Raw genomic sequence first — 70,443 nt, 5'->3', positions numbered from 1 at the left:
TCTAGCCCATCATTTATGTATTGAGGAGCGATCATTTATGTATTGAGGAGCGAGCCCTTATTCTATGAAAGGGACTCCCTCACCTTCAACGCCACAAGCCGAGCAGCCTCACAACATGTGCTACTTCTAGTTGAGCATCATTTCACATTGAGCACCGCCTCATATCGAGTTTCAGTTCTAGACAACATCTAGTTACTTCGGCCCACACATGGACTGAATTTCAAGTCTTCAGCCAAAAGACTCTCTTGACTGAAGACTTGGGGGACTACTGTTTGTACCATACTTAGGGCCTCCATATTTAGATCTCGTATAAATACCCGGGGGACTCAAATGTAATTATGTAATAAATGAAGGGGCAAAAATGTAAAAAGAGGAGGAGCCCTTAGTCTATAAAAATGTCTCCTCACCCTCACAATCCTCTCACAAACAGAGAAACACTCTCAAATTCTCTCTTTCTCTGGGGACTCCCCCTCACACTTGTAATCCACACTCTTACAGAGAAATACAATCAACATCAGTGTAGACATAGCCCAAACATTGGGGTGAACCACGATACATCTTTGTGTTCTTTACTTTCTTGCAGATTCACGGTCGGATTGATGTTGTTCCAAGACCCCTCCGGTTTTGTGCATCAACAAGTCACATTATAATGCATTGAAGGATTGATGAATTAGATAAAACATATGGACGATTTTACTTAATAATTTGGATGCAGGTGGGAGAAATATGATGCTAAAGGCTGGACCGAGAAAGGAGCACACAAATATGGTAGACTTAATGAGCAGTCCTGGTGGGAGAAGTGGGGAGAGCATTATGATGGAAGGGGATCTGTTCTCAAATGGTTTTTTTCTTCTAATTATCTTCTCTAACTGACTTGATTTAATTCTTCATCTGTTCATTTAAAACAAAAAACCCTTCATTGTTCCTCCTTCCTCTTAAATTCAGAAATTCGTTTGTCATCTGGTATCATCATTTGACCATTTACAATGAAAAATATGAAGCACAATACAGGCAGCTAAAAAATATCTAGTCATTGATATATGCTGGACGCTATAATTTTCAGGACTGATAAATGGGCTGAGACTGAACTTGGAACCAAATGGGGAGACAAGTGGGAAGAGAAGTTCTTTGCTCGAATAGGTTCGCGACAAGGGGAGACATGGCATGTATCTCCAAGCGGTGAACGTATGTGCAAGGACCTTGAACTATGATCAACACAAAATTTGTCCCTTAATTGTTTCCTTTTACTATACCACGCGTCAAACATATATATAGTCTTGAATCTGCTCCAATTATTCAGATCTTCATGTTCATTTAACTTTTCAATAATGTAATCTGATGCAACTCTGTTTTTGTTCTCTAATGTCTAGGTTGGTCAAGGACATGGGGAGAAGAGCACTTTGTAAATGGGTACGTAAAAGGGATAAGCTTGCTGAACTGCATTGTCATCTATTGTTTTGGTTTTTCTTTGACAAGTTAACTTGCTTTCTCGTTGCAGTAAGGTGCACAAATATGGGAAAAGCACGACTGGGGAAAGCTGGGATATTGTTGTGGACGAGGAGACCTATTACGAGTAATAGTTTCTCACTCTCTCTGTCTCTCTCTGTGTCTCCAACTCTCTCCACGCACACTTCCGTGCTGGAGTTGGTTCTGTCTGCATTTAGTATATTGAAGCAGTCAAAAGGATTCTAGGGAATCAAATATATATATAATTTAGATTATATCTTCTGTTATTGCTCTTACTGTAAAACTAATTTTGATTTTTCAATCTTTGATGAAGGGCTGAGCCGCATTACGGATGAGCAGATGTTGTTGGTGACTCTAGCCAATTGCTGTCAATTAAACCTCGAGAAAGGCCACCTGGTGTCTACCCTGCCCTTGATTTTGGATCATTGTCGCCTCCGGTTGATGAACCGCCAGATGAATTTTCTCCACAATGAAAGGTTAGGTGGTCTAGTTTAGAATGTGGATCGAAGTCCAATTATTTTGGCTGAAACTCGTCTTTTGTAACGGACATTTTAGTCTTCATTTTATTCATTCTTTCAGTCGCCACTACGTTTAGTTTTTAGTTGGGAACTTTAACGAAAAGCTTCCGGTACTGTTTACTTTAACGAAAAACCACATTTTTACGTTAAAAAGTTAATCCTAGTACTATTCACTTTACCCTTTATTTTGTCCTTATCTTTAAAACTCAAAGTTTTCAAGTCTTTTTCATTAGTTTTCCTTTTTTAGTTAGGGTGAATGCTGCTATATTTTTCGCATTTTTTTTTTTTTGGAGAGTTGCATTCTACTTCTTCCATACCCGACGGAGATTTCTAGTATTTATATGTTCTTGCTTGTATGACCAAAATACGTTTTCACAATTTTGATTCGGTTTTTTCAACTTTTACAAAATCATTACAAAGTCTTATTTGGTGCTGTTTTCTAGGACGTTATCCATTGGGAGATTTCATTGACCCCTGGAAATAGTTTTGATGAATTTTCTAAATCACAAAATAGAATAATAGATAGGAAAATACTAGCATGGTCCTAGAGTTGTTCTGGCATCCGTATTGTCTTTGAAAGGTCTTAACTAAATTTTTACAAGCTTAGGGTGGGCGGAGAAAATTAAATTGAATTATTCAAAGTCTTTTTAGAAATTGGCAAAACCTTTAGCGACTTATAGCTTACAATTTTTTGTAAAAATCAATTTTTTTAGTTTTGCAAGATCTTTTGCATGCGAATTATGGGAAACATTTTAAGCCCATTCGAAACGATCTTTTAAAATTTAAGGAAAACTAATGAAAATGGCTTGAAAACTTTGAGTTTTAATTATAAGGACAAAATAAAGGGTAAAGTGAATAGTACCAGGATCGACTTTTTAGTGTAGAAATGTGGTTTTTCGTTAAAGTGAACAGTACCGGGTGCTTTTCGTTAAAATTCCCTTTAATTTATTGACTTCAAAAACCTTTTTTTGTTTTTGTTTTTTTTATGATTTTACCAAGTCGCAAAATAGAATTATAGATAGAAAATTAGTTGGTTTTGTAAATTCGTTCATAAATCATTATTCAATCTATTTATTTTCACCTTCGCCTTACCGTAAAGTTTTGAAAATTAAGTTAAGACATTGTTGATATTCTTGAGGGTGGACCCCATTTTAACAATGTTTTGGGCCTCAACCATATTTTTTTCACTTAGTTTTTTAGTTTCGGCTTAAATAGTCTACTGAATATACATTTGTTGCTTAATAAATTGTAAATCTGCTTCCAAACGCCTTATAAATTTTTCCTTAAAGCTCATGGAAATATGTCATGAAAATAAAAAAATTGCATTTATGAGAAAAAAAAACGTGTTAACCCTCGGTTTTGCAAATTCGTATATAAATCATTGTTCAATCTACTTATTTTCACCTTCGCCTCATCATAAAGTTTTGAAAATTAAGGTAAGACATTATGTTGGTATCCTTAAGGGTGGAACCCCATTTTAACAATGTTTTTGGCCTCACAACTATATTTTTCACTTATTTTTTTAGTTTTCGGCTTAAATGGTCGACTAAATATACATTTGTTGCTCAAAAAATTGTAAATCTGCTTCCAAATGCCTTATAAAGTTAAAGTTTTTCTTAATGCTCACACAAAATATTTTGTAAAAATAAAAAATTTGCATTTTTCACAAAAACGTTGGTGTCACGATATTTAGTCGGTTCTTACAAATTCGTACATAAATCATCGTTCAAACTATTTATTTTCACCTTCGCCTCACCGTGAAGTTTTGAAAAAATTAAAGTAAGACTTTCTGTCAATATTGTTGAGGGCGGAATCCGATTTTAACAAAGTCTTACCATTAATATTCTTGAGGGTGGAATCTCATTTTAACAATGTCTTGGGTCTCACTACTATTATTTTCACTTATTTGCTTAGTTTTTGGCTTTAAATATTATAATAAATATACATTTATTGCTCAATAAACCGTAAAACCGCCTCCAAATATCTTATAAAGTTTTCCTTAATGTTCACAGGACATAGTTCGCAAAAATAAAAAATTAGCATTTTTCACAAAAAAATGTGAGTTAACACTCACGGTTTTTAATCAGTTTTTACAAATTCGTACATAAATCGTTGTTCAAACTATTTATTTTCACCTTTGCCACACCATGAAGTTTTGAAAATTATTGTAAGACTTTCTGTTAATATTCTTGAGAGTGGAACCCCATTTTAACAATGTCTTGGGCTTCACTACTATATTTTTCACTTATATGCTTAGTTTTCGACTTAAATACTATACTAAGTATACTTTTATTGCTCACCAAACCGTAAAAGAACTTCCAAATGTCTTATAAAGTTTTCTTTTATGCTCATGGAAAATATTTCGCAAAATAATTTTTTTTGAAGTTTTAACAAAAAATGTGGGTATTAGGCGGGCTTGACGAACACAAAATGAGACAGACTCTGCGCACGCAGAACGAGGTGAACCTAGGCAAACAGAAAGGAAGGTGGGGCCCTGCTCATCGAAAACACAGGCGGGCTTCTGACATGCAAAAAGAGATTGGATCTGTAGCACACAAAATGAGACTGGATCTGTCACACAAACTAAGGCCACTTGGAGCACACAAAACGAAGTGAGCCGGTGCACGGAAAATGAGGATATAAATCTAAATCAAAAGGTATTTGAATCTACATAAAGTAACGTAAGAAGAAAAGAAAATTCAATAAAAAAAGCAAAAAATAAATAAATGAAATAGAAAAGGATACGATCAATACTTAGATACCGATTGTTCAGATTATTTGTCGCTAGCATATTAGCGATATTTATCACAATAAATCGCTATCTTCATACCGAATCTACCTTTTCAATTTATTTATTTATTATTATTTTTTTTAATTTTTTTTTTGCTTATGTTTGTTTTATTTCTCTTACCATAACAACAAACTATCAAACTCACATTCTTCAAAATATATTTTTCCGTGCAAATCTATTATAATACATATTTAGAACGATTTAAAACCTAAATTTAAAGATATTTGAATTTAATAGTGGTTAATCAAATAAAGTAACGTACAAAGAAAAAACTCAAAGGAAAAAACAAAAAAGCAGAAAATAAATAAAAAAATTGGAATTGGGAAAGATCGGTACCATGCTATTCCTTGCCCAATCGTATTTAAAACCGTTCAATCTATTTATTTTCACATTTGCCTCACCGTGAAGTTTTGAAAATTAACGTAAGACTTTCCATTGAGATTCTTGAGGGTAATTTTCAATTCTTTTTGCTGTTAGTAGTTAAAATTAGGGGAATGGCTTCAATTTTGTTAGTCAATTAATTTAATTTTTTTGCGTATCTCAAGCTTCTAATTGATTTCCTGCATCATCGCTTAGTTTTATTCACTGATATTTGAGTGGTTAATTTTTTTTTTTACCTTATGACCTCATTTGTGATTTTGAAGTACATAATGGTTAATTGTAATTTTTAATTCGTTACGTTGTTAATCATAATGGTTAATTGATTTCCGCCACCACATGTGCCGCAGCCGCATCAAAGGCTGGTTCTCCAACGACGTTGTTTTCTAAAGCTCTCTCTACTCAAGGTACGCAATTTAGAGTTTTGGCCCCGAAAAGGTAGCGTTTACCGCAGAGTTCTTCAGCTGATTTGGGGTGGATATTTTTGTGGTTTAAATATTATGTGTGTAGAAGTGTAAATTTTCCTTTCTAAATGGGTTTTTTTGTTGAAATTTCGTTTTTGTGATTTTGGGGATTTATGTTGAAGTTATTGAAAAGGATACAATTCTTAAAAGAATTCAATTTACTGCATACTCCTTTTCAAATTCAAAAGGATAAAATCCAAGGCAATAGATGTGCATATTAGGTACATTGATTGGCCTGAATTACATAGAAAGGGTGTTCGACAAGAATAATACTATCATTGCACCTTATTCCTTGAAGCTTTGGGGCCCTGTTGGATCATCGTTGGAATAGTGGAAATTAGTTTCCGGACCTGATATCGCTGTCTTCAGTAACTCGGCTGGTAATTTTTGGCAGTGCCCATTTGAAAATTTTAGTTGTTTTTGTTGTTTGTATGACATGCCTTTCGTACATGCTCCCCTTATATTTCTTAGTTTAGTAGGACGTACAACAATGAAACGAATTCTCTTCATTTCCATTCTTGCATTTAAATTTCAAAGTCAGTTTATGGTAAATAATATTCAATTTTCGTTGTCTTCAATTCTACTAAGTTGCAGTTTATGAAACTACCTTTTTCTCTCTCTCAGTACTCCCAGATATCATTCCCCACTTCGCCAAGATTAAAAACCGCTGGCTTTCAATCTTTTTAAACAAGTTACGTTTGTAAGTATCAAAACTATACTTTTTCTATAGCAAGTAAAAATCTTTCCTTCGCTATGGTAATTTTGTTTAGATAAATTAATGTTACACTGATACTAACTCAAATTTATACACTGCTAGAAAATCAATTTGTAATCCCGCAACAACACGCGGGCATTACTACCCAGTTCTCTACTAAAACCCGGTGGATGACTATTGTTCATTAACAATGTTCGTCCAATTTTGCCCCTCATTCTCTTCATGGTTTTTTGGTTTTAGTGGGGTTGTATGGTGAATTGGCCATTTTGCCCCTCTCATTTCTCTTCCGTGCGTGCGTCTTCTCTTCTCAGTTCCACAGACTTCCAAATCCCTAAATTCGCACGCTTCCCCCTTCTCCCTCCAACACGCTTTCCGCTATTGCCTGTCGTGCGTCTTCTACCACTCCAATCTGCATATCTCTTTTGCATGGTAAAAATTTTGTCCTCGATTTGAAACTGGTTGTTTAATTTATGTTTGTTTACCAAGAAATGTTGAATATACCTATAACTTTACTGTTTTGTTCCTGTTTGAATTGTGTTTGCCTGGACCGTACCATCAACGGCAGTGTGGTCTCCTTCTTTGATTGTTCTCTTCCCTTTGTTCCGGTATTTCTCTCTCTCTCTCTCTCTCTCTCTCTCTCTCTTGCATTTTTCTCTTTTTTCGTGCTTTATGTTTTGTTTTATTTTCTGTTTGGTTAGGAAGAAATTTTTTTAATTGATTGTTATAAAGTTCGGCTCTTCACCTATTTTGCTCAGCGTTTTCTTTATTTCTTCGTGTTTTACATCTGGTTCTTTCGTTTAATTTCGTTTTTTGGTTGCAGGAAACATTCATCTTCAAATTTTAGGGTTTTATTCTACGAGCTTGCAATGACACACCCTGATCGAAATCAGGGCATGCTAGCCGTCATGTGAGGGTGACGTAGCCATATGCACAGTGAGGAAGCAATAATGATAATAGAGAATATGAATAAATAAAAACCAACTCAAAGAAGTACTAGTTAAGACAAGTGCTAGAATATGTGTGAATAAACAATCAGAGCGTAAGTAGCCTAAGTTCAGCCCATAAAACAAATACAATTAAACGACATCCAAAGATGCCCTACATTTGTGATAGTCTGTCAGAACCTCAATTCAATCCTCGTGAGCCACCAACGAACAAGCTTATCTAAAACTTGGAGGGGCGCAAAACAGAAAGTGTGAGTAGGCAAAAACAAAGTTTTTCAAAACCATTCATTTATCAAATGCTCTAACCCCTCGCGGTAAAACATGTATAATTTTCCCAGAAATAGAATATAAATATATAGATATTCAAATTATTTCACATAGCCATAAACATAAGTATGCCATGCCAAATATAAATCAGAATAAGCAACTCAGGTGAGAATAAGCTCATGGAAAAATATCATATTTGCCGAAAGCCCTACAGAGATCTGTACAGCTGAATCCATAGCTCATTAATCAATCTAGCCGAAGTCACCGCCAGTTATATAGAGCTCGTTTGGATGTGCTTTTAAAATAACTTAAAGCGTTTCTGGTGAAAATATTTTCGGAAACAATCATTAGTAAAAATGTTAATAAATCCTGGAAAATCACTTAAAGTGCTTTTAGAACCCAAATTTTTTTTCTTGAAAAGTGTTTTTAGTCATTTTAAAAGCACATCCAAACGAGCCCATATACGGCACTACACTGCACACGAGTAGGAACCCCTGTAAGAGTCTGTACGACAAGACTGGGTGTAATATAGTTATGCTCAATACTACGCTCTCATGATAGCTATGCGATAAATCGCTAGTCACTTACGAGTCGAAACCACCTATAAGGGTATGTACGACAAGACTATGAACCTAAATTGGATCCAATGTGAGCATATGGTGCGGGAGGTGACATTATATACAGGCATGTGTCATATCTCTGGTTAAATCACAATCAAATAGGGTGCAGGTTTATGAGCTCTCAATCACATCTCACATTATCAATATCTCATATAACAAAACATAACTCACTTGTTACTTACCTGAGCGTCCATAACACCAATTCATATTATGCATCATATACCAATTCATATGCTGAATATAAATTTATATGCATGGCATTTCAAAACATACTTTCATTTAAACACATTTTTTTGGGAAAATATCAAGTATATAAATATATACTGAAAACAAAAGCCCACTCACTGGTATGTCGAAGGGTCGTAGCCCTCGAGTCGTCCTTGACTGCACTCGTCCTCAGGATAGGTCTTCCCTATATGCGAAACAACTATAAATACGTTAATTTAAAGCACATAGACAAACCTAGTTAATAACTTCTTATACATTGCTCAAATGAGATGTTTGAATATACCAACGTGATTTACACAACCTCACAAACATCCCCATATTTTTAGAAAAAATTTCCGACCATACATGCGCTGCCACGCGTCGGCCAAGGCACGGCTAGACGCGCCTCCACGCGTGGGTAACCCTGACAGAATCCTAACTGCCGTTGGGAATATTCTTTTAAAAAGCAACAGAAATCGTTAAGTCTACCTGACGGCGTCAGAATTTTCCGTCAACTTTGACGGAATATTCTATCTTCTTCTCCGGTTAGCTTAGCCAGTCGCCGTCTGCCAGAAATTGGAAAAATACAAAAACCTTCATATCTCGTCCAATTCTTAACCAAAATCAGTAAAACTTGCACCAATTTGAAGCTTAGGACGAGTAGAACACAACTATACCTATTTTGAGACCTTCAAAAATTTGCCAGAGGACCTTCGATAATCTGGCCAATCTTTAAATGCATCGATCTTGACTTCCTGATGTCCAAATCATGTCATTTTTCTTCTCCGATTTTCGTGGAGAGGTCCCTAAGTTTCCTATAAGCTTGAAATCCTCTAAAAATCACGCATTTACGACTGCATGAACAATGCTCAAACCGGAGGTTATGGTTTCTCGGGTTTTTCGAAGCTTTCACGTCCAAAAATGGTATAGATGGGTTCGTGACGATGAGATGATGATGATGATGGTGTTTACAAGCTCGATCAGTGAAGAACTGGGTTGGTTTGGAGATCGTCTGTATGATTGTATGGATAATGAAGAAAATCCGAGAGGGAGGAGAGAGAGAGTACACGGGGAAGAGAGAGTGTAGTCTTAGTTTGGGTTACCAATCACAACAAACCAAAGCTTACTTCCCATTGGGTCCCCAAAATTAGGAGAAATTTCTATTAGCTAATATCCTTAGCCCAATACATATACACCACCACCAAATGTTAAGGGCAATTTCATCTTTTCACATCTCTGAGAAAAATATTTCGGGACGGGCTATCACATGCAAGCCCTTTTTGGGTCAAGTACATAATTTCTCTTTGCTGTTAAATTTATTATTTATTTGGGTTTTTTTATTGTTTGGGGTTCAATTTTTCCCTGAAAATTTAAAAAGAGAGGAATGGTCATGATTAATATTTGGGTTTTGCCTTGGATAATTCCGTTTTTGCTGTGGGTGAACAATTATTATTATTATTATTATTTGTGTTTTAATTAAAAGGCCAAAATTTTGTTAAGATTAGATATGGATGGACATGATTACTTTTTGGGTTTCGTTCCTCTTCTATTTTTGAGTCGGTCACGATTTAAGACCGATAAATTGTTTTTAATCTACTTTGTTTGGTTTTTGTATTTCTATGATCTGCATCTATATGCATATTGATTGGATTCTATCAAGCACTTTTGAAGAAAGCCATTTCATGACTCTTGAGAATTCAACTTTGTTTTGCAGGTTCTCCCTTTTTTTAACTAATAAAAACATCATGGCCTCTTCCCATTTGTGCTTCGCCTACTTTTTCACGATGTTCATGGTTACATTCTGCAATCTACATGGAGTACATCCTGGTATTGCAACTCTCATTTCTGCTTAATTATACATACACATAGAGACTCTCTTTTGTAGAAGTAGAAGTTTTAATTTACAAACATGATAAACCTCGCTATGTAGACGTGTTAACGGAGGGAAAATGCGAACATGTGAGAAAACTGTTTCACGGAAGCGGAGAAATAAAATCGATTGCTCCATTGTGAAATTCGAAAGCAAGCTCTTCTCGACTGATACCCAAAGATTTTTATGTGAGTTTTAGTTTTGCTTAAGTTTGGCTTACTTAACCATCCTTTAGTTTTGCTTAAGTTTGGTTTACTTAACCATTCTCCTTTCCTTATATTACTTGCTTATCCCTTCAGAAGGCATTTCTCACACATGAGTGGTCTTCTGTCCTTTTGATCTGGTAGTCGAAAGAATACCATGATTCGTTACTGATGTTGTTCGTTTGTGTTTTCATCAATTCGACTATCTGTCGAGCACTTATGGTATTCCTAGCTTGGCTATTCCTCAGTTCTCTGTCGAATCAGAATCATAGATTTAATTTCAATTCTATTTCGGTTAGTGCAGGTTTGGGATGATCGTTTTTGGATTTCTTTACGTTTGTTTGTCCGACTATAGGTAATCTACCTTTGTCTCTTCACTTATTTCTAATGCTATTCTATTGCACAGGCACCTTTGAAGCATGAACACCAAGAGATGTGGTTTGATTATGTTAATTCGTCTTTTTGAAACCAGAAACAAATGTGTTGCAGGAAGAATTCTTTGGCATAAGGAATTAGAAAGAATATAAAATGTGGTGAGAAAATTGTTGCTGCAAAAGGAAGAAATCAGGATCCAAATTCGATCAGAGTCTAATGTTTGAGTGTGTTGGTTCAATCAGCATGTACAGATTTGGGAGTTTGTATTCCTAACAATGCAGAATTTGTGTTTGTGCCAGAGTCTAGTAACTGTTGGCAGCGTCGTAGAATGAAATTGAAAACAAAAATTTACTCAAACCATTCGAAGTAGAAGGAACAATGAAGCTTCTTCCCTCCTTCTCTAATGTTAGATTTGTGAATTACTGAATATGGATTTGTGAGTTCTTGGGAGTTTATTTATCTTTTCAGTCAATTTGCGGCAGTTTACTCTCGAGTCCTCCATGATCAGGTTTCCTTTTTGCACGTTCAATTTCTTTTCTTTTTTCTTTCTATTTTATCTCAGTTTGCGGCAGTTTAGTTCGAGTCATCCACGATCAGGTTTCTTTTTTGCATGTTTATTTTTTTATTTTTTTTGTTTCTCTTTTAATTGTTTTTTTTCCTTACAAAACTACCCTTAGTAATAATTTCTTTGCATTTCTTTTCAGTTAATGCATTTTTTGTTTCAGGGTTATTTTGGTCTAATTATTTGTTTTTGAAGTCTTGAGACACCAAACTTGACTTCTAGCTTTCTAATATTAGAGATAAGGAAAATACTAATTTAAATTAAATAGAAATATCTAATACAATAAAATTGACAACAAAAAAAATCAAAATTTGAATGGATAGAAAAAGAATGTAAAACCCACAGTGAAGAACACCCAAGAAAGGTGAGGAGACAGATCGATGTTCTCGCGTCTTAACTACTTGTGATAGTTTGATTCAATTGATACGAAATTTTGATGCACACACTACAATGAATCAAGCTACCAGTCTCTTAAATCTTCTTAGAACAAAACCCTAAATTCTAAATCTTCAATCTTGACTCCTAGATATCACTTTTTTTTAATACGATGCAAAATGAATGGTTGATGAGTTTGTGGTTGCAGAAATCTCAAACATGCTTGGCTCAATAGGGTTTTGCTATGGAGGTGGCAAAGTGATTTGAGTTGCTAGATTAGGACTAGGGTGCTTAAACTCAGCTATGGAGGTGGCAAAGTGATTGAGTTGCTAGGTTAGGACTAGGGTGCTTAAACTGAAAACAAAACCCTAAATTATTCTCAAAGCAAAACTTTTTCTGCCTGGTATCATGTTTTTTCGGCAAAGATGGTGTGAGATCAATAAAGGATTTTTTTTTTTTACACTGTATATTTCAAAGTTTGATTATTTCTTTTTCAATTTTATTATTATTTGATATTCTTTTTAATTTAAATTAGTGTTTTCCTTATTAGTTATAATCTACATCATCTTCCAAGTCATTTGATTTTCAAAAGCCTCCAACTTACTCTTAATCAAGACCGTTGGATCCTATAAGATCTAAAGGTTACAAAGAAGTGTCAAAATCTTTATCCCTTAATCATATCCCATATATATATAAGGGCGCTCACTCTAACCAATTAGTAGCTTTATATAGCACTGACCACATGTTTAGACCCACTCCACAACATTTCTTCAACATCAAAAACCGTTTAGTTTTTTAATATTTATTCATACATCATCTTTCAAAATTTTGTCTAAATAAAAAATTACTTTGTCATTCGATTATTACGGTGAAAGTTTCATTATTCTTTAGCAACACTGTATTATTCTATTTTTCGTTGTTGTAATTAGATAACGAGAAAACGTTGGGATCCTCACCTTGAATGGGATAACTTTATTTTTCATTACTATTTACAAGTAAGCCTACAATAATTTTGTTTCAATTCTGGCCATACTATAATAACTGTGCAAATAAAGACACATGCAAATCCCTACCTCCCCACAACATCAATTAAACTAAGTGTAAATTATCAAATTAATCCCTGAATTTTCACCATATGTTGGATGGAAGGACCAATTTTTCACATTCTTAAGGACGAAGTCACTATATATGGTGAAAGTTCATGAACCAATTTTATAATTTACTCATTAAATTAACGAAGAGCATTTTGGAGAAACTGTTCCGCTATGGCTTAAATCGACATGCTCACACGAAGCTTGGGCAATTCCATTGGCTAGAGGTCTTAGGTTTACGTCTTTTAACAAAATTTCTTGACATCCGAAACGCTTGCTGCAGTCAAATTTCACTGCCACTTTTGAAGCACTTGTGCCTTTCACATTCTCATATACCACATTGCTTATTTTCACAGCTGAATCCTGCATAAAATGATCGCTATTATAATGTGTACTACTACAGGCTTTGTTATTAGTACTTAGAAAAAAAATTCATTTTACATTTCTCAAAATGCATGTCGTCATAATATTTATGCATATCTTGAGTGAATGATGATCTTTTAACCTAAACTTTTCCGGCGTATAATAACTCATAAATTATGTTTTCACTGTTAGATAGTTTAATCGAATGTTGTGGATAAAATGTAAATGTAGACAGTGCATTACCTGTTCTTGGCACGGTGAATCCTGATCGCAATAGTGTTGGTCTATGATAATTGGATTGCTCACATTGGCCATCATAACATTTTTGTATCTGATGTTTGTTGCATTCCCAGACCCGCCCTATTTATCAAACAAAATTGACCAATATGTGTCATTTGATTTATACACATGTACATGAAATAAAACGAAAACCCTTTTCTGTGTCAAAAAGTTAATTGACTGCATTGTATGTGTAATGTGTGTATGCATTCCCAGTCTTACACATATATAGTTGAAATGAAAATGAAGTCTTACCTGCCAAGTCTTTATTCTTAATCCGTTAGTGGTGCCAGTAATCTTGGCTCTAGAAACCACCACATCTGAAACCTCTGCTTGTGAATTTCCAGCTCCTAAGCTTCCAATGCTGCAATATGACATCACCAGAATAAGTATGAAATTAATTTGTGCATATAATCGAAAAATTAATATCATGTTTAATGTATCTGATGGAATATTACCTAATTCCATGACCTGGTCCGCAGGTTATATCCTCAGCTCGAACATTTTTTGACCCACTTACTATCGAAATACAGTCATCACCTTCAATTGATTAATAACATAAAAGAAAAACATAAGTAATATTAGTTTGGGTGGATTAATATTTCTTTCAAAATCCACAATTGGTGCTTTATAACAGTTTGAGATATTATGTTATTAGAACATCCTTAACTAATTTTTTTTGTGGGAATTAATTTAGACTACCGAATTCGAAGACATATTCAAAGGAGAGGTTACTTTACCATTTATAGTGTAAATTGACAGCATGAACGGAGCAAGAATTACTTTTTAGTGAGGCCAATTTTGAATGATGAAATTAAATTAATAATTTGATACCATACTATCAACTTATTGTCTAGCAACATAATTTTGGGTAACTAGTGTTTAGAACAGTAAAATTGTAAACCATTAGTTAATGGAAAAATTACATGGCTCGAAATGGTGAAAGTAAGAAAACTATAAAACGTGAGAGGGTATTTTAAATTGAGTGTTTTAAATGAGACTTTATTTATGAGTATACAGATAATTTATACTTTTATTTAGAGTATTTTTTTATGGTAAAAAGAGTTGACTGGGGACTGCTATTCCCAATGAGCCTATGTTGCCTCCGTCCATGCTTAGATTAGAATACTAATTCAAATATACATTCAAATAAGAGGTCACTTTACTAGTTATAGTGTAAATTGACAGTCTAATAAAATAAGAGTTTATATATACCTGTTCTAATGAGACAGTTGCTTATCCGAATATTTTGTGTTGCTGTGACGTGGATTCCATCTGTGTTTGGGCTATCGCCTGGTGCGGTCACTATGAGATTCGAAGCTTTTACATTCACACACGACTCAAAAGATAGATGCATTTGCTGGGCATTTCGGAACCTCACATTGTCTACTTCCAAAGTGTTGCAACCGAAGAAAGTCACGGCCTTTCATGAACAAGAACAAGAAAGGAAAAGAAAAAGAAGACAGCGAAATAGATTTCAGTATTTAATTAATGGAAACGAAAATTCAACACCCTAAGAGTGTTTCTCTTCTTGAAATATAATCTTTGTTAAATATAATCATTAGTACTTGGAAATAAATAGGTCCCAAAAACTTACATTTGGTGCGAGCGTGCAAGGCTGTAAGATAATGGAAGGTTCCACAAAAGAAAATAAAATATTGTTAGTCTTTGCATATAGAAATGGGTATTCAAAGTTTAAATTTAAAAAAATTCGTTAAAAAAATGATTTTTGACAAGTTTATTAAAAAAATTAACTAACACAAATGTCATTTGGAATCAGCATTAACAAACAAATAGGCGGTTCGTAATACTATTACCAATTACAAATAGTTCAATAACTAAAATATCTTATATTTTATTATTTGTCGCAAAAAAGATATTTATGCCTCGTGATTTTATAATAAGGACTTTTAAAGATGGTTGAATTTATTTTTAGGTTTTAAAATTTAGCTTGATTTTTGTTTTCAATTTTCAATTTTTTTAATTTTAAAATAAAAAATCGTTCCCAAATAATAAATTTTCAATTTTTTAAAATATAAAAACTAAAATGATTATGAACAACAATTGAATAAGAGCAAATAGTTACCAAAAGGGTTTCTAAGTCATGCACAACAAGTAATTGAATTAGTTTATGGTATAACTTACAAGGGATTCATTAACTTTGCATGAGTTTTGCCACCATTTCCTTCCATTGCCATTGATGGTGCCACCACCTTCAACTGTAAAGTTATTCAAATTTGTAAACAAAATCCAATGCCGTCTATCCGTGTAATCTGATCGTTTGGTAGAGGCTTTGATGGTTCCATAGATCTAGTAAAATGAATCCAATTAATAAGAGCAGATTAGGTTTTTTTCTGTAAAATCTAAATAGTAAACTACACAAGCAATGTTACGTATGTATGTACCAAAATTTCGATACAAATTTTGCTTCACTAGGTTTGAGATTCAGGTTGTACCACAATTTTTTATATTTGAAATTATATTACTTGGGAAGCAAATAACTAATAAAGGCACAAGACATAAGAATAACACATGTAAATCCTCTAACCCTTCTTCCTCTCTCTTGTCGTCCATCTCTCTTTTCTCTCTCTAAGATTTGGCCCACGAAACGTATATATTCTTTATGCTATTATTTTATATTCACTACCACCATCCAAATATATGATTCTAGCTGCGCCCCAAACATATATATTAGGTCGATTGTAGATGGATATATAGTTTGCATGTTATATATGTGCGAGTTTAATATGGTGTATGTGACTCACCTTGAGCGTGACATGAGATTTGCAAGGGCCGGAGAAATTCATTGGCTTCAGATGATAGACCCTATCCTTAGGAACCACAAGCTCAACACCTCTTTCAGAAGAACAAGCCTTCTCCCAAGCCTTCATAAATGCCTGTATAAAACACGTACAATTATAATTATCAAACCACAACCAGTTAACAACCCTCTTCTACTCATGATTAAAATCTCATACATGTTACTTATTAGAGAGATCATCAACAGTGTGATCCGTCATTAAAAGAAGAAAATAGAGAAATAATTTTCTTGAGAAGAGCTCGAGGCGTATTACGGCTACGGCTTTCCTCGTACAACTGCGTTACCTGGGTATCATCCCCTCCATCTCCTTTTGCTCCAAAACGATCCACATTTACTGTAAAATTATTTGCTGAAGTTGATTGAAGCCTTCTTGTTCGATGGTGACGATGAAGATCAAGTACAACTAGTGGGTTCCCTAGGTCGCTACTAAAAGAGAAGGGAAACGAAGCTAATATTATGAGAAGTACTGAGAGAAACTGGCTTTGTGAAAACATTGTAACTTTCACTTTTTGACACAGACACAATTGCATGTCCACAGTTCCAGACGTTCAAGACAGACGTTTGGATGATATATGTGTGGGATGTGATCATGAAGGCCTAATGCATATTTATAGAAGAGTAGTCAAAGCTTTATAGAGAGAGAGAAGGTAGGCACTTTGAGAATTAGAAGCAATGACTGCTGAGACTTAGAAAGAATCTTCACGAGTCAGAGAGGTATGGAGATTGAGCAGCAGGAGGTTGAGACGAAAGGATTTAGTTGGCAGGTAGCCGTCTCTGGTTTCATACAATTAGTTTTCTATCCACTAAAGAAACATATATATGACGAAATATGAATGGAATGGCCGAGTTTAGTTTGGTTACTGGTGCTGGTTTACCAACACGCGAGAAATTTTTATGTATTTTATATTCAATTTGGATTTTGAGAAATTTTAATTTTTTTTTATAAATTCAAGAGTATTCAATCAAGATTTTAAGTAATTCTCTAAGTCTAGGGGTATTCAATCCGGATTTTAAAAGAGATTATAATATTTCAGGTATATTCAATTACAAATTGATTTTTAAAGATTTAAAAAGTTAGGGAATTTGAGAAATTTCGTTGTGTATTTTAAGCATTCTCATATCCCACTTCTTCCACTTAAAATTTGAGGGAATTCATTCAAAATTTTACATAGACTCTCTAGGAATCAATTAAACTCCATCAAAATTCATGGACTTATAAATTCATTAAAATCTCTCAGAATCCCAATTGAATACACTCTAATTTACCATTTAAATGGAATCATAACACTACGTGATGATGTTCTCAATTCACCAAACAAATCTCCTTAAATACGAACATATATTTGGGAATATAAATCCTACAATTAAAAAGTTTCCGTAAAAACAATATACACCAATTAAAGATTAGGTAATGAAAACCCAAATAAAAAATTACTCGAACCCATTTAAGAGTTTGAGATACATTCTAAATGTAAATCATAGACTACTACGTGTTATAATTTGAGTCATTTACTAACGTCACGTATCACTAAGTCTTTTTTACAAATACCACGATCGATAGTCAGTGGTAAACTTCCAAACAAATGCGGAAAATATATAGCTTTCCAAACTAAGTCCAAACAAAGAGGTCCGAATAGAAATAACTGATTACAAATCATAACTAATTAATAAAATTAACAAAAATCATGATTATTGAAAGAAAAATTTGATAAAAACCGAAGTCGCCCAACGTGTAAACGATGGGAAGTTATAGTAATCTTCCGTTGATAGCTGCGTTAGGTATAATCTGGCATTTCCCATTATGCTAACAGGTGTTCATCCACTACTATATATGGCTGTTTTGGAACTCCCGTTGACATTCAACAAAATTGATTTTGACTTGGAAATTTAATTCAGTTCCCACTTTGAGTGCCAAAATTAGAGCATTGGCATTCGAAGAAATTATGAAATTCATCTGAATTAAGAGCTTTGGCAAGTCTTTGAAAAAGTTTTCAAATCATTTTCCCATACGTTGTGCACAAATCTCTTCATCACCACCGTTATGGTCGCATCAAATGGAGGGGAGGAGGCTACGCACTAATTAAGATTTCGACACTATTAAATTATTAAAGCCCTTCTTTCTTCAATCTTTGATCTATTCCTTCCATCCTCTCGGTTGTTTTTTTCCTTCCTCCTCTTCTATTTCCTCTTGGTCCCTACAATTTAATCAAATTATAAAAGTCATCTCATATTAATTAATTAATCTCACTTTGGACCGAATGAAGTCTTCCACATTCAGCCTTCCTGAACTTCAGTCATAAACCATTAGAACGCACTCAAATCTTCTTTTTCTTCTTTTCTTCTCCATAACCTATATTTACATTGGAACTCTCATTTTCCAAATGAAACTGGATTTGACTCCAAATTCTAACCAGTTATTATTTTTTTCAAGTCTGAATCATTTGAATTGTATAAATAATTTTTAATTTGTGGTGATACGTTGTACCATTTACGCATGACCATCGTGGAAATACGGCGGTAGTTGCCATCCAACAAGGCTTTTAAAATATAAAAATATTGTCACCAAAAGAAATGAGTCAAGTGAAATTCATTTATTAGATGTTACGAAAACATACAATTCACGAGGAGGAGAGATTTTTTAATGTGCTGCAACATAGGACAGTACGTCATATGCTATTATGCAAGTGAAAGGAAATTTTTTTTTTTTCAAGTGTTTCTCCACTTGTATAATGATATATGGCGTAAGTGTCCATATTTCGAGCATACTGAAAAATCTTTTCATGAGGAAAGCATCCTAGATTAAATATGAAGGTTGTTAATAGCAGGTGTCATTCTTCTCTTGATAATTTCTCGAACTTTAATTTCCACCAACATCACTAATACATCATGTTGTCCAAGACCCCAATGAATATGATTATGGGCATAAGCACTCAAGCGTAAGCATGATGTCAAAGAGAGAGGAGAGGCAAAGAGTAAAGAAAGTTAGGGAAGTTAGGAAGCAATTAGGTTAATTAGGAGTTTGGGTAAGAAAACAGGAAAGGAGAGCAACTAAGATGCATGGGTTGTGGTGGTAAGAGCCTAAGAGATGTGGGATTTGCGTCTATTTAGGTTTGTGGGGGTGAAGTGCAAGTAAGAGTTGTGGGGGTGAAGAACAAGTATGAGTACTTGTAATTGGCATCACCTAATAATTGGCGTGGTGTGTTTGGGTACAAGTAGAGGGATGGGGAGGTTCGTTTGGTTTTGGAGTGAAAAAAAAGTGGTAAAATATGGCGTTACTTGCCATTCCAACAAGGCTTTGTCTCTTATCCACATAAAAGGCCACAAAGTTGTAACGGCCCGCCAAATTATTTCGGAATTTACATTTAGTTGTAGGCCTAAAATGTCATTGTAACCTTTTATGTTAATAATCATTCTAACACTTCTTTCTTTGACTATTTTCCACTAAAATTTAATCTCGTTTATTTTATGGCTGCATCTAACTTCTCGTTTATTTTATGGGTACTCCTTGATTCGCCCTCATTCGAACCACGACGCCTCAACCATTGCTTGGGCCTTTGTTCCTGAGGTTGAGGGAAGTCAATTGGTGGTGGGAATCGACGGTAATCATTGTCGGAATCATCAGAAAAAAGGATAAAACCGCCGGAACAACCATGGGTTTGTGGCTTCGAATTGTAAAATTGGCTAAAAAATTTTGAAAATCTATCACCATAAGGACGTTGGGCTCACCAAGAGCTTTCCATAGAAACCAAAATTACCTTTAACGCACATCGAACGGAGGAGATAGAACCGGGTCAAGGAACTGGGTCGGATGGAGAAACCAGGTTGGCTGGTTCTCTTCTTCTCCCTTCCCTCATTTCCCATCCTTTCCTTTTTCTCTGATTGGTCCTCCCTTCTTCCCCTTCTCCCGATTGGCAACCCCCTCTCCTTTCTCTTATCTTCTTTCAATCTCAGCCACACACGTGGCACCATACCCATTCTCCAACAAATTTGGAGTCTTCCATATTAATAATTAGATTACCATTTTGCCCTTAACTTCATTCATTAATAACTCCTTCATTATATTCCGTTTCACAAACGGTTTGTACCTACGCGTTTGTGAGATCGAGCCTAATCCAAATATGCCAAGAAATACGATAAAATATATGAGGATAAAATACGTCCTTGTATAACTACGTTAACCAACTAGGGCCATTTTCGTTATTTTCCGCTTAATGAAAAATTATACAACATAAATAATAATAAAATTCTGAAGCGGGATTTCACATTTCCCCACAGAAATATTCTTAACTATTTATTGATTCATTTCCCTATTTTGCCCACATATTCATAAATATGAATATCTTATCATATACTTACAATTTTTCAGGGTATTCCATTCGACCCCCATTAAAATAAATCTCGTCCTCGTGATTTCTACCATCGATTAACGAAAAGGGATTAGAACTACTCCCACCATGCCATTTATAGTGAATAAAATCATAACCTTAGTCTACAAATTTATTCAAGCTCAAAATAAATAAATCAACGAATAAATCATCGTGATTCTCACCCATATACTCAGATTCCCAGCAACATTTATTGGCAGAATAAATATCAGAAATTCTAGCCTTACACATTGGCAAAATAAACATCAAGCCTCAATCTTCATTGGCTAAATAAATACCAAATTATCAAACCACATCTACCATTGGCTAGATAAATACTAGCATAATAACCACAATCATTGGCCATAAGATTTTAAAATTTCTAGCCATAATCATCATTAACAAAATAATGATTTCATCACCTTTTTCTTTTATCCCAATCAATGACTAGTAGACTGGAAAATATTGTAATATACCTAGCCAATACACATCACACATTTTTATCACTTCAATAATTCATTCTCGCAACCCACACCTGGAGCTTCTCCCCATAAACATTGGGTCTTTATGCCCACTCATCCATTTCTCACATTCCACAAGTCATTTTACCCATTCCAACATTCCTCCACATTCCACGGGCCTTTTCGCCCGAATCAACATCCATGGGCCGTTTTCGCTCAATTCAACATTTCTCAATTGCACAGGTATAATACAACTTTTCCATCTACTTGTCACAATTTCACAATCATCTTAATGTTCAACATTTTCATAATGCATAACATAATATCAACCCAATTCAAGATTAATCCGAGACTTTAATCAAGTGCTCATCTTCAAAGCTATAACATGAATACGATATTTTAAAATTTTCCTACTCCCATTTAATTCAATTCAATTCATGATGATTCACAATATATGCATTCTACATAAATTCCTTCATACACATAGAACTTATAAAATAATGAAATATGAATGCAATTCGCAATTTACATCCACAACTCAATAATATCGCATATTGTAAGGTTGGATCATTTGTAATGCCCCACCAATTTATTTCGGAATTTACATTTAGTGGTAGGCCTAAAATGTCATTGTTACCTTTTATGTTAATAATCATTCTAACACTTCTTTATTTGACGATTTTCCACTAAAATTTAATCTCGTTTATTTTATGGCTACACCTAACTTCTCGTTAGACTGCCTACGTACCATTTTGAAGGATAAAGCCAATCGTAGTTCACAATTCATTTTTAATCTATTTCAGAAAATATTTAAGTGGAGGAAAATATTCAATATTGTATTTAACAAATGAATCACACCAAATGCAAAACATATATGGATTCAAAATACTGAAATTAGCTTAAAAAGACAACATCGGCCCTCAAACCACGCGCCACCGCTCGCGCAGGTTTCCGGTGAACAGAACCCAGTTTTCTGACGAACTCCAAAAATTTACCAAATTTTACAAGCAAATAGAGTTCAATGAGAGAAACAACTTTCATACCTGGGCCGAAGTCTAATTCGGCTGGAAAACACCTCAAATCACCCTCGATCCTGTCGGAACCCTATGAATGGGTTCTATATGATTTGCCCTCATTCGAACCCCAACGCCTCAACCATTGCTTGGGCTTTATTCCTGGGGTTGAGGGAAGTCTATTGGTGGTGGGAATCCACGGTAACCATTGTTGGAATCACTGGAAAATGGAGAAAACCGCCGGAACGACCTTGGGTTTGTGGCCTCAATTTGTAAAATTGGCTAAGAAATATGGAAATCTATCACCACAGGGATGTTGGGCTTACCGAGAGCTTTTCATAGACATCGAAATCACCTCCAACGGACATCGGAGGGAGGAGATAGAACAGGGTCAAGGAACCGGGTTGGGTGGAGAAACCGGGTTGGCCGGTTCTCTCCTTCTCATTTCCCCTCCTTTCCTTTTTCTCTGATTGTCCTCCCTTCTCCCCCTTCTCCCGATTGGTAACCCTCTCTCCTTTCTCTTCTTTTCTTTCAATCTCAGCCACACACGTGGCACCATACCCACTCTCAAACAAACATGGAGTCTTCTAGATTAATAATTAGATTACCATTTTGCCCTTAACTTCATTCGTTATAACTTCGTTTCACAAACGGTTTGCGCCTACGCGTTTGTAAGATCGAGCTCTATCCAAAAATGCCAAGAAATACGATAAAATATATGAGGATAAAATACGTCCTCGTATAACTACGTTAACCAACTAGGTCCATTATTACAACGTCATTCTATTCCAATTTAGATTAATGGAATGGGGAGGTTGGAACCCAAAACACAATGGATCCCTAAGCAATCCGCCACGTGCATACCTAAGTAGATTAATTTCATTGGTATGGATCTTTTCAATTCATATTTCGATAAAGCAGCTGGCCGATATTGTGCATTAGAAACGGAAGAATTCAATATACGAACAATGGAAAAGTCTTAAAATGCAATTTCCTAGATGAACCAAGGACAATTAATGATGTCCATGGATGCAAGCGAGTTGGTGGTTTCTTAGATCTAAATTTGATCTAAAATAATGAAAGGAATGAGAGAGAGGAGGTTTTTCGGCGACGAGGAGATTGCTTGCTATCGGCGGGATGGGGTGGCTGATGACTTGGAATGGATGGAGAAGCATTAGTTCGTTGGTTGGGTTTTCCTAATATTTTTAGGTTTTAACTTTTTAACTTTTTTTCTCAATTTAACATGGTTAAGTGAGGGTTAAGCCATGGGATACTTGAGCTGTTGAGCAAAGGAAAAACAACTTATATGATACGGGTACACCGTTACGTGATGTTTTGTGTCAATAAAATAAAAATATGTAGACAAAAAATGACACATATTGACGAATGACTGGTGTTATTTTAGGTGCGGAAAAATTAAAAGAATGAAGTGGCATTTAATCAAGAAAAGTGATTGGAAGTGGTGATTCAAGAATTAAAAGATTATTTGCTGCTAGCATATTCCCAAAGTGAATGTTTTGGACTTTTTAAGTTGTTCGGATTAATGTAACTTTCATTTGGTGTGTCTGTTGTACACATAATTTGGCCAAGTTTCAATGTTTTTAGATCAAACGACATTTTAATATTTTAGGATTTTTTTATATTTTATTTTTTATAATTTGTTATTTGTTTAGTTCCTTCCATGTTTAGAGCTAGGATTTGTTGAGGTTAACAACATTTAGTGTTGTATTTTATTAATCTTATCATATCATTAATCAAATTCGAGAGTTTTTCTCAAATTCTTTGGTGTCCTAAAAACCTGTCAAAGAGTGATATCTTTATAAACTATAACTTTTAATGCATTACGTATCTTTATCTTTTAGCACATGACGTCAGTATAACAATAAACCCATACAATATAATTCATTTTAAAGCACACTCTAGGCTGATGATTTTTTTTTTTTTTTTGTACGAAGGTGGGCTGATGAATTTTGTGTAAATATATATATATATATATATATATATATATATATATATATATGCACATATATAGAAAAATGTTAAGGAGATTTTTCGAAGGGAGTCTCTCGGTAGACTCTCTACCATCACATATTATTAGCATAATATTTTATAATACTGATACGAAAATTGTGTCAAAAACATTATTCATCCGCTTTTGACAAAATCACCTTAACATTTCTCATATATATAAATAAAAAGTAGATACAATTTCGTAATAATCATCTATACTCAAATCTGACATACGCCAACTCGATTAGCTGCCACTATTGTACTTTCTTGTAGCGGCAGCATCTTTACAGTTTGAGGCACAGTATCTTTATAAAGTTATCTCAGACTCGGAACTGTTGTTTTTTCCCACATACCACAACAAAGCGTTAAACGTGGCACTGCCATTACCAACAAAAATTCCTCCAATCGAAATATGACAACAACATGCGATCAAAAAACCGCCTACCACTTCATCATTTGGTCCGTTTCCACCACACAGACTGGCTCACCCACTGGCTCCGACCAAGGACCAGAAACCAGACAGCAATGGCGGATGTCGAAGTTAGCGACGAGAAGCAGCAGCTCAAGGGCAGCGGCATAGTGATCCCCAACCCAAAACCCAACAAGGGTTATGCTTCAAAAGTCGTGGACTTGATGGAGAAGCTGATTGTGAAGTGGATGTACGACTCTTCTCAGCCTCACCACTACCTCGCCGGCAACTTTGCTCCGGTGGTTGATGAAACTCCTCCCACCACCAACCTCCCTGTCATCGGCCATCTTCCTGTAACTCTCTCTCTCTCTCTCTCTCTCTCTCTCTCTCTCTCTCTCTCTCAATTGCCAATTGTCATGTTCTATGCCATATATGAATTGCAGGAGTGCTTGAATGGAGAGTTTGTCAGGGTGGGGCCCAACCCAAAGTTTGCACCAGTTGCTGGATATCACTGGTATGTCTATTCTCCATCTCCCTTTATGGGTCTCTGTTAGTTTTTGGAAATAATGTTTCAAAGAATAGTCATCTGGTTTTGTGCTGATGTTCTTTATTGCTATCTTTGCAGGTTTGATGGAGATGGGTGAGTGATTCCCCTGTTTTTATTACATCATTATTTGAATTCTGAATTCAAGTTCTGAACAATTTGTTTGTAAGGTGATTATGTTATTGAATTCAATCTCCAATATTCGTGTCGTTGGCTGAATTGGTAAATCGACTGAATCAGTCTGGGGAATACTGAAAGAGTATCTTCTGTTATAGGATTCACTATAAGACTTTTCTTTTTCTTGCTATTGTGAAATGTGGCTAATTATGCTTCAGTACTCCCTAATTTCTCCTTATCTCCGTCGTGTTCTGCATCGGTATGGTTAGGTATTATTTGCTTACTTTCATGAGGTATTCTTTTCGGAGAACTGTTTCTCGGTGCATTTGGTGAAATATGCAACTGTTTTTCAGCATGTCCTAGTTGATTGTCTATACACCTTCATTTCTGATACTACATTCATTGATTTATTTTACGACTCAGCATTAAGTTTTTCAACTATCCTGCTTTTTAAATTATAAAAAGTTAGACAATTCCTTGGTTCCTGTAATTGTGTCTAGTATAATATAAATTGGACAAAGCAGGTAAAGCTATATATGTAATTTTTAACATTTTGCAGTATGGTTCATGGTATGCGCATCAAAGATGGCAAAGCAACTTATGTATCTCGCTACGTTAGGACGTCACGTCTTAAGCAAGAAGAATATTTTGGAGGTGCTAAATTTATGAAGGTATGTCATTGCAATTTAGTTTAAGTTTGTGCCATACACGTCCTATTCTTACGTTCCTCAATGTTTCATTTCCAGATTGGAGACCTTAAGGGGTTTTTTGGCTTATTCATGGTGAACTTGCAAATGCTAAGAGCAAAACTGAAAATATTTGATATGTCTTATGGAAATGGGACAGGTAAAGGTGTTCTTCGCAAAATGTATTTTAACCACAACTTCTTTTATTTTATGTACAATTTTGAAAGCAGTTTTTCATGCATTATCCTGTTTTAAGGTTAATGTCGGAACTGCAACAACTCATTGGCTTTAATGCCTTTGGTCACTGATCTTTGTAGATTCTAATTCTAGTGAGCCCTCCACCACACTATAGATGCATGGACATGTCCGGATGTGAAAATTGGGCACATGGTTCTTAAATTTATCCTTGAAATCCTGGCGAATGAGGAAAGCATGTCCTTTTACTTGCCTAAGGAAGCAGTGAACATAACTAACTGTTTTCTGCACTTCCAGGTAACACAGCTCTCGTATATCACCATGGGAAGCTTCTAGCTCTTTCAGAGGCAGATAAACCTTGTAAGCAGAACTCACCCATTTTCTTGCATCTACTTTTCAATTTTAATCAATTCGAGAATCTATTGGGATGAAAAGATTACTTGTTCTTGGACTGCACAACTTCTTTTGATGCCATATAGATATATGGTTTTTGTGGTTGAGAAAAAGAAAAGGTTGAAATGGCAACCTTTCTATTGCCTCTTATATCTTTTGTGGGACGAAGACATATTAGTACTTTTTTCTGTTTCTAGAGTGGAACTGAAATTACTTATGTAGCATTGGCAATGAAATAGGAACAATTTGTGTTGCCCATATATCTTTGTGCGACTCAAACATATTGGTACTCTTGTTTATTCCTAGTTTGTAAACGGAATTGTTTATTTTGCATTATGCAGATGTCCTCAAAGTTTTGGAAGATGGAGATCTGCAAACAGTTGGCTTGCTGGATTATGACAAGAGACTGACACATTCCTTCACTGCTCATCCAAAGGTTGACCCAGTCACTGGTAAGTACATTCTCATAAAAAGGTACTTATTCAGCCTTATAAGGAAATTTTCCAGTCAACTTATGAAGTACATAATGCAGGTGAGATGTTTACCTTTGGCTACTCACATGCACCGCCATATGTCACTTATAGAGTTATTTCAAAGGATGGTTTCATGCATGACCCTATACCGATAACAATAGCAGACCCCGTCATGATGCATGATTTTGCAATTACTGAGAACTATGCAATTTTCATGGATCTCCCCCTGATCTTCAAACCAAAGGTATGAAATTATTTCAACTAGTTATAGAACACCCGTTATATAAATGGTTAATTTTACCAATAAGTATGAACACTTACCAACCAAGCAATCTCCAACCAGTCATTGGCAAAGGAAAAGAGGTTGAAGTGGAAAATAAGGAGGACCAATTCTTGGTTTTTCTATGCATTCTTGGTTTTTAGATCAACATTACGTGCTATGGGTTTGTGTTCGAGTGTGTTGATCCTCTAATTTGGATTTCATACATATAAGCCTGCAAATGTTCATGAACATTGAGTGGCATTAACCACTTCCATTCCACTGAAGTTTTGGATCAATGGATAACTTAACAATAATTATTGAGCATTAAACAATCACATTATAATGAAATTGAACATGTTATTATTTTTCATTTTTTCAGGAAATGGTGAAGGAAAAAAAGTTTATATTCACATTTGATCAAACAAAAATAGCTCGCTTTGGTTTACTTCCACGGTATGCAAAGAATGAGTCGCTAATCAGATGGTTCGAGCTTCCAAATTGCTTCATTTTCCATAATGGTGAGCATATTTGCTTCCGATCTTAGTGCAAGAAAACAGTGTCTTTGAAACAAGTATTTGTTTTTCAATCAGTTAAATATATATTAAAAATACCCACATGCTATTAAAATTTAATTGGTGAAGCACAGCAGACACTCTTAAATAAGTTCCTATGCTTTATCCTTCTTTTGAGGCATTACTACGAATTATCATGTGAGGAGTGCGATCACTTTCTGCTAAAAAATGTTGCGACTTTTAATCCTTTTTTCTGAAAATCTTAAATTTGTTTTATGGTGGTATCTATTGAGCCCTGTATCCTTGCTGCTTTGGCAGTTTTTTTTCCTTGCTACTTGCAGTTGGGTTCAAACCAATATGCTCTAGGTAGTTTTATGCCTACCAGGTCTTTCTTATGCATACCGCCTGTCTGATTCAGGCTGCAAAAATCCTACCAGCTATCTATAACTTTTGTTATTTTTCTTTCTGTTCCATTGATCTTTTTGTTACTTCAGTTTTTCTTCTTGGTTTCACAGAGTAGTACTGATCTAACTCCCAGTTCCAGATTATACTTGAATTCCTCTAGCTAAAGTTTCAGACCTTCTGAACTCATCAAGGCGTACAAAAGTTATTTTAGCCCCCTTTGATTAAGTTCTATTTTGTCTGCATCCCTGACTCACATCAAATGCTGACTAGGAGAGAAATTTTCTTCTCCGATTCCCGTCTACTGAAGAATTACTGATCAACCATTACATCTGTTCATGTACTGTGAAATGGCTCTGTTAGTTAGTACCGTTCAATCCCGGAACTTAACTAACCAACTTATGACTGCATATTTGTACAAATGTATAACTTATGGTTAATGTCGATTGGTTCAACTATTAATATCTATGATCTTGCATGGTTTGTGAGTAAGCTATTCTTAAAGTTTTTTCTTATCTACATTCTGAAGGCTTGCCATTTTTTTGTTCTCCTTTTATGTAGCTAATGCTTGGGAGGAGGGGGATGAAGTTGTTTTAATCACATGCCGGCTTGATAATCTTGATTTGGACATGGTCAATGGGTCTGTCAAAGAAAAGCTTGAAAACTTCAAAAATGAGCTGTAAGAGATTTTGACAGATATCGCTAACTTGATTTCTCAAGAGATGGTGCTTCTGACTGTATTAATTATTTTCAGGTACGAGATGAGATTCAACTTGAAAACTGGTCTAGCATCCCAAAAGAAACTATCAGAATCGGCTGTAGATTTTCCCAGGGTGAATGAGAGCTACACTGGCAGGTATGCACATATTCCTTTCCCTGGGAGCTGCCTAATGTTCTTTTAGGGCATGTTCGATAACCATTTTGCTTTCAGTTTTTAGTTTTCACATTTAGTGTTTAAGGTATGGGAAAAGCATATGGGGGAAAGAAGAGATGAAGAAGGATGGTTGGAGGGAGTGGAAGAAACAAAGAAGAATGAACAAAACAAAGTCTTGAAATTGTTTTGGTTTTTTATTTTAGTTTTCATTGTGTACTGTTCTTTATACATCTCTCCCGCCATTCTTCCTCCGCTCTTCTATATCCCTAATTTCTCACACATATTTCTCCAATATCTCTAGCTCAAAAATAAAATAAAATAACTAAAAGCTAAATTGTTATCAAATGGGCCTTTAGCTTTCATGCTCTCTATGTCTTGTGGCACGGCACCTTATCTTCATTTGGTACCGTTACCATCATTTTCGAAAGCTACTGTAACATTCATGTTTACTTATTTTGATCAACTAACTTGTGTGAAATCAGGAAGCAGCGTTATGTGTACGGAACCTTACTAGACAGCATTGCCAAGGTTACAGGGGTAGCCAAGTTTGATTTGCATGCTGAACCAGAGGTCGGAAAAACAAAAATTGAGGTTGGAGGAAATGTCCAAGGCCTCTATGACCTGGGACCTGGCAGATTTGGTTCTGAAGCTATTTTTGTCCCTCGTATTCCTGGCGTTACTTCTGAAGAAGATGATGGCTACTTAATACTCTTTGTTCATGACGAGAACACTGGGTACTATTCTCAGACTATTCTTTTTATTCCGCTGGATATCTCTTACATTGTTAATTAAGTTATAGACTTATGGTTCCCGATATCTATCTCTTATTTATATAATGGCGTGTCCTCAGTTTTGGGAAAGTCAAAATGCTTGAAATTATGTGATTCATGTATTCATTCCTTATAAACCAAATTATAAGTTTCTTTTAGCTCTCCGTGCTCATGCTTTTGAAGCTGAGTAAACCGGTTATGCAGTGACGTGTATGTGCAGTTCAATCTTCTTGAGGACAGACTGCAATCTAAACTTGCATTTTAATCATGCAGAAAATCAGCAGTTCATGTAGTTGATGCAAAGACAATGTCATCAGAGCCCGTTGCAGTCGTGGAATTGCCACACAGAGTTCCATATGGTTTCCATGCCTTCTTCGTGACAGAGGTCAGCGCCACTTCAATTGTTCCGAAGATGCACTTTAATCTTTCCTTCATTCTGCATCAATGCACTTATTCACACAGATTGGGATGCAGATCAGTTTAACTTGATTTAATTTGACTCAAAACCACCTTCCTTGCGTTTATGTTTCTTTCTCCTACTCTAGTATTCCTTTTCTTGGTAGCGCGCTTCTGATCAAAATTACGGTTTCTTGAACAGGAGCAACTGCAAGAACAAGCAAAGCTCTAAAATTATTCATCATTGTTAGAACGTACAAGGGGAAGGCACGCCAGCGTAAACTGAACCTGTTGTCGTGTAGGCGGTCTACTCCACATGTACACCAATAAATAATGTATACACCTCTGTGTTTAAACTACCGGATGGTGTTTTAATTACTTTGAACAAAAAGAATCAGTGGGTCACATAGCAATACCTATACCATCTTAATTATGTTGATTATATGCTTGGAGGCATATTCATTTTCTTTTCGCATAGGGTTCCTTTTTTCTGGAGGACGGAATTGGTGTTATATTAGATGATGGAGAATTAAGAAAAGTGATTGGAGAACTATAACTCTACCGCACCTAAAATAACACCAACTCCTTCGTCTGTCAATTTTAATGATTGCAATGTTGATTGCAGTCAAACTTGTTAGCAACATGTTTAAGTGGTTAATTTTAGTCTCTCCTCTTGTGATTGTAGCTTACAAATCTTAATTATCCACCTCTTGTTGTATACCTCTTTTTTACCGTATTAAAAGAGGGGTATACAACGAGAGATGGCTAAAAGCCTAAAAGGGTACCAAGTCATCACAAAATGAGGAAAAATTGTGGGTTATCTATAGATGTGAAGGTTCGATCCAATTACATTACAAATGTTGCAAGGCGTTTGAATATAAGTTAAAAACTAATTGTGGTTAAAAACTAATTGTGGTTACATTGGCTTTCTCTTTTGTGGCGCTCTCTGCAATTTCCTCCACTTGTGGTATATGTGATACGACAGCCCGGAAAATACCATGACAACTGATCCCCATTGCTTCGTTGACAGGGGATTGCCGCTCAGCACCGAAGACACCACGATGCTTACAAACTTGCGGGTTGTGGTAATGGTGGTGTTAGCTAAGGAACCAAATTGACTTATGGTTAGGAAAATGAAGTTCTGTCCAACAGCACCACAGAGACAATAGAGAAAAATGTCCCAAGCCGCTTCTGGATGCTGCTTGCAGAATTGGACTGCCTCAAATCCGCTGCCACGAGGCCAGCCAAACATGTAGATCGTGTTGTATATGGTACCCCATAAATTCATGCCCAACATTATATCCCAAGCGCTCGTCTTTGGATACCTAAGCAAAAACAAAAGCAATAATATTTAAGACTGAATTGTATATCGTTTCACATATATAGATGGATTGACATCAATTTCATAAATTTATTCCTATCGGCAACAATTCCCTCGAGTGATCTTAAAGCCCAAGCTGATTTTCATACAGTCAACAACAGATAATATGGGGTGGGATTTGCAAAATGTTGACAAATGGTTTAAATAATGTCGAGATTCCTGTGAGTGAATTGCAGAAAATGAACCAGTATTTCAATGGTCGAAGAAGGATGATGATGTTCTGAAGTATACCTTGCAGTTATCGAGTCCTGGGTAGCATTTGTGAATCCATCAAAAGCAAGGTTGAGGAAACATAGTCCGTATCCAAGGGGAGCATTTGGGTGTGCCAGCTTGCTAATAGTCTTTGAACTGGTCTGAAATCGACCCATATGGAATAACATAAGATAAAGCAACAAAATCAGTATGGGTAGCATGAAATTTATCAGGAACAATTTATAAGGAAAATTGAAAGACAAAAGATAAGAATTATTTCATTCTTGTTCCATTCTCAATAAACACACACACCCACACCATCCCTCACCTTCAAGAGTGCAAATATGGATACTCCTCCGGCGACAAGAAGAATACAAACATATTCAGGAAAGCTGTATCTTTTGCCGTAGACTAGAGTACCCATCAGCATCACTGCATACACGTAACTATAAACCATTTATCAAGTCCCCATTACAATAATATGGTTCTTTTTTCTTATTTATTTAACAAATGCAAAGGCAATCTAATCAGTATGATAGTTCACAATCTTAATTGAACTTATAAGAGTAACATGCTTGCATTAGTAAGAAATGGAAAAATAATCGTAAATAATGACCTGGAATCATTTTTTAGGACTTTGCCAAGACCTGCAAGTAAAAAAAAAAAAACAGCTTTAATATCCAAAAACTATAGATCCATTATTTGGAATTTACTCCAAAAATAAATATAAAAAACGAAACTTGTCACAAAAAACTATTCTTATCATCCCTTAAACAACCAATTCAACATCCTATCAAACTCAAATAAGAATTTATCCAAAAAATACTAATGTTATTGGCTACATGGACCTTTTGCTCCAAAACTAATGGGTCCCTAAACATTTTTTTTAGCCAATGAAGTTTATCTAGAGGAAATCAAACTACTCCATTACATCTACGACAATCGTAGATTTCCTAGCTCATTAGACCGGTAAGAAAATCTGATCCAGTTAACTAGAACTAAGGCACATAATCATCAATTCTTCCTGTATCCATAACCATATTCTCTAATGCTGCCCATTAGAGTTAAAAGTTACATGATCAAATCGAGAATTGAAACGCAACCCTGAGCCGGGTAACTGATGTACTTCAACGCTTCGATCCCCATAGCGGGTCCAATCGTGTTAGTAATCCCTGCACTCCAGAATGTCCACTTCGGAGCGCCTCCAGCATTACTGCTAGACCAAAGCTTTATCACTGTTCAAAAGAACCAAATGACAATATTACCATCCTCCCAATTTCATTTTTCAGCTCAAATCAATCAACATTACAAGAAATTCAAGGTTTTCAGAGAAAGATTGAAGCTTTACTTATATATGACCAGATAGACAGACCGCATTCTGAGCCAAGTTCAAGAATGCAAGGTGTTCGAACCTATGCCCATCTCGCCCGAATCGCTTCGTGGACCTAAAAACAAAGATCAAGACATCACCAATTTCGATTAATGTCGACAATCAAGTCTGAAACTTTCGAAGACGATTTAAGGAGCTGAAGAATCCCAAAAGGGGGTGCGCGATCTGGGAAATTCCCAAATGCAGAGAAAGTGAAGGCGTACAGAGTTTCCTGAAGAACGCCTTGGTAAATATAGGCAGCCCAAATTCCGACGACACAGAAGCCGAACACCAACACGCGCCGCAGCCCCGACCCGTGAGCTTCCATTTGAGCCCACCAAATCCCCTGCCTCAATCACTTCAATCGCAGTTGCTATAACGAACTGGATTTTGTGATTCTCGCAGATTCTCTGAAAATGGATTCCCGACCCGAGAGCGTTTGACAGAGATGGCGAAGTGTGTAACAATTTTTTTTTTTTATGAATTTTTAAATAGGGCTGTTATTATTATTTGTCTCTGAGATTTACTTAAAAAACAGTAAATTTTGTTCAATCTATTTTTTTTCATTAACAAATGTGTTCATGTAATTATTGAATAGTATATCATTTTTATTTTTATTCAGTTGAATTAGAGAGTTAAAATATTAATCTTACAAAATTTTAATTGATAATCAGATAATATTAGAAAAACTAAAATTTTAATTAAATTAATAAATAAAATAATATGTAATTAATAAAAAATAAACACATTAATTAATATTTTTAATAATCAACATTCACACCGTCCTGTGTACAAAATTTAATTTAGAAATTTCTTATCATTACCCTTGTGTTAATATGCAATTCATATAAGCATTACTTTCTTTCTGCAAGAATTAAAACCCATCTCATACACATTTGTTTTTGTTTTTGCCTTTTTCTGGTTACCATTTCTTGTATCAAGCTCACCAAATATAATGAACAAGCAAACCAAAAAGCATAAAAACAGGAAAATGTTGAAATAAAAAACTAAAAGACCTCAAACAAAATATGATTCAATGTTTTTAGAACCCAAAATATCTAATATTTAAGCATTACTTTTGAAGAAAAAAAAAAGAAAGAAAGAAAATCCCTCAGGAAAGCCTGGTTTCAACCTGGAGAGCATGAAAGGAATAAAAAAGTGGCTCCTCAACCTCTATGCAGAAAGGGAGCACCAACCATTATTTTTTATTCAAATTTCATGCATCCTCCTCAGATTACTAAATTTTTCTTCACCGGGACGTTTCTGTGTGCGATGATTATCCTTAAACCAGACAACTTCATTTGAAAAGTCGAAAGACACAAGCTTTTACAGACAGAAACATGGTTTTCAAGAGGGAGGGAGGCGGAGCGAGGGAGGTTTTATATTACAATGGTGTTCATGTTAGGGTTTTTGTTTTGGTTGGACTTGGGCTCACGTGCTCCAATGCCTTGGAGATCCTTTACATTGGGCTAGCCTTTTTTAAGATTTAGATCCTACGAACATTTTAGCCGTTAAATTTGAATTTTTACGATTATTAAGTTTTGATTTTTACAATTATTAAATTTTCTATTTCAATATTGGTTCAATTCCATGTACCTTTAAAAAATTTCCAAGAATTTAGGTTTTCAATATTTTTGAATGAATTAGGTCAGTTAGTTGGGCTAATGTATCTATATCTATCCTCTTGCACCAAGTTTGAGTTGTTTGACCCCTTATATTTCCATAAATCAAAGTAGTTTAAAATATCGCTTTCAGAGTAGTTTAAAATATCACTTTATAAAATAGAAAACTCTACTTAATTTACTCACAACACCCATCCTAAAGCTAAATTTACACAAACACCCCAGCTCCCTCTATTCACAAGTGTAGAAAGTAGTTTGGTTTTTGCACAATTAAAGTGGACTATTATACTTAATTAGACAATAATCAAGACCAATACTGCCTCAGAAAGTAGTTGGACCCTTGAGAAATCAGATATTAGTCAAACATAAGATAGAACAATAGCTACATTTAGAAACACAGATCAAATTCTCCCCTCCAGGGAAGGGAAATAGTCTTTTCAAGAGTTACCACAACCCTAAATTTTGTCCGAAACCGAAGTCACCACACGCATTCGAAAATCGAAACACAACTGCAGTGTTCAGAATCTACACGTTCACAACTAATTTTCTGGTTTTAAGTTTCCAACTGATGCCTTTCTTTACTGTTTCTACAACAGAAGCGAGTGCACAAGTGATGGCAGTCTGAAGACGACACGCACCCCGCCGCCTATCTACTTCCGCACCACTCCAACAGTTACAAAGTAACCAAAGCCAAGAATGATTTGCCTGATAGAGACATTGCACAGCCGGGTTTCCCCCAAGAGACACCGTGCACGCCTTGAGCTTCACCTGCAAGATATAACCTCTGTTTACAAGATGCTGAACAAATAATAACACGGTTTGCCATACAAACTGAAACCTCCGCCAAGAGAAGCATCAAACCTCGTAGAGGGACCTCATTTACTGGGAATGGCCCCACGAGACAACCCTTTCAACTGCATGTTTTCCCTGCTGTCACTGAACGTGGAAGGGTATGCTGATGATGGGCCATGATCGTTGCCATTACCATTAGAGTGTGTGTGGTGGTTGTGTGTCCTGAACCATGGACCTGATCCGTCTTGCTGGACATTTGAGGAATCAACATTCCCATTGCTGGTATTTGGACAGCACTCAAAACCAGATTTGGCGGATTGGGCTGAATGGTTTCCATCCAAATTCATGCCTTTTTCTAACGAGGAATTCTCGTCATTGGCATCTTGTTTCTTTGTATTAAGGAAGCGGCCTCCACAGCCCCTTGCCCTTCTTAATGCATGTAGGTGTCGAGACTCGTGAAGATAAGGCTGTACAATGAACATAAAATCATATGTCAATCAAGCCATAAAGGATCAATTACCAAGCAGAAGAATCAAATCAAGTGGCTGTCTGAACTTAAGACCTAAAGGAACCACCACGTATCGTCAAGGCTTTACAGCCCAATTTCTAAAGCATGTGCCTGGAGTGACGAAATCTATATATCCACCAATATGTTTCTAAAAAGTATGCGATAATATGAAAACAGAATGAAAGACATTCGTTCAGAGTATCGCTGATATTAGTCTGATATCACCAATTCACATGCATGGACAAATCCACATCTGTGAAAATGAGTCAGATATGATTGCTACTTACCAACATTTACCAATATTTCCACTAATACATCTCCAAATTTACCAGTGTTCTATAGATATTTTCCGTATTTTCAACTTCCGGGACTGTAAATATTATCAAATCAATTGATAATTAATTGAAGGGAGAAGATGATATTTGTTTGCACCTTAAAGACTTTAGATTATTTCCATAAAATCCAGACCACCTACATATTCATTAAACTTCATCATCTTTGATGGTTTCTTGTACCCAACTAACTCCCCATGAATGTAAGAATGGCCACACATATGTGGATGTCTAATGCTACCAAATTCTACTGCAGTTTGAAGAACGAAAAATTGAAATCATTTACCTTTCGAGCTTTTATAAGTTTCTTTTCAAGCTCAGCTTTAGCACGTGACTGTCTTCGTCTCAAAATACCATGGTACTGCTTCGCATTTACATACACAGGCTCCTCTTCCATATCAAGGGGCAAAGGCATTCTACCAGGATGCATACCATAGAAGTGGGGAGGCAACTGGCAACACGCTAAAAACCATTAGACAAGAAACCAGAACTTTTCTCAACATTAAATTCAATGCATCACAAATATACTCATCCTATTGCTTATCCAAGACAAGAAAGTGAAAGAGTTGCATCTATTGTTTGACTACAACAATGATGACCAAACATGTACATAGTACCATACCAGACAGAAAAATAACTTGGTATCCCGAGCATCACCTAGTCTTCTAAAGAAAATTGTTCTTTCTGTGGGACTGCAAGTTATCCGACACCATGTTATCATATTGTTACCCGGCATCTTTTTTCATTCATCCTTTCTCTCTAGTTGGATGGTTTGATTATTATTCGTCTCTCAAGACAGTGGTGGTTCATTGTCTCTCATTATAATATATCATCATATATCTACGTTATTAATCATGGTCCTCACAAGGAAATTGTTTGGTTGCTCCATAATTGATAAGTGGATGTCGGTTTTTCATTGACGAATTTATCAAATTCAGATAGCAGTTTGAGTTTGGTTTAGGATAGTAGTCTAATCGAACCCTATTGATATGAAAATGTATCTCATTTCCTCCTGCATTCTGAACACATTTAAAAGAGCAGTACGGAAATCCTACATTTACGATTAACAGGCATAGATCATTGATGAGTGAAGACTTCCTGACGACTTAGATACAACTTATGCTACTAAAACAATATCATCAGCTGCAGATTGCGTACCATAGCTTGTGGCCCATAAGGAGTCAACATCCCACCATATTGTGGATCTGAATACGGATATGATGACATAACCTGCACAGTGTAATAAACTTGTAAACCTTCTCGGTGAACAGCAGACATTTTTCCAGAAGAAATTTGGACGCCTATAGTGGTAATGGATGCAGATTCCTGTTCTTCGTATGTCTGTGATTCTTTCCTGTGTGTTGTAAGGTTTGTACGCATAGAATGTGAGAAGAAAAGAGAAAGAACTTACAATTGAGTGGCCAACAAGTTCCATTTGTGAATTTGGATCCACGTGTTCACCCAATGCAGGAACCACTGACGACGAAACGCTTTTGATATGTTCGTTTTCACTTCCATTATTCCCGTCTGAGTAAAAGGAAACTCACATTAACACATAAGTCTATAGCAGTCGACTGAACATATGAAAGAAGATAGAATGCTATAAATGTTATAGGGAAAGATGTGGAGCAGACGTGGTCCATAGTCGTGATGATAATTATTTATCCACCAGATATGAAAACTAAGTTCACAAGAAATTTCCCGTGGGATATGATAATTTAAAAAGCAACTACCAGACTGTGATCCTACTGTAGTCCGCAATTCTTTGTGGAAGTTGGCCACACCACCGTCCAGCCTAGCATTAGGTTGTGCCTGCATTGCTCCATTCATGACCATACTATTACTGTGATCCACCAAAGATGATGCAGAACCATTCCCCACTCCACGCCACCAAGGTTGGGAGCAAATAGGTTGCAACAGTGTCTGAGCACCCTGTTTTATATGCGGATCTTCATCTTTAGATTTAGCTGGCATCATTCACCACTTTCTCCTGAGAAGAATATAAGCATGGGTTTAACATATATAACAAAAGTAAGGAAGATGAGGACAGAAACCAAAAGAAAGTACTGATCAACTGTCATGGCAGAAAGGAAACGACAACCCCTACAATTCATAAATCCACTTGGGGCACATTCAAGAAATCTTATCTGAAGCAAGAAACCAAACCGCCAACGTTCATTAATTGAAAAAATACGTAAATGGATCACAAAATAATTCAGCAACACAATTCGAACATAATGGTAAAGATTGATGTTCCATTTAAATCATATTATTCCTAGTTGATAAGCTTTTTACGAAACTTCTTAAGGACAAAGCTAGGATACATCAATCAAATGTTGTAACAGCCGGAGGCCTCTCCCAAAAATGTCAACTCCAATTCACATTTGGATTCCTAAGCGTCATTTGCATGCTCCAGATCTTCCTACTGCATACCCAATGTGATTCAGGGGTTCACAATCCTCCCTACTTCACAGATATTATGATTCCCCCTCTGGGGATCACAACCTCCCTTCTTTGGCATTGGCACTTGCAACAGGAAGAAAATCACACGCATAACAATTGGCGGGTCTTTGTGAATTGAGATGTAACCGTTTACATGCATGGCACTTCCCCTTCAACTTTACTAGGCAACGAGACATTGTGTTCCTCTCACTTCTTCCAATCACCACAACAATCTTGGCTATGTCCATCATAGGTTATCTTAGCTTATCCGATCGAGGAGGCTCAGCTCTGGCGTCGCACATCCATTAAACCATAGCATAGAGGGTGCGCGTTTTTTCCCTCATTAGCAGGGATCAGTTGTTATAACTATGTCCCCCAATTGACTCATAGGAAATGGGTTGGGACGCTCTGACTCTATTTCTGATGACCCCGGGCCTCTTCTGAAAGTACTAACTCTAGTAAAATTTAGACTCCCGGTTCTTAAATACTCTCTAAATATTAGTAGCACAAAGTTGATGTGGCATGATGGGGTATCGCAACCAGCCCTTCTTTTAAGGTTATCATAAAGTTCCGATCATGAACTTGAGAAATATAGACACTAACGCACAAACACGAAAAATTGTGCAAATATAGTTACTGTAAAAGACGTAATGCATAAACAAATATTAAAGCTCATGCAACATTCGCATGTATATATCGCTGCCTATTCAAATCACAAATCACAAACTTGGACATCCTAAAGATACAATATTTTTGGGGTTGGGGGGGATTCGGACTCGGGACATCGAGTACAAGGAAGTATGTCCTTAACATGCAATTATATCTTTAATCAAATGCAATTTACAGCTTCAAATGTGTTCTAAACCAGTGTTTAAACTTTCTTTGATTAGGTCGATATTTGGAAATATCTAAAAATATCAGAGAAAGATATGAAAAGAGGGTGAAGTTTAAACTTTCTTTGATACGGTCGATATTTAGAAATATAAAAAAAAATTAGAGAAAGGTATGAAAAAGGGGTAAAGTTTAAACTTCACCTCATATCAGATAGACTTTTAAATTTCAGTTAAAATCAATTTTGTCAGTATTTCCGACATATCGATTAAATATTAAAGAAATTCTTATATTTCGTCTAAAACCAGTGGATATTTCTACTAATACCGATATTGTAAACAGTGTTCTAAACTCAGCTTCGAATTTACAAATGTTAAATACCCTTATTCTGTCTCACTCCATTAAACGGGCTAAACTTTCAAAACCTTTTACATCTAGGCACCGGAATTTCAATACATGCAATCCCCCCTTGTTTCAATTTAACAAAAATGCAACTAAACCAAAAAAAAAAAAAAAAAAAAAAGGGAAAAAGGTGGAAACTTGAGAGCCCTTTTCATTATCCAAACCCCAAGCTCGAAACTTTATATAATTTTCTTTGTAATTCCACAATTTTCCCGCTGACCAAACAGAGATTAGAAGGAGCTTTTCTAACAAAAACAAGAATTCAAGCATGCAGAAACATTGATTTGAGGAAAATTGGGAGGGAAAATCTTACAGTGGTGGGCGAAGTAGCAGATAGGAACCCGAAGAAGAAGCTTTGATTTCAGGGATTGGAGGTCGTCGATGCAAGTCTCATTTTCTCTCTCTTCCTTCTCGCTTTCTGTCTCTCTCTCTCTTCCTTCTCTCTGCAACCTTAAGAGAGACAGTGGAAGGTGAAGCAGACAGAGACAGTTTAAAAATATGATATATTTTTTTTAAATATTATTCTTGGAAATAAAATTAATAATTATTAGTTTAAACTATAAAGAAAAGTTTGACAAAGCAAACGACAATAAAGAAGAGAGAAGTTTGGGTGACTTGACCAAATTAACCTTATAATTCCCTCTTTCTTTGTTTTTTATATAAATTTAATTATCGAATAAATAACGAGTTAGATGTTAAGTAACTAATTCTTATAATGCATCAACAATCTTTAATCTTTGTCGCAATAGATTTTGTTTTACTATTTATAATTATAAGTTAACTGTATTTTAGTCTAATTGTGATTGTGCCACCTTTGTTAGAATTATCCAAACAAGCATTGCATATATAACAGTTTAGTATAGTTGCGTCGATGCTTTCATCTCTTAATTTAAATATATCATTGTCTTTAATAGTATTCTTTTCATTAACTGGATAAAAAAATAATGGAAATAGCAATGTTGAATCACCTTTTTTTATTGGTTATAACAATTTCTTTTTCTTTTTAATTTGTCTTGAATGGCTAACTTTGCGAGTTCAAATCTCTTCTCCTATTAGTGAGAAATTAATAAAATGAATGGTGCAGATATGTAGAAAACTCTTTAAGTGTCTAAAAAAAAAATTCTCAAGTTTTCCATAATTTTTAAGATTGTTGTTGCAACTTACAAGTGGTGGATTGTTATGTTAATTAAGTTTTTTTTTAATTCATTGTGTATCAGGTTCAAATGCCTCATTCTCTTAATGTATTTCAGAATAGGAATGTTACTTGTATGAAAAAAATTAGGATAATCGTTTTTTCTCAATTTTTCTTAACTTTTTAATTTTTGCAATTACATATACAAGTAAGAAAAAAAAAGGTGATTAAAATAAGTGCAAGGGTAATTTGGGCAATACACCTATTGCTCTCCAGCTAGTAGGCAAAGGCAGGTAAAGGTTTTTACGATATTCTATTTTCCCACTCTAAAAAATATAAACAAGAAGTATTTTTTATGGGATGTGCTATCCACACACCCTCTTTTACTTCTCATACACCCATTGATAATTTATGTCAGTTGATCTTCTTCAATTCATCCGATCTGATGGTCGAAAATTAAAAAGGTGTGTGAGAAGTAAAATAGTATGTGTGGATATCACACCCCATTTTTTATGTCTTGAAGTTGTTTCTTTTAGAAATATTTTTGCTCATCAGTGACGTCTGGTTTATCACTGTTAGATGAGTATAAATTTAAAAATTTGTGTAATGAATAAACTCAAATTTTAAAATTTAATTTATCCGATAGTGATAAATAGGATGGTGAACACTATCATTATTGAGAATGATGAGTTAAAAAACAAAACCAATTTTTTAGTAATGTTAAGAAGACTATTTATTTGGATCATTTTGTAAACTATAAGATATAGATGTTAATGATTAAATTATTTAAATGCTTAATTACCGAATTTATTTTATATGTTTATGGCACATTATAATAATGTAGTCCAAATAGATGGTTTTCCCCTAACTTTTTTCTTTTTTAGAGAAGTCTGTAAGCCTGGCTAGCGGGGATTTTGTACCCCAACATGATCCTCTTCGGATTCTTTTGGCGAGAATTCCCATAATCTTTGAATTGTATTCGTTTATCATATATTGTGCAGTTATTTTTTATCGAATATTATTTGTGTTTAATTTTAAATAAAAATATTTAAAATAATTTTTGACATTACGATGTACTATGAACGAACATAATTTACAAATTTTCGAGATCTTTACAAAGAAGATCCAGCGAGAATCCACATTCTTTTGTAGCTATATGAATACCGCAACGTGTCGGGCTAGCAGCGTGTCCCATGGGTCTCACTACTCAAACCGGCCACGTTGGGTCCCCTTTTAATTATATTCGTCCACCAAAGGCCTTGAGCATTTACCCAACGAACCAGGGTAGCAGCCAAAAACATGTGCTACTGGTGCCACGCAATGGACTTGGGAATCTGATGGGCACCCACGTGTCTTGTAGAACATGTTGTGTTGGTAGGTATGGCCTTTTCTATTCGGAGAGATTTTGTTTTCTAACTAGACGAGAACAATTTTTATGATAAACAAGGCGTGATCGTTGAATATTTCAAATCAACAACACAATCTCATATGTGATATTAAAATACATTTCTTTTAGACTCTTGTTGATATGTGAAATTGTCTCATAAACACACCCGATCTTAGGTAAACCTTCTTCAAGGATTCAAATGTAATGATAAAGCAATGTTAGAAGAGATAGATATTGTTCTGTCGAATCTAGTAGCGTATACTTATAATTAAGTAAGGTACTAAAGTGATTACTTGTGTATTTTTAGATGACTAAAACATAACTAAGGTCTAATTTAGCCTCCACGACTGGAGATAGCCTAAGACCACAGGAGAAAACCCATTGACCATGACTAGGTGGAAAGCTAGATCTTATTTTAAAACCATATTTGTTATTAAACAAAAGTACCCATCACCCAAAATCTGCCTGGTTGAACCTTCAGCAGTCATCACCATTACTACATGCTTAGGTTCGATGTTCGCTAATGCGAATTTGAACTAAATTATTGCTAGCTTATCGTAAGACTGAACTCATCAATTTTCTCTTAGTATAGATACTATCGTATGTCCAAATTCGCTGTTACTAAGAATTGAACCTAAGACATCTTATTTACAAATGAAGAAGAATATCATTAAATTGTAGTACTAAATGGTAGAAAATACATTTTGTTAATAAGAAAAATTCATAGTCTTATGTTTTGAGATTGAATTGTAAATGTGCGACTAATAATAATATGGTAAAAGATAAAATTGCAAGCTTATGGGTTTTGGACGAGAAAGACATGGACAGTCGAGCAATACGTTCGTCCCTAGTGCATCAAACATTATCCTTGTCGTTCGGTGGAAAATTGCCGAAGATGCACCTTCGGAAGGGGCAGTCAAACATTCTTCTTGACGTTAGCTAGGGAGCTGCCAAATGTCTTCCCATTTGCTTTTTGAATTTTTTGTTCGACTGTGCACTACCCAACCAGTTCGGTGCTAGTTTGCTGAACAAAATGCGAACCCATAAATTTTTTTGAGTCCGAAAAACATGTTGCGCTCGAAAAAATTGTTGGTGTACTTCATTTAGGAGAGATTTTTTTCGGTGTCCTCTAAAAACGTGGCAGAACACCACATGTCATTATACAAATAGAGAGACACTTGAAAAAATAACTTTACTCTAATTGTATAATGACATGTGATGTTCTACTTTGTGTTCCAGACCCATTGGGCTGTCATCCGGTACCGTTGGAGAGCAACACACAAACCGACAGCTTCCCTAAATATATTATACTGTCCTTTTTAACTTGTTCCTTGTCGTGGTACATCCTCAACTTTGTTCTCCTCAAGAATTTTGTACTTTCTTTTTGTCCCCTCGGACAAGTCAGAGAAAAGAAAAATGCCATAATTTTAATTTCTTTTTTGGTTCTTTGACAAAAAGGAGCTAGAATCAATTGTGTCTCGAGCTAGAATCAAATTTTAACATCCCGTTCCATACTAGTTCTTCGTGTCCAAGAGCGCATAGCATGACAACGCATCAATGGCTCATGTCTAAGAGCACGTAGCGTGACAACGCATCAATGGCCTGGATCAAGTCAACACGTCAATGGCTTGGACCAAAAGCCCAAATTGGAACTGAAATGTGCTTTGGGCAGCTGACAACGACAATTTGTGTCTTACGTTAATTGAGGAAGAACATTCCCTCGTATTCCATCACTAAGTTAAAAACTCCGGAATGTAGAAATCGCATACTGTACTATTTATACCGACAAGAGTACTTAAACAAAGAAACAATGTAAATCAATCCGAAACAAAATTATAAAACCTCATCGGTTTTTCTGACAAATTATATTTACTTGAAAGACAGAATGATTCTCCTCTAATATTAGCTTACAACACAATTCGATCGTTACTGTATTCAAATTACAAACAATGTCAGGCATGGCTGTTCCATTGTCCCCGTGCCCCTTGTAGTTGGCTTCGAAACTGGGTTACCACAAAAAATGAATACGCAAACAGCCCTTCGATGCAAAAGGCAAAAGGCAAAAGAATTTCAGCAACTCATGGCTCCTTCAACTGAAGGGAAGGATGTTACATCAAGACATCCTTCGGCCCGCCTCTGGTATGGATTTCACTTTGCCTTCTTTCACTAAGTGGGGCAGATATAACACTGCGGATATGATGGCCCTCAATTAGCAAGTATCAAGGAAACATTCCCTCGAGATACTCTTCAAACTTATCTGTATCATCGTCTTCATCATCAACTCTATCTTCTCTAGTAGAGATTGAAGCCTTTTTCCCTGAAAATTTTATTTGAAATGGCGTAAGCTGAAGATTATGAGTATGAAATGACATAAAAAGAACGATGTCTTGTTGTTATAGCCAGGTTGGGGCTGAATGAGCCCATTAAAAGAATGCAATTCTCCTTGAACAAAAAATGCAGAACCAGGGGACATGATAGGCACGTATTTTCTTTAAAAAACTGTAATTTAAAGAAAGATATTCATACATTTGCAATCTTAATATAAACGAAGTCATCTCTGTATGTAAAACTACTAGTATTTGAAAACCATAAAATGATATAAATGCAAACCTTTTCTCCTTTCTTTGCTCCCCTCACTATCAGTATCATCACCGTCACCTGATCGATTCCTGCAAGTGAAGTTTTGGTTATCTTTCGTACAGTCAAAAACCATAAATCAGATTATGCATACCAAAAACACCACACAAAAAGGAAGAGTCCTATGTGAAAAAGGATGCAAATCAACTTGAGACCTCTTTCTTCTGTTCTCTTCCTTCTTTTCTTTTTCCATTTGCTCTTTCTCTTTCAATCTTTTGTAATGAAGCTTTTCAGAGCATCTGTTAAGAGAACCGTTTAATCCAAACGTCACAAGGAAGACAATTGATCAAGATGCAAACAGAATAGAGAGACATCTAGTGACAGGTCACCAGCGAAGAAATTAACAGCATACATAACAAAAATTAATTAGCAAATTAAATGTCAGCATAACACCTAACCTTATGTAAAAAGAAATGACCAAAAATACAGAAGGAGCCTTAAAGAGTATCAATAAACACTAACCTCTGACAAGTTACCAATTTGACAAGGGCTTGTTTGTTTTCTCCAGCTTCAAAATAAGAAAAGTTCACCTGCAAAATAATATCCAAAACAATTAAGATGCAAAAACATTATAAGTGATGTAAATATAAATAAAAGATGCAGGAAAAGTGATCTTTGGGACTCCTAATCCAGAAGCTTAAATGCAAAAGAAAAATAAAATCTTTTCCGCAATTAAGAAAGAAGTTCAGAGTAGGGGAGAAAAGTTTTGGTCTTCAAGCCACAAAAAAGTTCATCTTACCAAAACTATTGATTTAGACGACGACACACCAACTACCTTAGGGCACTTCTTGTCTACACAACCAAAAGTCATAATGAAAAACCAAAGAGAGGGACCTCTACAAAGATTACTATTCACGTGAATGGAATAAAACATGTACCAGGAGACAGGTAACATAGTGCAAGCAAAAATGCACGGTGCTGTTTAGTACTGGAAATTCTGTCTATGCTTCGGAAACTTGATCATTCCCAACCAATGAAATTTACAGGGGATCACCATAAGAATCAACCAACTCAACTGCTCTAGAATCTAACCCTATAACCAGACTACAGCCATTTGAGATAAATGCATAGCTGTTTTGATCTGTGAATAGAAGCTACTCTGTTATTCTGTTGCTTTGTCCCTCAAGACATATAAACATCGAAAATAGTTCTGGTTCTAATGAAAATAATCATAATTAATGTTAACAGGAAGGAAAAGCAACATTAGAGAATATTATTCACATGGAATGCTACATCAGTTTCACCACAACATTCCTTCTGCACAAACATTAAATGCACAATTACCAGATCGCCTTTTCAAACGATTCAATGAATTTCACATCCCATCAAATACTTGAAGATCAATTAGTCATGACTAGCTAGTGCAGAAACTTGCCTCATAGCTTGCTAAACCATCCTTTACATCACAATGTTTGTTACCACATATGAACTGCCCTGTCAGAAAACAGTATCAAGTCAATTCTAAACTCCAGCTCCATTCACCATTTGAATAAAATAATACATCATAGAATGCTGTCGGTAAAAATTTAAGCAAACAGGGTCAACCAAGAGGTTTTGGTTTGAATGTGGAACTTTTTTCTCTTGAAAGTGGAAGGGCCTCTTCTTCTTTTCCTTTCTCGAGAGTATGGAAATAATAAGAGTTAGGTGGAAGAAGGAAGATTAAAGAAACGCAGGGAGCTTAACATCCCAACCACTATTGAGACCAAATTGCCTATTGTTTTTCTAAAGGGCAACAATATAGTGGCATTTTAACTACTACTATGCATGAGAAATAATTTTGAAAAACTCAGAAACGACAGTTTTCCAATCAAGGGAAAAAGAGTTACATTGAAATTTTGAAGGACGCATACTACTACACGAGTTAAGCCCAAAATTTAATTCTGTAGATGTGTGACATTCTACTTATATTAGAAAGTAGAAGATTCACACACTACAAACATTCTTCCAATACCTTGGAAAGCAATATCAACTTCAAATGCACGCTCAAAGAACAAAAAGCTTGAGACTCAAGGGGAAGGTAAAAAGACAGGTTTTTAAGCGTCCAGATGAGGGGTACATTGGCAGTCAATGAAGAGAATAAAATTACCTTTACCAGATACGACTTCCTTCTCTGTCCTCCACCTTAGACCAATCTACAGGGAGAATTTTAAGAAACCAGAGAACATTATTTTTAACATGCTGGCTTGTTATTTACACCATGAAAAAGAATAATCATGTGCAAACAATGACTTAAAGGCTATACCTCCAAACACCGCATTAGAATCATAATATACAACTGTATGCTATTAAAAAAAATGAACTACAATGTATTATCTAGCATTTAAACAGACCTTTTGTTTTTGTAACCATTTCGTTAGAGAAAAAACATCATGACTTAACTTCAATTTCTTTCTTAAACTAAATAAACCTTCAGTTTCCTTATTACTCAAGCAAAATTGATAAACTCTGACAATTTCAATTGGACATGCAAAATCTAGATATAGCTGTCAAATTTTACCTTTTCTATTGATAACACATTTATGCAGAACAAAGACATTACCTTAACAATTTTGTATCTCGTTTAACTACTTACCTTACCACTCTTGTAATGTGACATGTCTGCTATGCAGTATCTTGAACGAGTTTAAGGCAATAATCAATTAAGCAATCAATGTCACCAGCATCAATAGGCTAAACAAGTTGATAACAATAAATTTCAATATTCAACCCAACTGAAGAAAAATAGCAGCAATTGGCAAAGGATACTCTTTAAACAGCTTGTCATAGTATCGCTTTACCAGCCTTTGCTCCCAAGATCGGTCCATATCATCTTCCTCAGATCTTATGAACCTATCATAAATGAATGATTCCAACAAATATTTACGTTAGAAATGCTGGTGCAATCTACCACATTAAAGAACAAGGACTACATCTTACATACCGGTACCCTTCTCTTAGGGTGTCTTGATCTGTTTTAACTGGGAGCTTGACATGTGAAGATTCTTGTCTACCATAAAAGTTAACTGCAACATAAAGCATTCATCAAGAGTCGCCAAAGCTGAATTATAAAGAAAAAACTAACAAGATTAATGACAAAAGCAAAAGGGGTACAAAATATTGAACAAGAAACAAAGTTGTACATATACCACAGTACCAAAAGACAAGAAACAGCAGACAACAAAATCCTAATGAAACAACACCATGGAATTAGGATTTAGAGAGAAAAATGTACACATTGATAAATCGGAAAGCTTAAAAGGTAAAATCTTATATGTGCACATGGACAAAAAAGCTTACACAACAAAATCTTCAAATGGCATTAATAATGAAGCGTCCAACATGGCTACAACGCATCTAATAACCCCAAAATGTACCACTAAGCATATGACTAATAGATACCTTCCCAGAGATGCTTACATAGCTCAGTTTTATAACAAATGGAGAAATGCGGTGTCATGAACAATCCCAAATGATAAAAGCAGTGACACTACTCCACAAGTTGATAGGATATGGCACCTACCATCAACGGAGGAGCTCCCTCGTCAACGTTAACAGAAATTCATATGCTTCACGGTTATATTAAAACAAAATATATAAAATAAAATAAAAATCCAAGGAATTTAATGTGTATGCATATTTGTATGGACAACTGTAGCCTCCTTTCCTTCTAATTGGAGGAGACTGTTCATCATCCATTTGCTCTAGGACATTAGGATTCAACAAATAAAGAGCTCACTATTTGTGAATGCTTCCTTTTGGTCCTAATTAGCTCCAATTCACTTAAAACATAAAAAAGTTCCAAACTTTGCCATTTCTTCAGAGTAGAAACCCAAATTCTATATTATGTGTGTGTGAATTGTATAATCGCACCGTAATCTTTGACGAACTTTTTGTGGCGGTCGTAAGCGTTGAGGCCGAGAATGTGAGCCTGGTACTGCCTGAAATCCCCCCAAAAAAACAAGAGAATAAATTGAAAATTTAAAGGACAATTGGACAGAGAGAAAGTCACAAAAGAGGGGAGAAAAGTACTGTTTTCTCTCTTCTCTGTCGAAGATTGCAGATTTTAAAGACCCAAACGACGCCATCGATTTCAATTTTCAGCTTCCGAGTTTCTTTCTTTTGCAGCAGTGAAACCCTAATTGACTGATTGGATCCCAAACCGAGTGGAGGCGGCAGAAGAAGATTTAAGGCGGTTGGATCGCCGACTCCGGCGCTTATATAGGAGGGACACTCTAGGAAGCCTGAGCTTTTGCACTCCTACCAGCGTTGTAGTATGCTTCTCCTTTTTTCCCTTTGGAAAATACCCTTCGCCTCATTACATATTTCGTGACAACTAACAATTTTTTTAGGGTTTTTATCTTTTCTTCTTTAAATTCTTGAATTTCGTCATTCAATTTGTTGTAGTTAGTATTGTTTCAAAATATTGAAAATTTTTATTATTTAAGAATGTGACTGTATAAATTAGTTTTTGTGATATCAATTCATAAAGCTGAGCTCATTTGCCTTCTTATCGTCCCTCTCTTACCTCACTCTAAAAAGAATTTGGGACAACAAACTATTCCGATCTACTTTGAAATGCGTAGTCTTTCAGTAACTATTCATCCTTAAAGGGAATTCCACTTCAAATCACTGTTAGAGACATTTGTTGGACTGAGTTTTTTTAAGCTGGAGTAAGACGATCATAATACAAGTACCTTAGAAGTTCGCTTGTGGACTCAACGTTTTCGAATCGGACCAAGTTGTCTAAATGGATCAATGGTGCCACCACACCCTCTAAAATGGTAGGTAGGTCATGCATTCCTTGCTGAGCTCAAACATTGCTTGCTCCACAAGATGTGGAAGCATGTTTGATTGGGATCAGATTGATTCCCTACCTTAAAACTACATTTAGTCTCATTATATCCTCTCAAATCATTTTTTTCACAATCGAAGCGTTTTCTCCGCATTTCGTCAAATGGACGTTAAATTAAAAGACACTAAGGACATTTTGTTTTTTTACAACAACTCTTGGCATCCAACTTGCCCGTTAAAACAATCTCAATTTCATCTTTAACAACTTCAGTTCAAACGTAAGGACTTTCCACTTAGTTACCTCCCACAAATGAGAGGATGGTTGACTATTGAGGGAGGTAATTATGGAGAAAAATCACTGGATTTGCATTAGAGTCATCAAAAATGTAATTGAGATTGTTTTAGCGGCAAAGTTGGAGATAAATAGTTGTATACAAAATGAAATGTTCATATTTTTTTTAGTATCGTTAATGGGTTATACAATTAGTTGTATGAGAGATCGAATCCGCATTAAGGAGGCATATTTGCTTTCTTTCATTATTTTAAAGTGTTATTTGACATTTAATTTAATGTCCATATGACAGAATAGACAAAACTAGGATGAAATTGCTAGATTTTAACTGTTCAAGTGGAGTACAGATCCTCTCCGGATCCAAAAAAAAGGGAGCTTAAGGATCAAATAATCCAGATCATTGAAATTTGATCCAAACGACTATAATTATTATAACTTTAGATGAATCTCTGTTTGTAGTCATTAGATCAAATTTTAATGATCCAGATCATTTGATCCTTAAGCTCCGTTTTTTTAGATCCGAAAAGGATCTTTACTCGTGCAAGTGGCAAAGTGAACAAAATCAATCTCACCAACGTAGACTAAATACAATTTATGGACCAAATCAACAAATAAGCCAAACAGTATAAGTAAAAGTTGTACTTTCACCCTGCATAATTACATTTTCTATATTTTATTTTGTGACTTTTATTATTAAAACAATTTTATAGCACATAATTTTTTGAGGAAATTTTATAACATGAAATTATTGAGGTAGCTGATGTGTCTTCTTCTACAACTAATGCACCTCTGTCTCTAACAGCGTCGGTGGTAGTGAGAGAGTCTAAAGGGCTTCAAGTTGTTCCTCTGTCCCTTTCGTCCCTCTCAAGTCTTAAGCCATTTTCTCCTCTCCCACTCCTACACATTATATAAATATTTACAGTTATATACAGACTGAGACGCTTTTTAGAGAGAGAGAGAGAGCTGTGATTGGAGTTGTGGATGTCTGCTTCAGTGTATTAATTTGATCACTCTCTCTTTTGATTTTTGGGATCCAAGCAGTGAACTTTTCATCTGTGTTTTTTCCAATTTGTCTAATTTCTGAGATCTGCTGGAGAATTGGATCGATTTGGGTTTATTTTCAATTGGGTTTCCTGGATTTGAAGAATTGGCGATAAAGATCGGTTCTTTTGATCTTAAGGTATGGTTTCTGGTTGGATTTAAGTTTTGGTCCTTTTTTGTTTTACATTATTATTCGGCTTTATGTTGTTCTTACTTTAAAAATTAGATTTGGAAATGTTGACTGTGCTGTTCTCCACTGGATATCACTTATTTCAATCTGTTTGGTTGCCGAGAAAACCGGGGACGAAAATCGTGTTTTTATTTGCCACAGTTGAATAATATATTCAGTGATCTATGGTGTAGAAAATGCTTGCTGAAAGGTGGTAAAATCTGATTTTTTTGTTTTTTTTTTTTTTGACCTTCCCTTTGTGCATAATCCAGATCTTGGGATTTTGGAGTGGAAAAAAATTACTGCGATCTTAGACATGCATAGATCTTGTTGAGATTGAACAAGAATTTTGAGCCATTGTACACATCTGAGCAAAGGAGAAGGTGGCAATGGAGTCAGAAGGAGAAACTGCGGTAAGCATCATAAGCATTCTATTGGTTTTGCAATTTTCCCTTTGTTTGATAAGAAATTGGGAAAAAGTGACAGGTGTTCCCTTGCTGAGTGAAATACTTGAATGGGTAGTGCTGCGATTTCAGTTCCTGAGTGATGAAAGCTTTGAAAGTTTCTGTCTGTCTTCACCACATTTTCCTAGCAAACAAATGGGGCATTAGATTCATTAAGGGTATGTTTGCGCGAGGGGCTTCCAATTTCTAATAGATTTAGGTAAAGTGGTGAAGAAATGAATCACAAAAAGTTGGATAGGAGTGATTAGAAATGCACAACATGAAACCCATAGAACACTCATGCTTTTGTAGTACTCATGTGATGCATTTCTAATCTATCTAATCTAACCTTTTGCGTTCCATTTTTTTCATCACTTTACCTAAAACCCTTAGAATTTGAGAGTCTGTCACCCAAACATACCTAAAGATTTTGACTATTTCCTGGGCAGTGACCTTGTCTTTGTTTTGGGGGAGGATGGGGGATTTTGAGTTTTTCAAATTGATGTTGTAATTAAGTTTGGTTGTTCACTACACTATCACGATTAGTACGTGCTCCACAACACCTGTCATTGCAGCCATTGTCAATGCATTTTACTAAACTTTGTCTATATGAATGATTAACTACTTAGGCAAAGCCCATGAAGAGCATCGGGGGTAAGGTCTGCCAGATCTGTGGGGATAATGTTGGGAAGACTGCAGATGGGGAACCATTCATTGCCTGCGATGTCTGTGCCTTTCCTGTTTGCAGGCCATGCTATGAGTATGAGAGGAAGGATGGGAATCAGTCTTGCCCTCAATGCAAAACCAGATACAAGAGGCACAAAGGTTTTTAAGACTTGTAATTACTTTAATTTCATTATTTTCAATATCATGATTTAGTGAAGTTGTTAGCTAATCTTCATATGTTTAGTTGCTTATAAATATTGCAATCACAAATACTTCTAAAAAGGCCACATTACTTGAATTTTATAAAATGTTGGTAATTCTCTTTGGCTACTTTATGGGAAAGAAATTTTCATCAGAACTTGAATTTATGCAATGTTGCAAGACCTTGATTGTTTTTATCAAACCCTTAATGTATGTAATCACTTCTTATTTTTGCGTGGTTGTTTTCAGGAAGCCCTGCAATTCTTGGTGATAGAGAAGAGGATGCTGTTGCTGATGATGATACCAGTGATTTCAACTATACTTCAGAAAATCAAAACGAGAAGCAAAAGATTGCAGAACGCATGCTAAGCTGGCATATGACATATGGCCGGGGAGAGGATGTTTCAGCCCCAAATTATGATAAAGAGGTTTCTCACAATCACATCCCTCTACTCGCTAGTGGCCAAGAGGTAGGCCAAAATACTTTTGGAAATCTACTTTCATTCTTTATGAAGAGCGTTTCTGGAATTTACCCTCTGCAAATTGCCAATTTTTAGGTTTCCGGAGAACTGTCTGCCGCTTCACCAGAGCGCCTTTCGATGGCATCTCCTGGAGTTGGTCCTGGAAAGCGTGCCCATCATCATTCTTATGGATCAGATGTTAATCAATCCCGTATGTCTCTCTGCACATTTGTGACATGTTCTCAGTCTCTATATGTGTTCCTGCCAGTATTGTCTCAAGGTCAATTATATTCTTTTTGCAGCTAATATAAGGGTTGTGGATCCTGTGAGGGAGTTTGGTTCTCCCGGGATAGGAAATGTAGCATGGAAAGAGAGAGTGGATGGCTGGAAGATGAAGCAAGAGAAGAATGTCATTCCAATGAGCACTGGCCAAGCTACTTCAGAAAGAGGCGGTGGAGATATTGATGCCAGATCTGATGTGATTGTGGACGACTCCTTATTGTAGGTTCTGCCACATTTTCTTTGTGGTTATAGTTAGCCTGCTTTTGTATCTGGTTTTGTTAATAGTTTTGATTGTCAAAATAGAGAAATTTAAACTTCTTGTCTTGGTGGCATAAGTACTACCGCCACGAGACAGTTTAAAATCTAATAATATATGGAGAGGCTAGGAAAACCTTCACTATAGCAGTATTTGTGCACATAATGCTCAGTCTTACACTTGATTGACACCAGCAATGATCTGGTTGTCAACGACTCGTTATTGTGGGTTTTCTCTTGATTAAACTGCAAAGTTTCTTTTTACTCTTTGTTAACAATTTTTAGCATGGCTTAGAACCTTAAAAGTTGTGACTTATCTTGTTTACATAAGCTTTCCTGCTACTAGAAAAGTCAAAATCTAAAACTGTGTGAGGCTAGGCTGGTATGAGGCAAACCTTTGTTATAGCAGTAGTTATGAACATACTACATATTGCTCTGTAGCACTGTTGTTTTCTGTCACTTAAATTTGATTGACATTTTTTTTCTTTGTTTTCAAATTACATTGTAGCAAGAGTTGATTTCCATGTGGATGCTCTTTCTGTTTTGCAGGAATGATGAAGCTAGGCAGCCTCTCTCCAGAAAGGTCTCGATTCCATCTTCTAGAATAAATCCTTACAGAATGGTCATTGTTCTGCGGCTTATTATTCTGTGCATTTTCTTGCACTATCGAATAACAAATCCTGTGCAAAATGCCTATGCTCTGTGGCTGATATCAGTCATTTGTGAGATTTGGTTTGCAATTTCCTGGATTCTTGATCAGTTCCCAAAGTGGCTCCCTGTAAATCGTGAAACATATCTTGACAGACTTTCTTTGAGGTGGGAAAATTTCTTTGTGAATACCCTCGGTTACATAAATGATTAAATTCGTTTGAAAATGTCAATTAGCAGTGTCATTTCAGATTTGTTTGCCCTTGTATTTTGAGTTTAATTCCTATTTCATTTGAGTTGCAGATATGACCGAGAAGGAGAACCATCAAACTTAGCTGCTGTTGACATCTTTGTCAGTACTGTTGATCCATTGAAGGAGCCTCCTATGGTGACAGCAAATACTGTGCTATCTATTCTTGCAGTTGACTACCCGGTTGACAAGGTTTCTTGCTATGTTTCTGATGATGGAGCTGCAATGTTGACGTTTGAAGCTCTGTCTGAAACTTCAGAATTTGCTAGGAAATGGGTCCCTTTCTGCAAGAAGTATGCTATTGAGCCTCGGGCTCCTGAATGGTACTTTTCACAGAAGATTGATTACTTAAAGGATAAAGTTCAACCATCATTCGTCAAAGAGCGTAGAGCAATGAAGGTAGGCCCTTAGCGTAAACATCTAAAACACTCTGCCCCATTACAAAGGTGCTCCTCCTCACTCGTAGTCTTTCCTTTTTGGTTTCAGAGAGAATACGAAGAATTTAAAGTTCGTGTTAACGGGCTTGTTGCAAAGGCCACAAAAATACCCGAAGAAGGATGGATCATGCAAGATGGTACCCCATGGCCTGGAAATAATACTAGAGACCATCCAGGAATGATTCAGGTGGATATATCTTATGTGACAGATCTCTTTAAGCTATGGGAGATAGTTATTGAAGTTGATACTGACTAGTTGACGCTTGTATGGAATACTGAAGCTGAGTATAAAATATATGATTTCGTTTTGTACTAAGATCTGTATTTATCTTTCCACTTTCAGGTTTTCTTAGGCCAAAGTGGAGGGCTCGATACTGATGGTAATGAACTGCCACGTTTAGTCTATGTTTCTCGTGAAAAGCGTCCAGGTTTCCAACATCACAAGAAGGCTGGTGCTATGAATGCACTTGTGAGTATTTTGTATTTTTATGTTCTAGAGTTGGTTTATCACTTTATCTCTGTAGAATTAGGTTTTTTTCTTCATCTGATGCCAATGAAACTCTCTTGCAGGTTCGGGTATCTGCAGTCCTCACTAACGGACCTTTCCTGTTGAATCTTGATTGTGATCATTACATCAACAACAGTAAGGCCTTGAGGGAAGCTATGTGCTTTCTAATGGATCCTAACCTTGGGAAAAATGTGTGTTATGTTCAGTTCCCACAGAGGTTTGATGGTATTGATAGAAACGATCGATATGCCAATCGTAACACTGTTTTCTTTGATGTAAGTTCTCTATCCTTGTAGTAACCACAGAAGACAGTTACTTATTTCACCATGGGCTTGCATAGATTGATTAATATGTTGTCCGTTTCCTTCTGGATTTCAGATTAACTTGAGGGGTTTAGATGGTATTCAAGGGCCAGTTTATGTGGGTACTGGATGTGTCTTCAATAGAACAGCTTTGTATGGTTACGAACCTCCTGTCAAACCTAAGCATAAGAAAACTGGAGTTCTATCTTCACTTTGTGGTGGATCACGGAAGAAGGGTTCAAAATCAAGTAAAAAGGGATCGGACAAAAAGAAATCAAATAAGAATGTCGATCCTACTGTGCCAATTTTCAGTCTAGAGGATATTGAAGAGGGGGTGGAAGGTAATTTGAATATCCGTTTTGTATCTTTAGTTTGTTCATATTTCATTTGTATATAATGGAGGCAGAGTACAATACATATAATGCCTACTTCCAGGTGGCATAAATAATGAGTCAATGCAGGAGATTTTTCTTTCTCTTCCTGTTATTAATTTTATTAGTTGGAACACTCAACGTACATTTTATTCAACATCAGGTGCTGGATTTGACGATGAGAAGTCATTATTGATGTCACAAATGAGCCTAGAAAAGAGGTTCGGCCAGTCTTCTGTTTTTGTTGCCTCTACACTGATGGAGAATGGCGGTGTTCCTCAATCTGCAACACCAGAAACTCTACTTAAAGAAGCTATTCATGTTATCAGCTGTGGATATGAAGACAAATCTGATTGGGGAAACGAGGTATGCCATTATTTTTAATGCTTCTGTTACCTTATGCAGTATCCTTTTATTTCCAATGCAACGAGGAAAGAATAACAAATGTTGCTTAGTATCACCTTTGAAATTCGTTTGTCTAGACATTTACATAATTAAGCTGCCTTAGTGTAATTTTGTGTGGTTGAAATATGCTGCTGACTGTGAGTCTCTTTGACACTTCAAATTTCATCAACTTTCATATAAATTCTGATTCTTCCTCCTGCTTTTTATATGTAATTTCTAAGGATTTTCAGTAGCAGTCATTGGTTTAGATTGGACTTCGATGGCCTACTTTTATTTTCTGTTCCCTGTTGTCATTTTTTCTTCACTCTTAAGAGGATGATTATTTGTCTCCCACAGATTGGATGGATCTATGGTTCTGTCACAGAAGATATTCTTACAGGATTCAAGATGCATGCCCGCGGGTGGAGGTCTATATACTGCATGCCTAAGCTCCCAGCCTTTAAAGGGTCTGCTCCTATTAATCTTTCAGATCGTCTGAACCAAGTGCTTCGATGGGCTTTGGGATCTGTGGAAATTCTTCTTAGTCGGCATTGTCCTATCTGGTATGGTTACAGTGGGAGGCTAAAATGGCTGGAGAGATTTGCGTATGTGAACACTACCATTTACCCAATCACTTCCATACCTCTTCTCATGTACTGTACACTGCCGGCTGTCTGTCTTCTTACCAACAAATTTATCATCCCACAGGTTCGTTACATCACAATAATTGCCCTGTGTCTTTAATTTTTTCTTGTGGTCTTATAGAGCACTGCTTCTATGTGATCGTTTAGCAAAACCTGCTGTTTTAATAGGTTCGGAAGGCAGTGATAGATTTTCTTTGTTTTATGAATTGAGGAGCCTCTCAATTCACCATAATAAATATACTTTTCCCGAAACCATGACATAGGATATCTATATATTGATAAGATATATAATTTTTCCCGTAGTTCATGCAGATTTATTATAATCTCAATCTGAAATTTTGTTAAAAGACTTGTGTAAAAATTCACTAAATTTGGGCTTATTCTGGTTGCAGATTAGCAACCTTGCGAGTATATGGTTTATCTCCCTCTTTCTTTCTATCTTTGCAACCGGTATTCTAGAGATGAGGTGGAGTGGTGTTGGAATCGATGAGTGGTGGAGAAATGAACAGTTTTGGGTTATTGGTGGTGTTTCTGCCCATCTGTTTGCGGTTGTCCAAGGTCTCCTCAAAGTACTTGCTGGTATTGACACCAACTTCACTGTCACCTCCAAGGCATCAGACGAAGACGGGGACTTTAATGAACTCTACATGTTTAAATGGACTACCCTTCTCATCCCACCAACGACTCTCCTCATCATAAACTTGGTGGGGGTTGTTGCAGGTATATCGTATGCCGTCAACAGTGGTTACCAATCATGGGGTCCCCTCTTTGGTAAGCTCTTCTTTGCCTTTTGGGTGATTGTCCATTTGTATCCATTCCTCAAGGGTCTCATGGGGCGCCAGAACCGTACGCCCACCATTGTAATCGTGTGGTCGATTCTCCTTGCTTCAATTTTCTCATTGTTGTGGGTGAGGGTTGATCCCTTTACCACGAGAGTCACCGGTCCAGATATTGAGGAGTGTGGAATCAACTGCTAGACTGAGGAACGACAATGTTACTTGTTCACATTCAAATTTTCTTTGTTCGTTCGCCCAAGTAAAGCTCGAGAGGTGGGAGTCAATAATATTTTGTTCTGATGTTGTTTCTGTGAACTGGTTTGTCCATTCGAAGATTGCACTGTTTGTAGATGATACGAGGTGAACGAAGAACGTGTTTCGTTGTAATGTAAAAGGGTTGAATTTCATGTAAAATTTGAACATAAATAGCCAACATATTTATGAGAGAGCTGAAAACTGTCACTGAAACAGTAATTTATCATACTTTTAAGCCCTCCAATTCCATGGCAACCTTTCTCCTATACTCATACAATCATATTCTAAGTTTCTAACAAGTGACTATTTCAGTTATGTGAATAGTTTTGCTGGCCGCCTATTAAGTGATGGTGATGAACTAGTTCATTAGTTCATTGATTGCCGTTAGATGATTGAGTTTGAGTTTTGAAATTTGTGTGGCGAATGGATTACGTTAAATTAATGACCGCAATTAATAGGGCAGTCAGCATCACTAGATTCACCAATCCTCATGCAATCTTGTGTACGGCTTTAACTGGCGAACTCGAACCAAAACAATTACCTTGCCTAGTTACTCGATTGAGTTATGTCAATATATAATTGCTTATATTCCTATCTTTTTTGGAAAAATAATTCAACTTATATTATCGATAATATCGCGATATTATCCCGAAAACCATTTGGATATTGAAAAAAAAATCGGTTCCCCTAAAAACCGATAATATCGATGATATATCGCCGATATTATCGGCATTTCGGACCATGGTGTGAAGCGAAGAAAGAGCAATGTAAACACCAAAATTTCGGTGAAATAAATGTTCACCAACATATCAAATTTCAACATGTCAGGGCTGACATGACATACATCATGCATCTCACAAATTGTACACATGAACAAGTCATCAAGGGTGACACATGTTGAAATTTGGCGAAAACTAATTAAGGAATAATTTTTATTAATATTTGATTAATTTTGATTTAAATAATACAAATTAGTTGATTTAAATTTAATGTGACTAATTATTTGATGAAGTCAAATCACGAACCAAGTCCAAAATCAAGTCTTGGTTCTTTCATCAATTAATCAAGTCCAATATCAAGATCAAATTCAACTGTATGCAAGACTTGGAGAGCATATAAATATGAGGCTTCAGGACAAAAAAATGGTCAGAAGTTTATCCTCTCCCAGACACTCAAATTCTCAAGCCTCAAATAGTCTTAAACTTCCAGAAGACTCATAAAACTCACTGCGCTCTTCGTCACTCTCGTGAACCACCAAGCCCCCTACACGTGAATGTACCTCCATTGCCGAGAGCATAAACCTTGCGACATCCATTCATGCAAGATCAAGTCATCGCGACACCTGGATTAACCACATACTCTACACACCAGAGATCGAATAAGAGGATTCAACTTTGTAAACAAAGATTGTAACACTAAACACTCACTAATACAAATTCTTTATTTTGTACATGTGTTTTTGTTTAATTTGTCACAGAAATTTTGTGTTTACAAGCAACTCGCTTGATCAAAAAGCCTCGGCCATAGGATTATACTTGCCTCCACCTTGATAGATATATGTATAATTGTAACTGTTCAAATTTTAATTATTGTTTTATAATTATTTGAGTGTTGTGGCCTATATTTAATTGAGGAGAGAGAGAGGGAACATAGGAAGAGAGAAAGAGAGATGGAGAATAGGCTTAAGGACTTATGTGTGTTAATTCCCCCAACCTCCTTTATTTATAAAAATAAAGAGGAGAGAAACTTACTCTTCAAGTAATACAAAGTTTAATAGAAAAGATCTTCTAGATCCAGAAGAATTCTTAATCTATTTCTGCTTAGGATTGTTGTGCGGAAGTGTCAAATATGAAACCAATAACCTATTACGACAAAATATGCAAAGACAAACAACCCAAAATGACACAAGAATTTATACTGGTTTGATGTAAGCCTACGTCTAATTCGAAGATGGCAAGGAAATTCCACTAATAATTAAAATGAAGGTTATAAATTTAGTTTCTGTTGATCCTAAAAACTACTAAACCTACGTGGCGCACATGCCAAATAATTAGTAAGCTAACCATGTCATTCGGTTGTATGCGGGGCGTGCCAACTCGTCGACCGAGCTCGGCCGAGGAGTAAAATTTGTTGATGTTGTGTTGGGTGCGCGGCTGACTTCTCGATTGTACGACTGCGGCGGAGGAAGGAATACGCCTCGGCCTTCAGGTTCTAGAACTTGAAGACAAAGCTACTAGTTCTGCGAAGTTCACAAATCGTCGACGCCAAATTCGATCACTGTGATTATATTCTTAAGAGTATAAGCACGCCGAATCGACACCAAAGTATAAGGACACAAGTATTCAAAACGAATATACGTCTTGATTATGAAAGTGGTTCGACCGTCAGAATGCTGAACTCTAAAACCTACTTGTGAATAACCAATCATAAACGACTCGGCGTTCAATGTGCCGAGTATAATAACTTGTAATACCTCGCTTCGCCGAGAAGGCTAATGAGACGACCTCTGCCGATAAGGATTCAAAAATTCTTCTCGACCGAGACTTTGATAGGTAACCAGTCGGCCATGTTGCAATGTTGTTTATCCAAACTGAAGATGCTCCACAGTCGGCTGATTCTACGTCAACAGTGTTGTTTATCGAAACTGAAGATGTTCGCCAGTTGCCTTCACAGTGCTGTTTATCTAAACTGAAGATGCGTCGATGAAAAGAAGAAAACAAAAATCTCAAGGTTGTTAAGAGGTTTCACATATAGCGAGAGAATGCGTAGGGCAATTTGTGTGTTGAATTGGAGGTCCTTCATGCGTTGCCATTGCCTTTGCATTTATAGGAACATATTTTTTGTTTGGCACGTACGGCCTGGATCATAAGCAGAAACCGACTAAAACTCAAACTGATCCGTAGCATAGGCTTAAAGCCTATCTTCAAATGGTTGACTTTTCAAAGCTAATAAAAACCTAAATAGGCTTATCACATCACATCAAAACTCCATCAGTAGCCTTGCTTTATCCCATTAAGCTGTCATTCATAACCAAATACTCCCAATGCAAACTATAAAGCTATCTTTCCCACGACACCTGTGCAACCATGCATGCAATTTTATTGCAATATCGGCTAATCACTTGAGATGCCATCTTCCATCAAAATACCACTTTGCACAGGAGTCCTAATTATGCATGTGTCACGTGGCCAAAGCAATACCACATATGCAAATCGTATCCCATTATCTTTGCATGTTGTTATCTGATGCCATGCCTTAATGCATATCCCTATATTCCATCACCATTCAAATCAATTGGGATTTAGACAAATATTAGGTTTAAATAATTTAATATATTACTAAGAGATAATATCATAATTAAAATTACAGTATTATTTCTCAATAATAATTGAAAATCATTTCAACCACTTTGTTGGTCTAAAATTCTGCTCATTCAACGACCTCAATTACTCAGGCCGATAGTGTAAAAATGGGTCCAAACATTGCCCCCCAGTTCCTTAAATTTCGGCTCGTAAGCCCGAATGGTTAAGGAAATTAATTGTTCGTAATTGGGGAGCCTTCTCCTGACCATTGGATGAAATATATATTATTTCTCATTATATATATATATTGCTTGAGGGGAGGGATCCCATTTTTTTCAAAAAAATGGGGAGCCTTCTCCTGACCATTGGATGAAATGAGCGGTTAAGATTAAATAGCTGATATATATTAGATTTCTTTTTCCTTTTTCTTTTCTAGTTCCCGCCTCTTCCTTGCGACACAGAGCTTCGCACGAACAGAGCTACGCACCAGAGCTTCGCACCAGCCAAATCACAGGTCATTGCGAATAACCTTTGAGATTTCAGGTATGGGTCTCCTCCTCATTCACTATTTTAGAAGATTAATTTGAAATTTGGGTTGAACAATTGGGGTTTTTTCTGATTCGGGAAAGACAAGCAGCAGGTAAGGGATGTGAATGAGACATTTTGCTTCTGTTGCTTTGAGATTTCAGGCGATAGCCTCTAACCTTTGAGATTTTAGGTATTGGTCTCCTCCTCATTCACTATTTTAGGTGATTCATTTGGAATTTGGGTTGAACAATTGAGGTTTATGTTTTTCAAATTCTAAACACAAAAACCTATTGCGTTCTGATTCGGGATGGTTCTGGTTTCAAATGGGTCCATAAATTTGGTGGTTTTCTTTCGGGTTTTAGGGTAAAGACCTTTTGAGTGCTAATTCAAATTGGTTACAGATTTGGATGGACTGAATTAATAGAGTATGAACTCGGGACCTTATAACCTTTTGGGTTTTGATTTTGAAGGGAAAGCCCCCGATTGGTAAGGACTTGCTATTGAAGCTGCCATTTTCATTACTAATTAAATTGTTTGCCATTTGCTTTTACTTAAAAATTGTTTGCCATTTGCTTTTACTTAAATAATGGTGATGAACTATTTATATGTGTTTGACTGCAGTGTGACATGTGATGGCCATGGCAGTTGACAAGTGAGTGATCTTAATTGTGAAAACCTTTTTTAGTATGCAGGGTTGGATATTGACAAGTGAGTGATTCTTCTCTTCCATTCTTTGCTGGCCTTTGTTTAGTTAGTACTACGGTGGAAATTACGAGGTTGTCTTGTTATCTTTTCAGTCTTCAAAACTTGGAGTGCTGTCTGTTTGTCCTCTTTCCATATTTCTCATGAGTGATCTTCTTGGCCGTTTTTCATCTTATGTAAATTAGTTTTAAGGCCTTCTCCTTATATGCAAATTGACGTAGAACTATCATCTGTTTAGTTACATGCTTGTAGAAGGTCTTGGTCTGTCTGGTATTGTGTCAATATTGTTCACATGAATGGTAAGTGGAAGAACTGTACATTTTTTCTTTTTAATATATTCTACGGTAAACCTGTGCCATGGACAAATTGGTGTTCTGTTTTAAGTCATGAAGCATTATACGTATTCAAATTTATCAGAAAACCCTCAAAGATTTGTTTCTTACTTTTTCCATTTGATATCATCACTAGCGGAGACGTTTGTGTAAGTGAGCTTTTCATTGTCTTTATCACATATCAACTATTTAAGCTGTTATTTACACATGACACACCACGCTTGTTTTGAAATGAAAACCTTAATTTTCAGGTTTATATACATGGGCTTTGATATTGCCATGGAACCTCATTAACACCATGCAAATTAGGAACAAAAACAAAATGAGATCAGCTTCCTATGGACAATGAGTGCTCCTCATTCTGCAAGTTCATGGCCAATTCCTCAAAATTCATAGAATAAACTTATGCAAAACAGAGGAACCTCATTAACATCATGCAAATTAGGAACAAAAAAATGAGATCAGCTTCCTATAGACAATGAGTGTTGCTCATTCTGCAATTAACCAAAATAGAAATCATAAAAATGTTGATTAACAATAATAATGCTATTATACATCATAGACAACAAACGCATTTCAACTATTGATATATTAATTGCACGATATACATACAAAAACACGCGGAGTATGTATTTTTACCGATTGTGGAGCTCCGGACAATTTCTTTTGTCATGATTAACTCCATATTGCCCACACCCATGACAAAGGTTACCATTAACCCTCTTCTTGCATTTTCCTTTCTCTTTTCCCTTTTTAAGTTTTTTTCCAGATCCTTTGGTCTTAACAGGATTAGGTTCAAGAAAACCAACATCATCTACTATCGATTTTCTTTTTGCACGACATTCCATATCTCCTTTGGTTGTAGAAGGTTCCACATTTCATTGGTACCACCAACCAATGGCTTAATCTTCTCATTCACAACATCCATTGCCTCACAAAAGAGTTTACTTGCCTCATCATTTAGAATGACTTTATCAATCAAATGCGAATATTGTTGGAATAATTTACCACGCCTTTTAAGTACAGATTTGTTGACAGATATCTCCACATTAGAAACTGTAACCGAAGATTTTGCAGATTTAGTCCATCTCTTCAAAATGTATTCATCTGGCAATATATGAAATTAACGTATTTTATGCAAATATGCCAAAAGATGGCTGCATGGGATTCCTGAACTATCAAATTGTTTGTAGCTACATGATGCAAAATCCCTGGATTTTTCATACAAAATTTCACGAACTCTACCCTTTTCGTCATCAATGGGCAAAACTTTAAACATGCTGCAAGTATCATTTTCGCTTGTAAGCTCAATATTATAGCTGTAACTTTCCCACAACTGCTCTTGAAAATCAAGGTAAGAGCTACGTGTATAAATATTGGCCATTTGCGCATCCATCTTAATAGGGCATTTGAGTTTTGGCCTCTCGTTCAAATCAATATGATCTGCCTTCAACTCCGAATGGCGTTGGCGTGCCAATGCCCTATTATAATTAACCATAAACTCGAGGAATGAGTTGTTCTTGGAAACATATTTCTTTAGAAATAAATGTCCATTCTCAGCTTTCTGACTAGTTGAGCAATTTGCAGAAAAAACATGATTAACATAGGTTGGAACCCAAGTAGATCGAATCCTATATATCGATTGCAACCAGCCATTACCAGATAATCCACTTTTTGAAACAACAGCCATCCATTTCACATCAAACTCCTCTATAGTCTCTGACTCCCAAATACATGCTTTGAAATCTAAATAATGATCTTTGTATTTCATCGGAGGAAGCTTGCTCGAGAACTTATCCAAAATATGCCACGTACAGAATCTGTGAAACGTGTTTGGAAAACAGTAAGGAATGGCTTTTGTCATTGCCAGATCTTGATCAGTAATAATCATTTTTGGAGCATCACCTGGCATGGCATTCAAAAATTCTCTAAATAACCAAATGAATGAATCTATCGTCTCGTCACTTAGAAGGCACCAGCCAAAACGATTGTTTGACCATGATTGTTTACACTCATGAACGGGGCAAATATCATACTATACCGATTGGTGTTGTATGTAGTGTCAAAAATGACCACATCACCATAAAACTTGTATGCTTGCCTAGAACTTGCATCGGCCCAAAAACATTGAGTAATCTTGTGTTCTTCATCTACTTGAATCTTGAATGTGAATTCAGAATTTCTTTCTTGCTCTAGCAAAAAATGATCATGCAACATTTTTCCATCATGCCCCTTCATCTTATTTCGCACCTTGCTTCTGTAGTTATATAAATCTTTTTGTGTACAACCAACATTTTCAATTCCACCTACCTGCAATCCAAGAATGTTAAATTGTTTGTGTGGAGGTATGTTTGCTATGTCTAGCTGATCAGCTAATATTGTATGACACTTAGTAACCTTGCGATGAGACTTTAGCAAGTGGCGTCTTCGTGGGGATGTCATTGGATGATTATGGCCCTCGTGAAATATGGTGACTGCATACCCACCAAGTTTAGATCTCACAACTATCAATCTTGCTTTACAACCTTTTTTGGTTAATCCACGATGCTTTTGTTCGTCACCAATCCATTCTTTTGTATTACTTCCCTCTTTGTTGCACACAAACTCCTTTCTCATGATCTCACCATCCTTATTTTTCTTACTTGAATGCATTCGGACACTAAACCCAGCCTCCATTGCATAGTTGTTGTAAAATTCAATCACTTCGTCTAATGTTTCGAAATATTGACCTATGGTAGGCTTGAACTCATCTGTTACTTGAGGATAGAAAAAACAAATACCAGCTACAATTTCTGATTGATTTTCCATTGGAACTTGCATTTCATAAGCTTCCATAACTTGAACAGGCATTTCATCAGCTCCCATAACTTTAATAGTCATCTCATTAGCTTCCATAGCCTCCATAACTTGATTAGGCATTTCATTAGTTCTCGTAACTTCAATAGCCATCTCATTAGCTTCCATAACTTAAACATGAACATTAGAACAATCAAACATCCACACCAAAAAGAATAATAAAATGCATCAACAAAACTTGAAAAGAAGAACAAAACTCAAAATTTTCAAGAAAAATCTGTAACCAATTTGAATTAGAACTCAAAAGGTCTTTACCCTAAAACCCTAAAGAAAACCACTCAAATTATCCACTGCCTCTCGATTTTCAGTGAACTGTCTACGTGAGTAATGCTTTTCCACACCAAAAAGAATAATAAAAAGCATCAAAAACAGTTTTGCATACCTGCTGCTTATCTTTCAACGTTATAAGATGAGTGAATCACAAAGGTTAGAGGCGATGTCTTGAAATCTCAAAGCAACAGAAGCAAAATGTCTCATTCGCCTCCCCTACATGTTGCTTGTCTTTCCCGAATCAGAAAAAAACCCTAATTGTTCAACCCAAATTTCAAATTAATCATCTAAAATAATGAATGAGGAGGAGACCTATACCTGAAATCTCAAAGGTTATTCGCGATGGCCTGTGATTTGGCTGGTGCAAAGCTCTGGTGCGAAGCTCTGTTCGTGTGAAGCTCTGTGTTGCAAGGAAGAAGCGGGAACCAGAAAAGAAAAAGGAAAAAGAAATTTGATATATATCAGATATTTAATCTCAACCACTCAGTTCATCCAATGGTCAGGAGAAGGCTCCCCATTTTTTTGAAAAAATGGGGATCCCTCCCCTTAAGCAATATATATATATATATATATATATATTTTGCGGGCTGAATGACTTCATGGTCAAGAACTATATTTCCTACAGGCCGAATTACCTTATGATAACCTTTGCCGAGCTCGGCAAACAGTCGGCTATATATACCGACCAAGCAAATAGTTGGCTAGCATACTCTTATCCACCATGTTGCGTGCATGCATTGAATTGAATGGCTCGGCGTAATATATCTTTTGGCCGAACTCGCCCAACGATACTGTTAAGAATCCATGAACTTGTATTTGAATCCAATGATTCTTTTGGCCGAGCTCACCCTACACAATCGAATGATTAATTTTTTTTATTTTTTTATTTTTATTTTTTATATATATGAGGGCTTCAATGCTCATTGCCCCCCTATTTTCTTAAGTATCGGCCAAGGGGCCGAATGGTTAAGAAAATAATTTAGCAAATGCATAGAAAAGTGGCCGTACTATAAAGTGGAGAAGGCCAACGATGTTTTATTCCAAGCCAAAGGCTTTTTGTATCAAAACTTTCACTTTGAATTTTTGCAAGGCCGAATAAAATAATATTTCCAAATATGTTTGACTTGACGAAAGATTTTTTATCGGCCGCCGAATGTGTTGAACAATTATTATGCCCCCTAGGCATAATAATTTCGTCAATTTTGGCTTTTAACTTAAATAACTTAGCCGAATCGAATATCTCTATATCGGCTTTATCGCCAATAATCATATTGATTGGCGTGGTTTTTTCGGCTAGGCCCATGTCTCGGCCTTGTTCGTCATTGGAGCACTCATCTGACGAATCATTTTCTAAGTCGATTTGTGGCTCAGAAACATGAACTTTTGCTTCTAGGCCTACCATAATTTCAGTCTCGACTGAAAAAACAGGTGGCCTAGGTTCTTTTTTTACTATCTCAACAATGTTCTGAGGCCAACTTTTAATTGTGGCCGGAGCGAAAAATTGCCCCCCAGCCTTCTGAGAGAAAGACTTTTGCCTTTCTTTATTTTCTTCAATGATCTGGCCAAGGAGTTTTTGTTGCTCGACAATTTCCTTGAATAGGCGCCAAATCTCATTGTGATCTTCATATATCATGTGAACTTCGTAGTTTTAACATTGGGTCCCACTGGGCGTGCCAAAATGTTGACCCTAAAAACTAGTAAACCTACGTGGCGCGCATGCCGAATAATTCGTAAGCTAACTACGTCATTCGGTTGTATGCGGAGCGTGCCAACTCGTTGGCCGAGCTCGACCGAGGAGTAAAATTTGTTGATGTTGCGTTGGGTGCGCGGTTGACTTCTCGATCGTGCAACTGGGGCCGAGGAAAGAACACGCCTGGCCTTCAGGTTCTAGAGCTTGAAGACAAAGCTACTAGTTTTGCGAAGTTCACAAATCGTCGGCGCCGGATTCGGTCATTGTGATTATATTCGCAAGAGTATAAGCACGCCGAATCGACACCAAAGTATAAGGACACAAGTATTCAAAACAAATATACGTCTTGATTATGAAAGTGGTTCGGTCGTCAGAATGCCGAACTCTAAAACCTACTTGCGAATAACCAATCATAAACGACTCGGCGTTCAATGTGCCGAGTATAATAACTTGTAACACCTCGCTTCGCCGAGAAGGCTAACGAGACGACCTCTGCCGATAAGGATTCAAAAATCCTTCTCGACCAAGACTTTGATAGGTAACCAGTCGGCCATGTCGCAGTGTTGTTTATCCGAACTGAAGATGCTCCACGGTCGGATGATTCTACGACAACAGTGCTGTTTATCCAAACTGAAGATGGTCGCCGGTTGCCTTCATAGTGCTGTTTATCCAAACTGAAAATGCGTCGGCGAAAAGAAGAAAACAAAAATCTCAAGGTTGTTGAGAGGTTTCGCATAGAGCGAGAGAATGCGCATGGCAATTTATGTGTTGAATTGGAGGTCCTTCATGCGTTGCCATTGCCTCCGCATTTATAAGAACATATTTTTTGTTTGGCACGGCCTGGATCATAAGCAGAAACCGACTAAAACTCAAACTGATCTGTGGCATAGGCTTATAGCCTATCTTCAAATGGTTGACTTTTCAAAGCTAATAAAAACCTAAATAGGCTTATCACATCACATCAAAACTCCATCAGTAGTCATTCATAGCCAAAGACTCCCAATGCAAACTATAAAGCTACCTTTCCCACGACATCCGTGCAACCATGCATGCAATTTTATTGCAATATCAGCTAATCACTTGAGATGCCATATTCCATCAAAATAACACTTTGCACAGGAGTCCTAATTATGCATGTGTCACGTGGCCAAAGCAATACCACATATACAAATTGTATCCCAATATCTTTGCATGCTGTTATCTGATGCCATGCCTTAATGCTTATCCCTATATTCCATCACCATTCAAATCAATTGGGATTTAGACAAATATTAGGTTTAAATAATTTAATACATTACTAAGAGATAATATCATAATTAAAATTACAATATTATTTCTCAATAATAATTTAAAAACATTTCAACCACTTTGTTGGTCTAAAATCCTGCTCATTCAACGACCTCGATTACTTGGGCCGATAGTGTAAAAATAAGTCCAAACAGTTTCACTCTCAAATCCCTAAACCCACATACACACAAAGCTCTCACTCATGCAAGGAACAAATGGAAAAGATGGAAACATATACCAAATCCCTTACAAAGAATAAATGGAGAAGATGGAAAGATATACCGAATCCCTTCTTTTCCAAAAGCCACAAAACCTAACACCAATATCTTTGACCGAGTGATTACTAACAAAAGGGGAGCAGCGTTTCCTTTTTCTGACTAATTGGAGCTGTCGGCAGACGGCTCCTTTTTCTCTCATCCGCTGCCGCCCAAACCAAAAGGCATAAAGAATGCCTTACATAACCCCTAGCCCGTTATGGGCTATTAAACAACCAAACATTGGGCTTTAGACAAAGCCAAAGGCCCAATCAGAATTAAGACAGTAATTCAATAAGAATTTACATAATCATGTATTAGAATGTATATCACAACATTGAGTAATTTGTTTAGCAAGTGTATCAAATAAATAAACAGTTTATTTTAAATATGTTAATTATACTTATAATGTCAATTTGTTTACATTTAGATGACAAATTTCTAGTTTAAAAAATAATTTGTAAAATTATCTTCAAATGAACATTTTTTTAACAAACAATATTATCTACACTAAGAGTGAGATAGTCAGTTTAGTCTCACAATAAAATTGTAATAACGTAGTTAAAAATACAAGTAACATCTTCACAATTAACTGTTTATTGTTTTATGCATATTCGTAACTATACCATTTTCAAATTGAATGATCTTTTTACAAATATGATCTTTAATTAGATGATAACAAAAATGAAGTGTTTTAATTTTACGTTTGTATGCTAAAAACATCGCTTCCAATTATAATATTTGTACGACAAAATTAATTGTACGTGGGAGACAATTAGATTTTCATAATGATAATCCTTATTTTTATGACGTTGAGGGGTGGATGCGAATGTCACACGTCCTTTGAAG

The 70,443-nt window shown here is 36.0% G+C and overlaps 7 protein-coding genes, 1 long non-coding RNA gene, 1 other non-coding gene and 1 pseudogene across 10 annotated transcripts; 3 read left to right on the top strand and 7 right to left on the bottom strand.

Moving 5' to 3' along the window:
• The first annotated feature begins 714 nt into the window (after window positions 1-714).
• Window positions 715-1,918, top strand: LOC103409960 (uncharacterized). Its single transcript, XR_003774556.2, has 5 exons — window positions 715-841; window positions 1,064-1,185; window positions 1,371-1,410; window positions 1,499-1,573; window positions 1,781-1,918. It is a non-coding gene; the product is annotated as an uncharacterized lncRNA (long non-coding RNA).
• Window positions 1,919-12,708: 10,790 nt separating this feature from the next.
• Window positions 12,709-16,914, bottom strand: LOC103438502 (polygalacturonase-like). Its single transcript, XM_008377040.4, has 9 exons — window positions 16,595-16,914; window positions 16,255-16,386; window positions 15,635-15,799; window positions 15,087-15,107; window positions 14,705-14,912; window positions 13,948-14,029; window positions 13,745-13,853; window positions 13,454-13,570; window positions 12,709-13,210 (listed from the first exon to the last, which is right to left on the bottom strand). Exons 1-9 carry the CDS (start codon window positions 16,838-16,840, stop codon window positions 12,983-12,985), a joined length of 1,308 nt encoding a protein of 435 aa, XP_008375262.2. The 5' UTR covers window positions 16,841-16,914; the 3' UTR covers window positions 12,709-12,982.
• Window positions 16,915-24,540: 7,626 nt separating this feature from the next.
• On the top strand, window positions 24,541-30,633 carry LOC103438403 (carotenoid 9,10(9',10')-cleavage dioxygenase 1-like). The gene is made up of 14 exons (XM_008376955.4): window positions 24,541-24,920; window positions 25,011-25,081; window positions 25,193-25,207; window positions 25,788-25,899; window positions 25,975-26,074; window positions 26,407-26,469; window positions 26,844-26,954; window positions 27,035-27,219; window positions 27,617-27,755; window positions 28,713-28,830; window positions 28,906-29,007; window positions 29,508-29,759; window positions 30,069-30,180; window positions 30,394-30,633. Exons 1-14 carry the CDS (start codon window positions 24,582-24,584, stop codon window positions 30,421-30,423), a joined length of 1,749 nt encoding a protein of 582 aa, XP_008375177.4. The 5' UTR covers window positions 24,541-24,581; the 3' UTR covers window positions 30,424-30,633.
• Window positions 30,634-30,991: 358 nt separating this feature from the next.
• Window positions 30,992-33,598, bottom strand: LOC103438404 (UDP-galactose/UDP-glucose transporter 3-like; annotated as a pseudogene).
• A 1,474-nt stretch (window positions 33,599-35,072) lies between these two features.
• On the bottom strand, window positions 35,073-40,549 carry LOC103409923 (nuclear transcription factor Y subunit A-4-like). Of its 2 annotated transcripts, XM_029105023.2 has the most exons (8): window positions 40,376-40,549; window positions 38,121-38,377; window positions 37,799-37,914; window positions 37,546-37,617; window positions 36,674-36,838; window positions 35,861-36,014; window positions 35,617-35,809; window positions 35,073-35,523 (listed from the first exon to the last, which is right to left on the bottom strand). In XM_029105023.2, exons 2-7 carry the CDS (start codon window positions 38,362-38,364, stop codon window positions 35,631-35,633), a joined length of 930 nt encoding a protein of 309 aa, XP_028960856.1. In that variant the 5' UTR covers window positions 38,365-38,377; window positions 40,376-40,549; the 3' UTR covers window positions 35,073-35,523; window positions 35,617-35,630. The 2 variants fall into 2 exon arrangements, with proteins under 2 accessions (XP_028960856.1, XP_070680391.1); XM_070824290.1 differs by having other exon boundaries at window positions 35,617-36,014.
• A 3,865-nt stretch (window positions 40,550-44,414) lies between these two features.
• Window positions 44,415-49,566, bottom strand: LOC103409922 (uncharacterized). Its single transcript, XM_008348709.4, has 11 exons — window positions 49,227-49,566; window positions 49,068-49,135; window positions 48,139-48,220; window positions 47,964-48,047; window positions 47,791-47,830; window positions 47,305-47,350; window positions 46,594-46,652; window positions 45,681-45,748; window positions 45,374-45,457; window positions 45,192-45,250; window positions 44,415-44,898 (listed from the first exon to the last, which is right to left on the bottom strand). Exons 1-11 carry the CDS (start codon window positions 49,280-49,282, stop codon window positions 44,801-44,803), a joined length of 744 nt encoding a protein of 247 aa, XP_008346931.3. The 5' UTR covers window positions 49,283-49,566; the 3' UTR covers window positions 44,415-44,800.
• On the bottom strand, window positions 46,089-46,225 carry LOC114826226 (small nucleolar RNA snoR137). The gene has a single exon (XR_003775146.1). It is a non-coding gene; the product is annotated as a small nucleolar RNA snoR137 (small nucleolar RNA).
• Window positions 49,567-51,003: 1,437 nt separating the features above from the next.
• On the top strand, window positions 51,004-58,601 carry LOC103438406 (cellulose synthase A catalytic subunit 3 [UDP-forming]). The gene is made up of 15 exons (XM_008376958.4): window positions 51,004-51,460; window positions 51,763-51,903; window positions 52,563-52,758; window positions 53,050-53,270; window positions 53,358-53,472; window positions 53,564-53,762; window positions 54,348-54,614; window positions 54,750-55,095; window positions 55,183-55,320; window positions 55,477-55,602; window positions 55,704-55,916; window positions 56,020-56,284; window positions 56,478-56,680; window positions 57,056-57,406; window positions 57,735-58,601. The coding sequence occupies exons 2-15, from the start codon at window positions 51,880-51,882 to the stop codon at window positions 58,317-58,319; spliced, it is 3,249 nt and encodes a 1,082-aa protein (XP_008375180.1). The 5' UTR covers window positions 51,004-51,460; window positions 51,763-51,879; the 3' UTR covers window positions 58,320-58,601.
• A 5,453-nt stretch (window positions 58,602-64,054) lies between these two features.
• LOC103420479 (protein FAR-RED IMPAIRED RESPONSE 1-like) lies at window positions 64,055-65,149 on the bottom strand. The gene is made up of 2 exons (XM_008358540.3): window positions 64,435-65,149; window positions 64,055-64,344 (listed from the first exon to the last, which is right to left on the bottom strand). The coding sequence occupies exons 1-2, from the start codon at window positions 65,147-65,149 to the stop codon at window positions 64,055-64,057; spliced, it is 1,005 nt and encodes a 334-aa protein (XP_008356762.3).
• A 53-nt stretch (window positions 65,150-65,202) lies between these two features.
• Window positions 65,203-66,186, bottom strand: LOC139197503 (protein FAR1-RELATED SEQUENCE 5-like). The gene has a single exon (XM_070825067.1). It carries the CDS (start codon window positions 66,184-66,186, stop codon window positions 65,203-65,205), a length of 984 nt encoding a protein of 327 aa, XP_070681168.1.
• Between the last annotated feature and the right edge of the window lie 4,257 nt (window positions 66,187-70,443).

Source organism: Malus domestica, chromosome 07 (genome assembly GCF_042453785.1).
Source record: "Malus domestica chromosome 07, GDT2T_hap1".
In the NCBI taxonomy this organism is placed as follows: Eukaryota; Viridiplantae; Streptophyta; class Magnoliopsida; order Rosales; family Rosaceae; genus Malus; species Malus domestica.
Note: the sequence above shows the minus strand (reverse complement) of the source record. Positions and strands in the feature narration are given on the sequence as shown.

Coding starts and splice junctions, on each gene's coding strand:
- LOC103420479 (XM_008358540.3), bottom strand. CDS start 65,149: ATGCCAGGTGATGCTCCAAAAATGATTATTACTGATCAAGATCTGGCA. Junction 64,345..64,434: donor ATCCAGGGATTTTGCATCAT/GTAGCTACAAAC, acceptor ATATATTGCCAG/ATGAATACATTTTGAAGAGA.
- LOC103438403 (XM_008376955.4), top strand. CDS start 24,582: ATGCGATCAAAAAACCGCCTACCACTTCATCATTTGGTCCGTTTCCAC. Junction 29,008..29,507: donor AATGAGAGCTACACTGGCAG/GTATGCACATAT, acceptor GTGTGAAATCAG/GAAGCAGCGTTATGTGTACG. Junction 30,181..30,393: donor ATGCCTTCTTCGTGACAGAG/GTCAGCGCCACT, acceptor TTTCTTGAACAG/GAGCAACTGCAAGAACAAGC.
- LOC103409922 (XM_008348709.4), bottom strand. CDS start 49,282: ATGGCGTCGTTTGGGTCTTTAAAATCTGCAATCTTCGACAGAGAAGAG. Junction 48,048..48,138: donor ACCCTAAGAGAAGGGTACCG/GTATGTAAGATG, acceptor CATTTATGATAG/GTTCATAAGATCTGAGGAAG. Junction 45,749..46,593: donor ATGGTTTAGCAAGCTATGAG/GCAAGTTTCTGC, acceptor ATTATTTTGCAG/GTGAACTTTTCTTATTTTGA.
- LOC103409923 (XM_070824290.1), bottom strand. CDS start 38,364: ATGATGCCAGCTAAATCTAAAGATGAAGATCCGCATATAAAACAGGGT. Junction 36,839..37,545: donor CTTATGGGCCACAAGCTATG/GTACGCAATCTG, acceptor GCGTGTTGCCAG/TTGCCTCCCCACTTCTATGG. Junction 36,015..36,673: donor AACTTATAAAAGCTCGAAAG/GTAAATGATTTC, acceptor TTCATTGTACAG/CCTTATCTTCACGAGTCTCG.
- LOC103438502 (XM_008377040.4), bottom strand. CDS start 16,840: ATGCAATTGTGTCTGTGTCAAAAAGTGAAAGTTACAATGTTTTCACAA. Junction 14,913..15,086: donor CTTGCACGCTCGCACCAAAT/GTAAGTTTTTGG, acceptor TGTTCATGAAAG/GCCGTGACTTTCTTCGGTTG. Junction 13,211..13,453: donor ATTCACCGTGCCAAGAACAG/GTAATGCACTGT, acceptor CATTTTATGCAG/GATTCAGCTGTGAAAATAAG.
- LOC139197503 (XM_070825067.1), bottom strand. CDS start 66,186: ATGGCTATTGAAGTTACGAGAACTAATGAAATGCCTAATCAAGTTATG.
- LOC103438406 (XM_008376958.4), top strand. CDS start 51,880: ATGGAGTCAGAAGGAGAAACTGCG. Junction 52,759..53,049: donor CAGATACAAGAGGCACAAAG/GTTTTTAAGACT, acceptor GGTTGTTTTCAG/GAAGCCCTGCAATTCTTGGT. Junction 54,615..54,749: donor CTTGACAGACTTTCTTTGAG/GTGGGAAAATTT, acceptor TTTGAGTTGCAG/ATATGACCGAGAAGGAGAAC.